The following is a 71,786-nucleotide window of genomic DNA, read 5'->3' as shown; positions in this document are numbered from 1 at the left end:
TGGATGTTAATTGTTTGGTATGTTGTTATATTTGCTATAATAATTGCATATTTCTTGTTTGCTTCAGTTCATGGATATGACAGCATATTCTAGTGCGAACTCTCCTTTCTAGGCCTAGGGTACCCCTACCCCTATACCTAACCCTACTCCTACTTCTACTCCTATCCCCATCCCTACGGCACCTTGCCCATCCCCAAGTCCAACAAGAAACCTATTTCTATAGTTTGGACTCATTTTACCAAACTAAAGGGTGATGACCCCAATAACCCAAAGACAAGTGTAACACCATTGTGGAAAAATTTATAGATGTCACTATAGGAAATATGGCATCTCACAATTAAAGGTGCACTTAGAAGAGCAATGCAAAAAAAGTCTAATATTAAGATCATTACGAGAGATGAGCCAATTTATGCTAAAAATTAGACTTCAAAACATGGCGCCTAGGACTAGTAGGGATGCAACTTTGAGGAGGTATACTAAGTATGATCCCGATGAGCGTAGAAGATACCTAGCTCGTATGGTCATCATAGACGAGCTATTTTTTCAAGTTGTTGATGGAGAAAAGTTTCAAGCGTATTCTTGTGCTACTTAGAACCAATGTTTAATATTCTTTCTCGCCACACGGTGGTAAAGGATGTAAAAAAAAAAAAAAAATTGGTCTAAAAAAAAGAAGTTGAGGGGTGAATTGGCGAGTCAATTTGTTTGCCTAACCATAAATACTTAGACATCAATCCAAAATTTTTACTTATATATCTTTAACTGCGCATTTTGTTGCTTGTCATTGGATATTGCATAAGAAAATTATAAAAAATTTTCAAATAACCGATCACAAGGGTGAGACAATGAGGAAGGCCTTGGAGGCCACAATAAAGGAGTGGAGGCTGACTTGAATTGTTACAGTCACAATTGATAATGCCTCGTTTAACGATATCGTATTGGGACATCTGAAGACCTATTTTAGAGTGGCAAATAAGACAATCATGGGTGGTGAGTGTCTGCATGTGAGATATGCGGTACATATTCTAAATCTTATTGTCACTGATAGTTGGAGAGATCTTCATGACACGATTGCTCAAGCCAGGACTATTGTGAGATGGGTGAAATCTTCTCCTTCGAGATTGGAGAAATTCAAGGTTGCTGTGAGGTCTACGGGCCTAACATCCAAGAATGGATTTTGTACTGATAAGCCTACACGATGGAATTCAACACTTTTTATGTTGGAGGCGGCCCAAGAATATAAGCTGACATTTACATTATTGGGTGACGAAGATATCTAATAAGTTAAATATTTTGATGATCACGGGAGATTGGAAAAACTCGTAAATGATGATTGAAAAATTGTATCTATTTTTATAGAGTTTTTTAGGCTTTTTACGAGGTCACCACAACCCTAACTGGAATTTTGTACCTTACATCCCATCAATTCTATTAGCAAATATGTAGGGTAAAATAAGAATTAGATGACATGGTCATGAGTGGTCATATTAGGCTGCGGGAGATAGCATTGGTTATGAGGATAAAATATGAAAGTATTTGGGAGATTTTACTAGTGCTAATATTTTGTTATATGTAATTGTCATCCTTAACCCGAAGTTTAAGGTGGATGGCATTATATTTGGATTGTGCCTTGCGTACGGGCAAACATGGGCGGAGTTTATTGCAACAAGGGTTCGAGAAACACTTAGTAGATTATTTGATGAGTTTACCATCCTGTGGGGTGGTAATACTGCAGCATCTACACCTACCCCCCTCCCCAGGTTCCAGAAGTTGAGATTGGATCCGTTGGGAAAAGATGTAGATTAGACTGGGGTGAGAGGTTTTAGCAGACCCCCCTCATCCGAAGTTTTGTAGAGGCTCAGTCAGAGATAGACATATACTTAGCAGCAAAACATCTACCATTTTCACGAGACTTCGATATATTAAGTTGATGGAAAGTGAATGCCGTGAAGTATCCCATTCTTGGAGAGATAGCCCGCAGTTTTTTGGCCATCCTTGTTAGCACTGTAGCCTCAGAGTTGGCCTTTAGCACTAGAGGGTGTGTATTGGGTTCATTTCGGAGTTCATTAGCTCCTACCACTGTGGAAGCTTTGAATTGCACGCAGAATTGGATCAAGGAAACTCCAATTCAAGTTTCGATTGTTCTTGAGTATGAGGAAGTCGATGTCAAGGAGGAGGGTGGTGATCAGCCTGGAACTGGTATTTATTTTTAATTTCATTTTCTAATTTCTTGTTAATTTATTTATTTTCATTTAATTGGTATTCATTAATTTCATTTCAAATTTAATTGTTATAATGATACATGAGACGACGTCTACGGCTACCTCCGATGTAGTATGATTTTGTACTGGACCCACCATTGCCATGGTTTGCACAATTTGTCCCTTAATCATTTTCTGCATTTATAATTTTATATAATATTTTAGTATCTAATTATTTTGTTTGTATGTTTTTTAGCTTTTATATTCTCAATATACATATGCCGACTTCTAATGACCGATTTATGCTCATCTGCCTCATCTTCATCCCAAATTCCAATGGCCTAATCTCAATCTCATCTTGGTTAGTACTTTAATATTTTGAATTTTTGTTTTATCTTTGTAACTTTATAATTCTAATTTGTTTTATTTTTAATTTATTAATATTTCAGGTTTTATAATTTATTAATTTTTATGATCTTGATTTTCAGTGAACTCATTGCCACAACGCCAGCCCAAATTGATCAAATTGAAAAGATATGATTTTGTTAATTTACAATTAAGTGTAATGTTGCTACAATAGTTGATAGTACAATTTGTAATATTTAATATTTTTAGAGGAGTTTGTAATATTGTGATAGTTTATTAGCTCTCTTAATTTTTATAACTGTAAATTGTAATAGCTTATAGCTTAGTGTCTTAGTGATGATTATTACTTAATTAGTTAATAGTTAAAACTTAGTATATAGTTAATATTTCTATCTATATATATTTTTTTTCTTTTCAATTTTTAAATATATATTATTTTATTTAAATTCTGGCTAAAAAATGGATTATGGGCCTAAAGTGGTCCAAAAAAAGATTCTGAGCCATTTAGGACCCAGATAACTGAGCTGGGCTTAAGGCATAGTAGCGAGAGCGTGGGGGCAGATGGATGGAGGTCCACCCCTGCATCCCGGCAAGCGGAGGGGGTACCCCACCCCTGCATGGACGGGGGTGGGTACGGGAAAAAATTCCTCACCCTTGCCCATGAGGGGTCGGGGGGCGGGGAAGGGGTGGCTCCTCCCCGTAAGGGGCGGGTAGCACCCCTAATTTTGAATATACTCTAACTCAAATATAATAATCTAGATGAAAGTATTGATATTTACTTATTAATTTTACTTGCCACTGACTGTTTTTGCAAAAATATGCCAAACCAACTCAACACATAATATTTCGAAGAGATACTACTTTGCCGTCCAATGTCTACCGCTCAAGTGTATCGCTTGCCATTTTTAACTTAATGATTTTAAATATATTGATGTATTTTTATTTTTTAAAAAATATTTAAATATATTAAAAAAATGTGAAAAGAAAAATTAAAAATAAAAAGTTGAAAATAAACTAGCGATACACTTGAGCGGGTGGTACATAAGTGCAGAGTAGCATTGCTCTATTTCGAATCAGATATGAAGCTACAATGAGACGTTTTAGGGGGACAAAGAAAAGAAAAAGGATATCAAATTGACCCTTGCTCAAATTTTGTCAAAAAATTAATGAGAAATATTAGTATTTAATAAATTTTTTTCATGTATCCCTTAATTCAAAATTGCATTATCGTAAAATTACAATATGAGAAAATGGGTAGAAAATTTCAATAAAAATCTTATTAGAGTAAACAATAATAGATAGACAAAAAAAATATTAAAAAAAGGGGACAGTTGATCCAATAAGTGATATGGGCCCATGATAAAAAAAAAAAAAAGGTGATATGGGCCCATATTTATTAATTCGCAGCAGGAATTAGTAGATGTTTGGAAAAGCAACCACAAAAGGGACAACTTAGCTGACTGTTTGTGCTTTTTTTCTAATCTAGATGTATTGATTGATCCATGAGCTATAAAGAGATTTTATAAAAATATATTTATAAATTAATATATATATAATATATTATATCTATTTTTAAAATAAAAAAATTTATAATTTAACGTACAACATTAAGTCAAGTCAGTTTATAGATTTATTTTTGTAGAATCTTTTTATAATTAAAATATTTCTCTTGATAAAACAATTTTTACCCAATAGACATAGAGGCTAGGGTATTTCATTCGACTTTCTATTATATATCCTGGTATTTCTATTGGAGTTATTTTATTGGTCGTGTATAGAGCATACTATCTACATCATTTAAATGGTAAAATTTAATTTATAATATTTAAATTTTAAAATTTACCTATTAAATCAAATTATATCATATAAACACTTTACTAATTATGTTTTAGACAACGACTTGAAAGTAGAATTTTTCATAAAAGGGTGTCAAAGAGGATCATGTGCATTGAAATTTTGAAAAAGGAATTTTCTTTTTAATTTTTGAAAGTGAAAAATAAATTTTATTTAAAAAAGGTTAAAAAGAATAAAAATTAAATAAAAAATTTGATGTGGGAAGTCGAACCGATGATATCCACTTTGGAGATGTGGGTGATGTGCTAATAGGCCACAGGCTGTTTAGCAATTGGTCGCTTGTGTTAACCCAATAACAATTTTCAAATAAATATAACTGCATGAGTAATAATAATATATAGTTTATCTTATGGTCTTGTTCCTTCATTTTTGTTATGTATTTTATTCTATTTTTTAACTTTTTAATTTTAATGGTTAAAAAACTAATTATCAATAAATTACAATATTTTTTTAATTTTTTAAGAATTTAAAAATATTTAAAAAAACATATAAATATGCTCGAACCCGTCTAGCAGCCAAGTAGCATTTTCCTGGATTGAAGCAGGTAGAGACTAGAGTCGTAGACCTTTCTCGTTCAGGTCGTTGAGATTTTTTCTCTTTAAATTTAGAATTTTATTATGTACAAATAAGCTTACGAATCAATCTAATATTACATCTTGTTACGTATTAGATTTTTGCTTAAATTTATGATTTTGATTTCATCAAAAACAACCCCAGACAAACAAAAAGAGCAAAAAAATAAAAATCAAGCTAGCCAGCTCGCTGTCTTGTTGGAAGAACCGAAGAACCATGTCCTCTCCTTCTAAACAGTTATTGACTCCATTATTGCTTCTCTCTCTCCTTTTCCAAATAAGCGTTTCCTTAGACACCATAACGCCGGACGAGCCTCTTAAAGACGGTCACATCCTCGTCTCCCACCGAGAAACGTTTGCACTTGGGTTTTTCAGTCCTGCAAATTCTAGCCGTCGCTACGTCGGGATTTGGTATAACAAAGTGCCACTAAAAACGGTTGTTTGGGTCGCTAACAGAGACGACCCTCTCGACGACACTGCCGGTATAATCTCCATCGACGGTCATGGAAACCTCGTCATCACTGAGACGAACCGAAGCATCCCTATCTGGTCTACCAACGCCTCTATTGTCTCCGCGAACCATTCCATGGCTAGGCTCTTGGACACCGGGAACCTCGTTTTGGTTCATCCAGAAACCCAGAGCAATATATGGCAGAGCTTCGACTTTCCGACCGACACTTTGCTTCCGTTTATGAAATTCGGGCTCGATCGCCGTACTGGGCTGAACCGGTTCTTGACATCTTGGAAGTCCAAAGATGACCCAGGAACCGGCAACTGCACCTATGCGATTGATCCAACCGGGTATCCGCAGCTGTTCTTATACGAGGGTGGGGCTCCTTTGTGGCGGGGCGGATCATGGACCGGACAAAGATGGAGCGGCGTACCCGAAATGACACGGAATTACATCTTCAACAGCAGCTACGTGGATAATCAAGATGAGATCACCATTGAATACGGTGTCACTGTACCTAATGTTTTCACTAGAATGATGGTGGAGGAACCTGGGGTTGTGAAGCGGTCTACTTGGCACGAGACCGGGTGGGTCGGGTTTTGGTCCGCCCCGAAAGAGAAGTGCGATAACTACCAAGAATGCGGTCCAAACAGTTACTGTGACCCGAACAACGTGGAAAAGTTTGAGTGCACGTGCTTGCCCGGGTTTGAACCCAAGTCGGCCCGTGATTGGTTCTTGAGAGATGGGTCGGGCGGGTGCGTGAGGAATCAAGGAGAGTTCACGTGCAACAGCGGAGAAGGGTTCGTGAAGCTTGCACGTGTGAAGGTGCCGGATACCTCAATAGCACGCGCGGACTTGAGTCTGTCATTGAAAGAATGCGAGCAAGAGTGCATGAAGAATTGTACTTGTACGGCATACACAAATGAAAACGAGACAAAGGGAGGGATTGGGTGCCTCACATGGCACGGCAACTTGGAAGACACGAGAGTTTATTCAAATGGAGGACATTATTTATATCTACGCGTGGATGCAGCTACGTTAGGTACTCCAGTTTTATTTCCTTTTTTTTTTTTTTTTTTTTTTTTTTTTTTTTTTTTTGAAACACGATCCATCTCCCATCTAGGTCGGAGAAGATTCAGGTTCATGAATCGCATATAAAGATTGAGTTTTTTACTCTTTTTTCTTTTTTTTTTCTTAGGTGAATATGCAAAGAAGAATGATCTTCTTCAAAATAAGGGAAACCTGACGATTCTTGTAGTTTTTGTTGCAGTAATGCTCCTTATTGTGGCTTCCATTGTGTATTGGTTCATAATGAGGAAGATAAAGGGTAAGTAAAACATGATTTTTAAAGAGATTTCTTCGTTTCTTTCGCACTTTGAGAATTTCTAATTACATTTGATGATGATAGAGAAAAGACAAAGCAAGTATACTTTTGGCATTACCTCCGCTGCAGCAAGCTTTGAAGAATCTTCAACTAGAAGGGAGCTTGATGGAAGTACAATAAATACAGATTTACAATTCTTTGAGCTAAGTAAGATAGTTGCAGCCACGGATAACTTCTCTGTTTCTAACAAGCTAGGAGAAGGTGGTTTTGGATTAGTGTATAAGGTAATCTCCTTGAAATACAATTCATATGTGTGCAATGCATCAGTAATTCCATTCTAAATGTTGATCGAGGTTGAAATTGGTGTTTGCTTTCAGGGTTGCTTATACAATAGAAAGGAAATAGCAGTGAAAAGGCTATCAAAGTACTCAAGACAAGGCATTGAAGAGTTCAAGAATGAAGTTGCAATCATTGCTAAACTTCAACACAGGAACCTTGTGAGGATTCTTGGTTATTGCGTTCAGGGAGAAGAAAAGATGTTAATCTATGAATACTTGCCAAACAGAAGCTTGGACACTTTCATTTTTGGTATCTCTTCTTTTCACATATGCTTCTTGATGTTGCTTCTTCTTGTAGCTTCAGCATACCTACCAAGCAAATCATCTAAATATATGTTATCTCTTCATTTAGATGGAACAAAAAGGTCATTATTAGATTGGGGCAAATGCTTCGATATTATTTGTGGGATTGCTCGAGGGATCTTATATCTTCATCAAGACTCAAGATTAAGGATTATCCACAGAGATATAAAGGCCAGCAATGTTCTACTTGACAATGCAATGCATCCAAAAATTGCGGATTTTGGTATGGCTATAATTGTTGAAGGGGAGTCAGGGGACCAAATTGAAGCAAATACAAATCGTGTAGTCGGAACATAGTAAGTGTGCTACAAATTAAGGATACATTTATAGTACAATACAATTTCTTTTTTTTTTTTTTTTTTTAGCATGTTGCAGTGGTTATATGTCTCCAGAGTATGCGATGCGTGGACTATTTTCAGTGAAGTCAGATGTATACAGCTTTGGGGTTTTGCTACTAGAGATTATTTCTGGCGAAAGGAATAGTACTTATTTTCACGATGATCCCTCCTCAAACTTGATTGGGCATGTAAGTACAAGTGTATGCAAATAATTTGTCTTGTATTATTTAAACCTAAACACATGAACATGCTGTTTTATTGTAGGTTTGGGAGTTATGGAAAGAAGGCAAAGCCATGGAAATAGTTGATTCATCACTGGTTGACAAAACCCTTGATAATGAAGTTGCAAGATGCATTCAAATTGGGCTTTTGTACATGCAAGAATATGCAACAGATCGGCCGAACATGTCAACAGTCGTTGCAATGTTGGGTAATGACACACCTCTTCCTTCTCCACAACAACCTGCATTTGCTTTGAAGGGTAGTATCCATGGGAAAGACACATCAACTAGCGAAGGAGCCATTTCTATTAATGAAGTAACAGTTTCTTTGATTCACGGTCGTTAAAGTCGAATTCTGTTCGGTGCAATGTATTGATATGAAGTTAGTGTTAGTAGGGTCTTTTTTTTTTGTTTTTTCAAAAAAGAAAATGTAAGCCCTAAAATAAAGAGAAAAAAATGACAATCTCTTAACTTTAAGTCGTGCAGGGGTGTATGAGGTTGGGTGTGTGCGTGTGAGTATGTGGGGGTGTGTGTGAATATACCCTTACTTAAACCTAGTTAATGCGGATGCTCAAGATTTTCGTCATTGAAAAGGTTTTAGTCTAGCAAATGGCAATTAGGTGTATCTATCTATCCAGCAAATGTCTACTACAATTAGGACATTAAATAGATGTTATTGAATATTATAGTTACTGTGTATATTAAAATAATTAGATTGATTAGTGAAATTATCAAAACACTTCATATTTTATACTAAATAGATATTATCAATTTTAGTTGAAATAAAAATGACTTTTGTCCCCACCTACAATTTATAAATTCTAATAATCAAACAGATATATCATACGTTCTTTATACTTAATACAGTAGGATTAGATCATACACTTTACAGATACACTGCCCACAGACCATTGAGAACAAAGCTGAAAGCCATGGAACTTAGCTTGCCAATGCAGCAGGATCCAATGACGATGGTACAGCTTGTTTAACATGATCACGCAATACCACCTGTGATTTTCTAGTTCAATGTTGTACAGTGTGATGAATACACCATCAAAAGCAAGGCTTTTAGTAGTGTTGGCAGCATCTGAATTCAAATGCAGTATTGAAGTGGCCTGAGGGGATTTTACCAGAAAGAGAGAGTTCCTTGTTAAACTGCTCTGACATTTAGAAGCATAAAACACTTTATTAAAGCATATAGAGGTTAAAGTGACAAGTGGAAACAGAGGACAATAGAACAAGACAATGATTGAGAAGAAGGATAAAATGGTGAAATTATTTCCAATCATTCTTTTTATCAATTCTATTTTGAACGTGTCTTGGCCACCAAAACCCAGCTAGAATTTTAATTTTTAGATATTTTCATTTACAAGAACAATTACATCATTCAAAAGGCCAAATTAAGTAGAAGAAAGTGCAACTCACTGTTAAGGCGTGTTTTGTAGCCGTTGCTGTAATTGCTATCCAACACCTACAAGAGAAGGAAGGAAAGGGTGGCTAGGATTAGCCTTTGATGCGCAAATCAGTTATTGTGAGAGCTTAGTCTCTAAGAACGGAAAGGATGAGTCTTGCCTGTCAAATACCTCTCTTTCCTTTATGCCACGGGACTGCTTTTATTCGTGCCCCGTTCCCCGAAAAACTCGCCTATCATGGTCGTCATTCTCCTTGTTGAGACGATGGGACATGGCATTTAATGCGGCCAACTGCGCCAAGTACTAGGGTCTGACCTCAGGGGAGGCCACTCTCGGACGCATTTAATGCGTCTGATTATTCGGGGGACAATATCCTAAGCAGTCTCGGGAATATGCGCAACTATAGCCTCGTCATGTCCCATCACATTTCCTACTAGGGTCTCCAACCATCACCCTTACCCTATTTACTCCTCTCTTCAGTTCCCGTCGCGACACTCACTCGACCTTTGTATACTCTCCCTTCAGCAGCTTCTCCTCTTTTTTGCATCACTACCCCTGCCATACTACCTTCTTCCTAGGTATCTTCCATGGCTTCGAGAAATGCCTCTCGCAATAGGCCTCCCTCCTTCAATGAGTCCACTCTTGGTGCCCTGCGGATGATGTACTCAATCCCAAAATTAGCGGTTTTGGAGCCTCCCGAGGTCGACTGCACCGCTGTTGACTCAGTGGGCAACTCCAAGAAAGTGGCTTTGTACACTGGCGTGCTCTCCTATGGTCTAAGTCTCCATTTTTATAGCCTGGTAAGCGACTTCTTGGACTTCTTAGGTCTGGCCTCTGCGCAGTTGAACCCCTACGCCTGGTGGATTCTTCTGGCATGTTGAGTGGCGTGACACATGATATTCTTGGAGCCTACAAGGGAGGAATATCCAAATCTAACCACGTAGGAGTTCATGTTCACCTATATAGTTCGTGCCATCCAAGTGAACATTTGCATCTTCCAATCCCGATCAAAATTCAGGCTTGCCCGTCTCGAGCCACGTCACTCTCATGCCAAGCGATGGCAAAACAAATTCTTCTTCATCTCAAGAGATGTAAGACCCCAATATTAGTGTTTTAATTTATTCATTATTATTATTAGTGTTTGTTTTTATTTTATTGTGGTTTATTCTATTTTATTGTATTTTATCTTATTTATATTTTTGGTTTGGGCCTTTTGTGTAGTGGGTTAGTTTTGAGGTTTATGTGTTTTCTTTGGTGAAGTTGTGTCATATATGTTCAAGTGGGTTTTGTTTTAAGTGAAAATTCTATTTCAGGCCCAACTCGTGTGGGTGTACCCATATGTTACAAACAAGGGGCCCAACCCCTTTCTTCTATGCTAGGCGTTTTGACTAAAGGAAAGGACGAACCCTAAGTCCCTTATTCAATCCTTTTTCCCCAGCGCCACACAAGCTCCCCTCCCGCCTAGCCTCTCCTCTTCTTCATCCCGCTGCAGTGAGCCATTCATGCCGTCCTCCACCTCGCACCATGCGCGACAAGCCATGTCCTTTCACCCAATCAAAGGCTAGATCTCCTCTATTAGGGTTCTACTTCGCCGCCAACCACTAACATCCATCGCGAGAGTCCTCTTCAGTCACCCTCTTAAACTCATCATATTCGCCATCCACTACTTTCCCAACCCTGTAGGTTCAGGTTTTGCCCAGGTCAGCCACTGTTCACAGTGCTCATCCACCCACCACCACACTCTCCGCTGCGTGAGTCCTCTCCACCCTCCTTTCTGCTAGTCTCATCACCCTGAAGCTTTTTCCCTACCGTGGGTCTCCATTAATTTGTCCAACTTTGCCTCTGTTATCATGCGGCGCCACTGCCAACTCGCTCTGCCACACAACGTGCATGCACACTCGCTGGACCCCTTAGACAACGCGCTTGATCATCCAGAAATTGCTTGTCATCACTGTAAGTACCTTTCCAAAGTGACCCTTGGGATTATGACATCCATTTATCACTAACATTATTTGCAGTCTAGTTGTGTTGAGATGGACCTTGGGCCCCGTGAAGTGTTGAGATTGATAATCATAGTAGTGGTTGGGAGCGGGGTAGGATGGAGGATGAGATTATGCGTGTAGTTGGGTTTGTTAAACTGTGCACTTTCTGACTATTGTGATGATATATATTGTCTAATGTGTGTTATGCCATGTCATCCAATATACTACCTGCATGCATCTGCATATTTACCTATATTAATATAAGTCTTGATTATTTAACTGTATTGTGTTCTGCCATGTGGCTTGATTTGAAAACTGATTTTCATGTCTTGGTAATATTTTTATGGGTGCGTGCATATTACGACCCCAAGCCGAGATGGGGTATTATCTCGATGGAACTCTTCTAGTCACTCGGGAGGGTGTAAAACTGAGTGACGCCCCCTAGGCTGTTGTCAAGGAATAGTTGGCTCGGCCAAGACGGTAACGCTCTTGGCACGACTCCATAGCTCCTCTGTTGGCGGGGGCTAGAGGATGTCTGGACACCTACACGCTGGGCATGGAGCTGGGCATCACTCGTTACGAAGTTACATGCACGGACGTTACCCGTGGTGTGACGAAGGGAGCCAGAGTGTGCGCATGGTCCCTATTGGAGACCGTGGTGCATGCATAAATAAAATGATTGTATGGACTTTATGTGGATCACGACCGTAAGCCGAGAAGGGGCATTATCTTGCTGAAAGTTCTCTGGTTACTCGGGAGCATGTAAAACTGAGTCACGTCCCCTAAGCTCTCGCTAGGCGACAGTTGGCTCGACTAGGACGGTAACGCTCATGGCATGACTCTGTAGCCCCTTTGCCAGTGGGGGCTAGAGGATGTCTGGTCACAAACGCATCAGGTGCGGAGCTGGGCATCGCTTTTTACAAAGTCACATACACAGACGTTACCCGTGGTGTGACTAAGGGAGCCAAGGTGTGCACATGGTCCATAGGATAGACCATGGTGCATGCATAATAAATGATTGTGTTTTGGGCCAAAGGGGTTTTTTTGCGTGAGTGTTATGTTTAAATGTGTTATTTTTGGGAAAGGGAAAAATGGATATTCTGGTCTTATGCTTGTATGATTGTCATACTTTGTTAGTTGTATAGATGCATTACTTAATCTCTTGGTTGTTGCATGTTGAGATTGCGAAATCTCACTGTGGTATTCCTACCTACGATTCCATTTTATGGAACTGTAGATTTTGATGCAGAGAATGAGTATGAGCAAGAGGGACCGGCCCGTCCTGAGGAGTGAAGGCTTGGGATTGTACTCGTATTTGTTGTTGAGCCTTGTTTCCTTTCCATTATTTCAGTAGGATAAATGTATAATCCATTGGTGGTTTTTATTTTCGGTTGTAAAGTTTAAAACTTTCTGATACTTAGTTTTGACTACCTTATATCTATCTGTTGCGCTATTTTTGCTGCACACATTAACGCATGTTTGCACACACTTGCACATGGCGATGGGAGTGTGTGATCTGTGTGGTCATCATCCCGATGTCACGACTTCCACCAATCACACGTGGGGTCGAGGGCACCACAGGTGGTATTAGAGCAGTTCGGCTCTGAGTAAATCCACAAGTCAATTACATACAATACCAGAATTTTAGGTTTCAATCTTAGTACTATAGGCTTGAGAATTTGGGGAGTTAGACTTGGCGATTTGGTTTGTTTTTATACTATCGAGGCTTGATAGGTATGAAAATTTAGTGTAGTAGGCCTGAAATCTTAGCGATTTGGTTTGTTTTTATAATATCGAAGCTTGAAGGGAGCAACATGGTCTAGGCTATCTCTTTGTAGTAGAAACTGAAGTCACAACTGAGGTGGGGAATAGCTTTAAATCACTGAGGATAATTGAGGTCTTAGATTCCATAGAATTTATTAAATTAGTTTATGGAATAGGAGGTTGTAAGTTCAACGAACTTTAAGAAAAGATTTATGAGAATTTCATTAAGTTTTAGGATTTTTCAGACTTTAAGAAATGAATTGATATCATTTAAGGTTTTAGATTTTGAAAGCTTCAAGAGACGATTGTTTTTATCTAAGGTCATCGATTTTGCAAACTTCAAAAAAATTATTCTTATATGATTTTAAGGTTTCAGAATTGCAGACTTTAAGGATTGATTTATAGTAAGATTTGAGTTTTTAGTTCTGTAGACTGGGCATGCAAGCTTGATTAATTGGAAGTTAATTAGTCTGTAACCATTAAAAATGGGGTTTGATCAAAGTTAAGTTATTGACAGTGGAGATTTACAAGAAGCGTGTTTCTCTATGAGGTTTGAAGGTATTGATTTAGTTCGGAGAATGGTTATTATTAGCTCTAGGTTATAGGGTTGGCAGATTTTTTCTTTGGAATCGATTCTTATCAAATTTGAGGATGATGGTGCAGATTTAGAAAATGATTCTTGTCGATTTTGAGGATGTAAGTCTAGAGGATGGATGTGGTAGTTGGGTGATGGTTTAGAATATGATCAAGTTAGTTTGAGAGTAGGATTGGGTTTACAAGCTGTATTGGAGGTGAGATTCTGTAACTTTTGGGTGGACTTTAGTGGGGGGATGATATTGAGTTTAGTACTGCTAGGATAAATACTAGTCGATTTCAGGTGTTGAGTAGTCAAGTAATTGATGTCGGGATAGAAATATTGGTGCATTTATACTTTCAGATGAGATGGTATTGGGCTTTAAAGTTTATGCCTACCATAGGTTGGATGTGCGGATTTTCAACTATTTGAGTGTTGTGGATCAAGTTGTGTTTTGGTTTACCTACGATATCAACTTGTTCACTTGGATATGTATCGACGTGTGTAGGAGTCGACAAAATAATCTAAATCTCCTCTCTTGCGAATGTTGTAGGTGTATCTATATGTGGATTTCACTCTCAAGGTGTTATTGACTTGGCTCTTCCAATTACTTAGGTCTTTTTACACTCATACTTAGTACTTCCTTGGAAAGATCATTCCATGAGTTCCCTGCAAGATGGTCCTAACTTCGTTTATTTTAAATTATGTCCCTTTTCTTTTAAATGTTTCTAAATCCTTGAAATTCATTTGGGAAAAAGATAAGAAGGAAAACCACTACTTTTGTAAACCTTTTTAGAGTTGGACTTTGAGAAAAAAGAAATTATAATTATATTTTGTCTTTTCACTTCCTTACTTATCTTATTAATTCAACCTCCTTGTCCAACTTTATGAAAACTTTTGGTGACTTGCTGTTTTGACAAGAGTCGTGGATCTGTGTTGGTGAATTGTTGGAATTCCCCCACCTTTGTATTTTTATATTAATATTTATGTGGTTTGCTTTTGGCGTAAGGACCAATCTTGTACCCAACTACCTTGTTGCATCTTTCTCAATTCCATTGCAAATCAAATTCTTTCCTTGGTCACTTGGCGAAACAACTCTTTTTAGCAATTGTGACAAGGTAGCGCAGATATTCGCCTCGCCATCTCCTCCGTATTCTCCCAAACCAGATCGAAGAATTATTAAAAGCTCAAAGGAGGGCGACGAGGCCAAGGCACCAAACTCCTGAGAAGGGAGGTCCAAATCAAAAGCAGTGGCCAAGTCGCTAAGCACCTAGCCAAGTTAAAAGCAGTGGCCAAGTCCCTAAACACCAGGGGAGGTCTCGCGTGGCGTTGGAGGTCTGGTGGCAGGAAGTGGTGTGGATGAAGGCGGCTCCCCAGCATGGGTAAGAATCTGGGTATCACTATGGCCTTGAGTCGGCAGTGGCACGGGAGAATTGCTAGGCTTCTCTTGAAGGGTGGAACGCTCTAGGTGAGTGTGTTTGCTTGTTTTCTGAGCAGGGGAAGGAGCAGGCCTCTTTTAAAAGGCATCATAGTTTTGGTAAAAAACAAACAGCCTTTCACACTTGAGCGAGAAGGCATGACCAGGAAGCAATCAATATTTGCAGGGCTCAAATGGACTTTTGTCCAGATGGCATCCTCATTTTCCTAAACCGAGGCAAGGACCATACCTACACAAGCTTGCTCTCGCTCCAACAAGTTGACTACCACATCTTTGAAATCTGGTACCCTATGCCAGTTGGTGTTGATAGGGAATTCGCCCCTCAAGGCTTCACCATTAGGAAATTGCCAACCTTGGCTCGAAAGGAAAACAAATTTTTTTTGCCATTGTTTGGTGTTGGAATGGCGAGACTCAAAACATGCTAAGCATCCAAAACGTGTGCGGAAACTGCAGATGTTGCCATCGAGCCTTTGTTGTAATAATGGCTAGGAACTCTCAAGCGGTCAAGCCATGGGAAAAGGCACAAACTGGCAAGGGTACTTTCTTAGTGAAGCCTTCCTCGTCAACTGCTCCCTGACTGGGAAGTTCAAGAGTCACGGATTCAGGTATCCTGTATGAACTCTGTAACTTAGGAAGGTCCTTAGGGTTGAGAATGGAGCACCATTCGAAGCCCTTAAAGTGCGGAACGTCTCTCTAGATGGATGATTCTGGAGCAGATGAAGGGGTATCTTGAGTATAAGGTTGTGCAGAACTTCGATGAGCCATTTTGAGTCGATTGAAGTTGGGGTTTAGGAAAGCTGGGGTTTCGTAGAGAAATAGGAAGGTAAGAAATCATAGGGGAGAGAGAGAGAGAGAGAGGCGAAAGGGGTAATTATAAATGAGTAGGGGAGTGACGGTTACACAGTCGAGTAAAGGAAATCGAGGAGGGGGCCTTGTAACCGCATCATTATATGATCTGGTAATGTAACGGAAAGAAGGGGCTCAGGGGACAAGCTCACAAAAGGGTGATAGATGTTTGAGTTCTTTGAGACCCATGGAGGCGAATCGGCTAGCTGAATTTCTATTGGACTCCTGCCCTGAAGAGGAGCCAGTAAGCAACCCACCCATTGGGTGCCACGTCAAACATAACCATGACTCTAGGAGATGAAGAGACTAGCGGGGTAGCATCTTCAATAATTCCCTTCACGTCCACACAAAGGGAATTAGTGGGGTAACTAGAGAGGCCTGAGTAATCCCTTATAAGGAATGGGCCTAGTGAGGGAGTCAGCCCAAAATCAAAGCAGGCAAGCCTTGGAGACCTATGTGATTCCACTTCATAGCCTACTAATAAGGCGAAATGGATTGTTAGTTCAGAATAGTTAGGATGAATCCAACATTTTCGGGGTAATCACTAATTAAAAAAAGTATACTGTGGGCAACTAATACATTAAGGTAACTAATATTGAATTATCATCTAAGTGACTTATTAATATACACCACTGACTTAGGCATCGGAGGTGTATCGGGCACACCTGGTCACCACCCTTGTTACCTGTAGATAGAAGGTTATAGCCGGCGGTGGGACACGTCGATAACAATCCACTTGATCTTTGGTTAAATGAATGAAGTTAGCGCTCCATAATCACCAACCTTGTTGATTATGGGATGGGTAACGATTGATAGAAATATAAAATATAATAGAAATTGAAATGGAGAAGAAGATGAGAGAGGAGAACGAAGAAAAAATACTTTGTAATTGAATACATAACATAAGTTCCTATTGATAGAAAAATTAAATGAAAATGAGATAAAAGTAAATATTCTAAAGATTATTATGAAAAGTATGAAAATCAAATGGTTTTATTAAGATAACATCAAATTATGAATATTATCTCTAACAACGACGAAGTCATGCAAGACTATGCCATCGACTGCCCAAGCACATCGGCATAGCATTTTCTTAATATTTTTAATAAATCTAAAGATATGCAAAACCAACTCAACACATAGTTCGAGTCAGAGATGAAGCTACAACGAGACTGTTATAAATTTGAAGATGAAACGGTATCGTGCAGGATTAAAGGAATACATCGTCGTATGAAGAGTGAAGGAAAACGTTGTGTTTTGGTTAGCATTAGTGAAACTGTGCATTTTGAGCTTTAAATGTTGCATTTCAAATATCTGTCATTTAGACTTTACTATTTCAATCATTTTAGTTATTTTTTCATTATGTTAAAGGGTTTTGGCTGTAGGAATCTGGCAGTATAAGTCATAGAAGGGACTAGAATGAGGCATCGTCTGGAAAATTATCAATAGCTTGATTTTTAAGGAGGTTGGGTTCCCTCGAAGAATCCCTTATCAATATACTTGTGACTCTCTTTAGTATTTTCACAATTAACTTTCAGCCATCTCTTATTTCCATTACAGCACCCATTGTTACAGGTTCATTTATTTCCTTAGACGTTACATCACAACTATCACAACAGGTTCCTAACAAGTGGTATCTGGAGCCCAACGATCCTCCATGGGGGATAGGGTAAGCTTCAACAAATAGCAAGCAAATTTTCTATTGATGGAAAAGATTCTTGACAAAATGCTACAGATCACAAAATTTCTCGACTGAATGCATGCAAATTGCAATGTTTTCAAGCATCAAGTGCAAGAATCCTTCTTGGTCTGTGAAAATCAAACTGCGCAAGAAGAAAAAAAAAGGCAATAGAGGTGGAAGAGACAATGGCGGTGTCCACGAATGTGTATTCCGTAGAAATTCATCTTCCCTCACCCTCACCACCAAAAAAAAAAAAAAAAACAGTTTGACTATAATTACAACATGCAAATCTCTCTCTCTCATTTCACTACGTCTTCCTTAAGAGAAAACCTTTTAAACAAGCAATCGTCCCTAAGTATCTCTGTCTCTTCCCACACCTCACTCATGGTCAAATCGAGACATGGCTATATGGATGGTTGTCGACAGAATGGGAAAATAAATAAGAAAGGAATGATGGAGCTAAATTTGGGCAAGACCTCCCCAGTGAAGCAAGTGAAATGGCCTAGGCAACACAAGAACACTCTGGTATCATGTTTTGGGTGGTGGATTTTTGACCCTGACATTCACACCTCCTTTCAAAACCACATAACATGGAATGCCATAGGGGTCAAGGGAGCCGCCATCGTCATTTGCCGACCCATCATTGGCCATTCCATCAACGGCTAGATTTTGTTTTATACCACGACCGAGCATTTTGGAAGTTCCAGGGTGGAAGCTTCCTCTTATTCTCTGCTCAACACCGATCCAGATCTCCCTCTCCCTTTCTTGGCTCAACTACCGCTTGGTATTGCATTGGAACCTGAAGGGGTGGTGATTGGAGCATTGTTGGCTATTATAGCACAGCTTTCTATTGAGTACCAAATGAAACACTCTTGAATAAGGAATAGCAGTTCTCGGAGGGCAGCGACCATCCCTACCCTTACGAATGGAGCCAATACTTGCACGACATTATCCGAATTCGACCTTGAAAAACCTTTTACCGTGGTCATCCTCCTCTCGGTTGCTCAATGCTTAACAAAGCTTGGTGGCAGACCCGAAGCCCATGTGGAAGCTTTAATGGGTAAACTGAAGTGCTCTGAGAACATGGTAAATGTGATAATGGACTGTGGAGTTGTTCCAACTTTGGTAAGGCATCTCCAAACACCAGCAGTGGTAAAAGAAGACAACAGTCTGATGCCTTGTGAGCATGAGGTGTAGAAAGGAAGCGCTTATGCACTTGGACTGTTCACTGTCAAACTAGCACATCAACAACTCATAGTTGATGCTGGAGCTCTACCACATCTTGTGGATTTGTTAATGACACTAAAGAATGGTGGTAACTCCCAACCTCATGAAAATAGCTGCATTAAAACCCGTGTCAAGATTGAAGGTGGTATCCCTCCTCTTGTTCAATTGCTCGAGTATGCGGGTAGAAGGGTACAACGAGCAGCTGCAGGGGTCCTACAAACCCTTGCATTAAAAAATGATCACTACAAGAAAACTGGTATTTTCCAGCGATTATAAAATTGCCAAAATAAAAAACATCGTAAATAATATTAATCTCGTCGATTTAGAACTCGCTGCAGCCGTCTCAAATCGCGTCTGCCCTCAAACGCTAGGTTTTCATTAAAATGAATTTCTATGGCGAATTAATTTGTTACTTGAGACGACTTTGTGCGCCTCAAGATGAAAATTTCCTTTCGTCACTGTGATTTTCGTTGCGATTGAAGCATGGGCGCCAAAGCCTTTTATTTTTCCCCCCAACTTTATTTCCCCCATGTCTGCCCACTTCGACGCGCGAGAACTCTTCTACACTTCGACCCATTGCACCAAAAACTCCATTTCCAAACCCTGCTATCTCCGACCTCTCCAGTCTTCTCTCATGGTGTCAACTCCCCCGTCGTGAGCTTTTGGCCCATTTTCCGAGTCCCATTTCCCCACACCGGCCTTCTCCTTTCCGTTCGTGGTTCACCAATTTCACAGAACTTCAAATCCCACAACCAGCTACCCTAGTGTTCTCCACTGCTCATATTCTCTCTCTTTGGGAAGCTAGGTCCTACGTTTCCGGCTCCCTTTACAAATTTCAATTTCGTGCCTCCATTTCGACATAGAAGTTAATATTTTGGGGTTTTCAAGAATGATCGATCGTGGCTCCAGGTATCTCTTGCTGCCATTGCATTTATCTTCCCCCCTCCACAAGTAGGTTGCATTACAAATTTGTTGTTGTTTTTAGATCTACAATAATTTTTTTCCCTCTGTGAAACTGATGTGCATGTTCCTCTATTTTTTTGCGGTTTAATGTTGTGTATGATCTGCCTCTTGTGTTTGAGCTGCTCAATCAGTTGTGGGTATTAGATATTCACCAAATATATATATATATATATATATATATTTTGGCTTATCAGAATCTTTTTCTTGTAGAATTTATGGCTCAGTTTTTGGCTTATCAGAAGATTTTTCTTGTAAAATTTATGGCCCAGTTTTTTTTACCTTATTTACTGTAATTAAGTGATTTCTTATAATGCTTGAAGAAAGTGGTGCCATTTTTCCTATAGTATATAAAGATAGAGGAGTTGTTGTACAAAAGCAGGGGATTTCCAGACGCTACCATAGCTCATTTCACATATAGGTCTGCTTATATAACTTACTAATGACAGGAAAAAAAAAACAGTTAAGGCTAGAGTCTAAAGGTCCAAAACTCAGCCTCTTAAAAAAATAAATTCAGGTGTTTTACTTTTGAGAAAAAAAAAACAACATTCAATACTGTCAATGGTGTATCCTTGACATCTACATGCATTCATATATAATTTTTTTCCTGAAATTCATGATTCCTATGTACATTTCGGACATAGCGGATTTGATAATGTAAATGGTGTATCCTCGACATCTACATGCATTCAAATATAACTTTTCCTTAGAAAATCATGATTCTTATACCGCCATTACAACTGAGCGAAATCAGGTTTTCTAGAGCCTTGTTTAGTAATGAAATGAAGGAGTTCTTTTTTAATCTTACAAGTTACGAAGATGTGCTAAAATTCCTAAGATATAATTATAGGACACATTTCTTAAAATCTAAGTCATTTTTTTTTTTCAATTCAGAATTAGAGTTATATATATATATATATATATATATCAAGCAATTTATATAGTATATATGGTCTTAGCTAGTGAATTGTGTCACACCAACAAATATGAGCATGAATTATTTAAACTTTAATTCATCTTGCTACTTTAGAATCACCAAAAGATCATTATCTTCTCTACTTTAAATTGTGGAACCCTTAAAAGCATAAGAAGGGAATTTGTAGCTTGTAGCCTTTCAAAATATTAGGACTATGTGTCATTAACGCATTATGTGGAGGACCAAGGTGGGTTTTGATCACTCCTAAACCCCCTTTCTCCCTCTCAAGCACAAACTAAATCTCCTGATCTGTATTGTTTTATTCTCTTCTACTTTTGATCTGTTATTTCTTTTATAACTTTGCTCCCGTCTATGAAGACGCTAGCCACCCTCTATCTTATACCGCTTTTACTTTCATTTTACAAGTTTTCCCCTTTTATCCAATCTTTTCCATTTATTTACTGGGAAATGTTTCTCTTTTATTCCGTTTAAAACTGCTTCCCGATCCTCCCTTAGCTGATCTCATCTTGATTCTACTTTTATTATCCTTCCAAAAACTATTACTATCTAGAGCTACTCATGATCTATTTTAACCTAACAATAATATGGACATAGTCTACGGTCACTTGCTGAATAATGCAGTAGGAAATAAATAGTTTGAAATGAAAAACAGTTTACCATAAGTCTAATATGACTTGCAGATTTCTGCTCTATGGTTTCCTTAGCCTTATGTACTGCATTTAATCTCTAAGCTGTGCGAATATGCAAAATTTTTTAGTCTATCTCTCTCAAATATGCAAAATCAGTTCCAACATTTGTTGGTGTAATCAATTATTATTAAGAAATGATACGAGAATAAGAATATACCAGTGTTATCTTCAATCTCCTTAGAAGCAGTGTTATCTTCAATATTGGGTGTTGTATTTCCAACTATCCATTCCAATCCTTTATACATAAATCATGAGGACTTTATTTCTTATAATATCCGTGGAAGCATTGTTTGTAGACCTGACTTGCTTCTGCCAGTATATTAAAAAGCATTATATTATGGGAAAGTTTACAATGGCCGCTTCTATTAGAAACATAGTTTTGTCTTTGACTTGATTGAAGTACTTGAGAGTATAGTGCCTTTATGAAATAGTTGGGAGTGGTCCTTTTTCTTCTGACAAACGGCTAGTATCAGATTTCAAAGTTATTTATGTACTCATATATATATATATATATATAGGAGTTCATATATTATATTGAGTATAAAACGAACTATTGCCCTTCAGATCTGTCTAGTAAATACATTTCATTGATTAATTTCCATGGAAATCTGTTAAACACATGCACGAGCTTAATATATATTACCATTACATTAGTTTTTTCCTTCTTTTTTTTTTTTTTTTTTCCTTTGAATATGATAATGCACTTCCATTCATTAAGAAACATTACGAAGTTTTCCTCAGATAACCTTATTCACAATTTACTCAGCACCCTCCTCAGTCCAATATTGAAATTCATTCTATCATAATGGAAATTTAAATAATATATGTGCAACCCGGCCCTTTGCCTTCCCTCTTCACAAACTTGATCTGCCCATTCCTGAAAGCTCTCCCAGGTTCATCTTCGCTTGCCTGATTGGTTCTATAATAATACCCCAAGGCAGAAATAACCTATGCTTAGCAACAGATACTCCATCTTATCACTGTATACCAGTTTTTTTTTTTATATGTTTTAATTACATATGATAAAATGCAAGTATTCTTCAACTGAAAATAAATGGTATACAATTTATTCATCTTCCATTCATTTATCATCCTCTCATTATTCCATAGGGTGATATTAAATGTTTGAGAAATGTTTTTGTTATTTTCCACTTGTTAATCATGATAGAATAAAGAAGAATGCAGCAGACAGTGCACAAAGGCAGAATGAATTTCCTCAATTGTATTCCACTTGTATGGTTGTATATATACACGGTTAAAAGGAATCTAAGTTTGTTACAAAGAACCGTAGAGAACAACCAACATAGTGCCTCTACGGTGCAATTCTGGAATGTACTTCAGACTTTGATTTTTTTTCTTGCTTATGTAAAACTAATGGTAAATCAGAATTATTAATTCTAATACGCCCCCTCGAGTTCAAGGGTGTATCTACAACATTGAGACTCGACTTAAAACGTAAAAATTTGTCAGAAACAAGAGGTTTAGTCAGTACATTAGCTATTTGATCTTGAGAGCTAATGAAGCAGACTTTGAGTGAATTTGCAGCAACTCGATCTCTAACAAAATGATAGTCAATGTCCATGTGCTTTGTCCTTGAATGATAAACAGGATTTGCTGAGAGGTAGGTAGCACCGAGGTTGTCACACCATAAAATTGGAGGTTGATGTAAGGGTATTCCCAGCTCACATATTACAGTCTGCAACCAAATACGCTCAGCTGTAGAAGAAGCGATGGACTTGTATTCTGCTTCAGTTGATGATCTAGCCACAGTTGGTTGTTTCTTGGAGCTCCAAGAGATGAGATGCTTGCCTAAGAAGATACAAAAACCTCCTGTTGATCTACGATCATCAAGACACCCACCCCAATCGGAGTCAGAGTAAGCTTGCAGTGTGAGACTTGATTTTGAGGCAAAAAATAATCCATGATTTATCGTGGATTTCAGATACCTCAAGATACGTTTTACTGCACTCCAGTGAGGAAGTTTAGGGGTATGCATGCACTGACATACTTTATTTACAGCAAAGGAAATGTCAGGTCGGGTAATGGACAAATATTGTAATCCACCAACAATGCTTCTGTAAAACGTGACATCTTCAAACTCAGGGGAGTCATGTTTGGACAATTTTAGAGAGGCAGACATGGGGGAAGACATGGGCTTGGCGTGAAGCATCTTGCTTTGAGTGAGCAAATTGGTAATGTATTTACGTTGAGATAAAACAAGACCATCACTAGTGTAGTCCACCTCAATGCCTAGGAAAAATGAGAGACGACCAAGATCTTTTACAGGAAATGCATGGCCTAGGTCACGTATTAAAGATGTAATGGCAGACTGAGTAGATGATGTGATGACAATATCATCTACATAGACTAACAAATAAATCTGAGTTGTGTTGTGGGTGAGAATAAAAAGTGATGGATCTGCTCTAGATGCAACAAAGCCATAATCAAGTAACCATGTACTTAGCTGTGCGAACCAAGCCCGTGGAGCTTACTTGAGGCCATAAATGGCTTTCTGAAGTTTACAGACATGATGAGACCTAGTGGAGTCAACAAAACCCTGAGGTTGCTGCATGTAAACATCATCCGTAAGTATTCCATGCAAAAAAGCATTTTGGATGTCAATTTGGTGTAAATGCCACCCACGGGATACAGCAATTGAAAGCACCAAACGGATCGTAGATGGCTTAACCACTGGACTAAAAGTTTCCTGAAAATCAATTCTAGGCTGTTGATGAAACCCTTTGGCAACTAAAAGTGCCTTTCTTCTTTCAAAAGAGCCATCAGCGTGAGTTTTGGTGCGATATACCCATCGACATCCGAGGACATTGGATTGAGGAACTGGCGGCACAAGAGTCCAAGTGCAATTCTGAACTAGAGCAGAATATTCTTCAGCCATGGCATGATTCCATTCAGAGAATTTTACAGCTTGAGTGAAACTTGAAGGTTCATCAGGAACTTGTGCAGAGACTGTGAGACAGTGTCGAGTAGGATAAAGTGTAGTACCATCAACAAACATTCGAGGACAAGAGGAATTTGTGTGTGCACGTGTGATTATGGGAGATCTCGGTGGAACAAGACGAGGAGAGGGGGAGGAAGGAATAACAGGTGTGGAGGATTCGGGATGCACAGAAACAGAGAGTTGAGAGGAAGAGGACGGAGATACTTGTGTGGTAGGTGAAGTTGGGGAAAAAGGTGTTGGACCTGGGCCTAGAAGAGATGGACTAGAGTGTTGAGTAGATGAGCTTGAGTGAGGGTCCAGCGATGGTGTGGGAAAAATAGGTAATGAGGCCTTATCAGAATTTTGATGGGAATTCTGGGCTGAATTTGGATGAGAGGAAGACGTTGATTTGGACTGAATTTTGGAGAATGGAAAGGAAGATTCATTAAAAATGACATCACGAGAAATGTAGAGTCGTTTGTTTTTGAGATCCATGCACTTGTATCCTCTATGGGCTGAACTATACCCAAAAAATATGCATGAAGTGGATCGAAAATTTAACTTGTGAGAAGTGTATGGGCGAAGGTTGGGCCAACACTCACAACCAAATACTTTAAGAAAAGTATAGTCTGGGTCAGATTTGTATACCATTGAGTAAGGTGATTTATTTTTGAGAATGGATGATGGAAGTAAATTTATTAAATAGACGGCTGTTTCAAAAGCCTCGGCCCAATAATTGAGAGGGAGAGAGGAATGGGCCAAGAGGGCAAGCCCAGTTTCAACTATGTGACGATGCTTCCTTTCCACAAGCCCAATTTGTTGATGGGTATGAGGGCATGAAAAGCGATGGGTTATACCAAGTTGTTTACACATAGTGGTGAGAGGTTTAAACTCACCACCACCATCCGTTTGAAGAGTTATTAAATAATCTTTCAATGAATGGTAAAAAGGTTGTGAAAATTTGAAGCACATCTGATTTTAGCTTAAGTGGAAAAGCCATGTGAAGCGAGTGTAATAATCAATGAAAGAGACATAATATTTATAACCACTGTGAGAGACATAATGGGCAGGACCCCAAACATCAGCACACAATAATTCCAAAGGCCTAGTGTAATGGGTCGGACTTGCACGAAAAGGGAGTTGATGACACTTTGCTAAAGGACAATGTGAACATTGAAAAATAGAGTTTGTGGGGATAAGGGGCAAACACTTGGTGTTCAATACACGAGACACTAAGGCTAACAATGGATGCCCAAGCCGTCGATGCCATTGATCAAGAGTGGTGCGTTCGCCAAGATGCGTGGAAGGACCAGATGAAGACGAAGGCACAACAGAAGGAAAGATGTAGAGACCGTTATGTGTTGGCCCGGTGAGGAGGAGTTTCTGCATCTCCTTGTCCTTCACAGAAAAGTGATTGTCATGAAACTCAAAATAACAATGGTTATCGATGCAGAATTTAAGGACAGAAACAAGGTTTTTGGTGATTGAAGGCTCATGAAGTAATTGTGAAGAATAAAAGAAGAAGACGGGGAGTTTAGTGAAGAGTCACCGAAGGCTTGAATAGGTAGTCCAGCAACATCGCCTACTCTGATTGTCTCACTACCTGCATAAGGTTCAGATGATAAATTCAAGTTAGAAAAGTCATTTGTGATATGATGGGTAGCTGCTGAATCCGAATACCACACAGAATCTGAAGGAGAGCTTTGGGCAGTATAATGGACAGAGAGGTTTTGGGGTGCTTCCATTTGATAAGAGTGGTTGAATTGATGGCGACATTGAAGAGCAACGTGACCAGTTTTCTGACACACTTGGCAAGTGGGACGCTGGGTATTGAATGGCTGAGAGAAATTTTGAGTTGCAGAAGGACGACCACCCCGGCCATTGTAAGGGTAGCGACCTCTGCTACGACCTTGACGTCCACCCCTTGAGAAACATCGACCTCGTTGATCTCTGGTAGAGGAAGAGAAATTTATAGACGGTTCAAATGAAGAAGGAGAAGATCTGTTATTATGGGAAAGTCTGGTTTCATGTATAAGAAGAAGTTGGTAGAGTTCATGAGACGAAATGTGTTCAGACCGAGTGGTGATGGACGTCACAAAGGACTCATATGAAGGACCTAGGCCATTGAGTAGGTAGGTGACAATATCCTTATTTGAGATAGGTGCCCCATTGGAGGCAAGAGAATCAGAAAGTTGACGGACTTTCCCAAAATAGTCAGAAATATTTTGATCACCTCTGGATAAGTTTGTAAGTTGAAAACGGATTTGAAAATGTAACACCCCGTATTTTTTTTAGTATATTTTTTAATTGAATGATTATTTGTTATTAATTTAAAAATTTATTCTCTTGTTTTAAAATTGTTGGATTTTTAGTGGGTTTATTTTTATGATTTTAATTTTGTGAAATTTATTTTTGAAGTGCTTTCTTTAAAATAATTATTGTTATGTGTTTAAATTTCTTCTCGAATTAAATTAACTTCTTGTTGGGTTTAATTATTTATTTTCATTTTAATTACTGCGTTTGAAATATTTTACTTCACTTGCTGTTTTAAAACCGTTTCCGTTGAATCATTTTTTTGTGACCCAAGTTGTGAATTTTGGACCTCATTTCTTTTCCCTCTATTTTTTTTTTCTCTTTTCCTTTTCTTTTTCTTTTCTTCTTTTTTTTTTTCTTTTTTTTTTTCTTTCTCCCCTGGGTTCCCTTCCTGCGCAGACGTCTCTCTCTCTCTCTCTCTCGCCGTGCAACCGTCCCTCACCCAGCCTGCCGCCGTGCGCGACACCGCCCACCCCATCGTGCTCCCCACCGGCCGGCGACCTCACCCCTTCAATTTCAGCCCTCCTCGCGCCGCCGTTAGCCCCCACGCACCACACCAAGCCGCGGCACTCATTGCGCCGCTGCGCCGCCGTCGCGCCACCTCTTGCCACCATCTTCTCACCACATCATCCTCGACCTCTTGCCAACCCATTGGACCCAACCCCACCTCCGATCCGTCACCGGTGAAGCACATTCATCAACATTTCCGATTTGGGTATTTTGACCTTCTACCGCCTTTTGCGCCGCCACCCACGGCCAACCACCACCACCATTAGCTTCACCGACATCCCTAAGCCCTACCCTATCAATCTCGGGTCTTCGTTTGCACTCGTTCAAAAGTGAGTTTTTGAGACCCACGGCGACAGTGCATTTGGCACTGTTTTGTTGCTGCGTTGCCGCTTCTAGTACCTCCGTGATCTTTCAAAAATTATATTATAGCATTGTGACGATTTATAGTCGACTCGACATTTTGAGGAAATTTCTGAAAAGCTAAGTTGCCCAGGTAAGCGGGGTTCATATACTAGTTTTGCATAAAACAAATAAAATGAGGTTGACTTTGAGAATAAATATGTTTACTTTTTTGAAAAGAGATGATCTGAAAACAACCTCAGATGTTTATTCTGCATATGCATAAATTCTACATAAGAGAAAGTATTTTTCTGTCATGACTGGTGTAGACATGAGCTAGTTTTGTGCACTTTATTTCTGAACTATGTAAAAGAGCGAATAAGGAATTCTAAAAGTTTTGTTATGAACAAATGAGAATGTTTTGTTTATGTTTATCTCGAACATGTGAAATGATCTGAAGCTTTTCAGTGTTTTGTTTTTATGTGATGTGTCATCTGAAAACATTGGCATGAAGTTCTGATTCTGTATATGATTGTAATCGGATTTTCGATGAGATCCGTTCTGTTTCTGTTAAGGCCCAGCCACGGGTATAATGGTGGTTTATAACCCTACCACGGGGGTGAAACATGGTATACGGCCCAGCCACGGGTATAATGGTGGTTTATAACCCTACCACGGGGGTCAAACATGGAAAATGGCCCAGCCACGGGTATAATGGTGGTTTATAACCCTACCACGGGGGTCAAACATGGTATTGTCCCGATGTGATATTAAACGATGATAAGATTATAATGTTTCAGTTTAGAAATGCCAACGGATTCTCTTTTTGGAATAAGTATATTTTTTTTTGAAAAATTTCGCTCTAATGTTTTTGTACAAGTTTTGTTTCCGCATTCTGAAAGTAAATGTTTTGTTCGGCTTATCGAATGTTATAAATGCTCATGTTTACATGCTACTATATGCTCTCTGCTAGCTGAGTTGTCGATAACTCACCCCGTTAATCTTCATAATATTTCAGATGACATCGATGGCTCAGCTGAATATCAGTATTAGAATCTATGGAGAAGATTAGCATTGATTTGTTGTTGAGTATCTCATAATATTAGTGTTGGTGTTGGAGGTTAATTATCTTTCTTAAGTTTGCTTCAATGGATTTAGACGGTTTATGGAAACTATGTTAATGTTTTATTATTTCTAGTTGTTATTTGAGACATGAAGAAGAGTTTATTTTATTTGGGTTATTGGATTGAATATTGGATAAATGAGTTTATTTGATTTATTTAATTGAAGTTTTTACGTTCGATTTGAGGTTTGAAAAATAGATATATTCTTGAATTTGGAAGTACTCTAGCCTTGTTAGAGCTGATTATCAGGTTTTATGAGTTAACTCTCCGGACCCTCGGGGTCGGGGCGTTACAGTTGGTATCAGAGACAGGTTTGAATTCTGCATACTATAAACCTTGGAGGTTTAGATTTCTGTGGGATCATAGGGTGTAAAGATTTCAGTGTAGGAACTTGAGGAATTTAAGAATGATCATGTGGATATTTAAGTTCGAGATTCTAAAAAACTTATGATTGATTTTGATGGGATTTGAAGATTTAGATCTGGTAAGTTTATTCTGTAGGATGTAGGACATGACCTGGAAATAATCTTTATAAGATTTAAGGTTTAGATTTTTGTGGTTTGGATTCTAAAGATGTACTAGAGTTTAGAGCGATGTTGGGTTTACAATATAAGATGATAGGAATGACTATATGTGCTGGTTAAAGATATGGCTAAGAATGGGTAAAACCATGTGTACAGTACTAGGAAAGTTTAAAGGTTTAATTGTAAATTATCGTTTTATTTAAATTGAATTTATTAGTTTTGTTTGATTTTATTTTATTCGAATTGGAATTATGTTATTTTTATTTATTAAGTTTATTTTATTTTGTTCGTTTCGTTCGAAGCTGAAAAACGGGTTAAGGATTAAGTTATGGCAGGATGATGGTACGACTGAGAACGCTATTGTTATATTTAGCAGAGTAGGCTTGAACTTTTATCGACTTGGTGTGCTTTTATAATAACAAGGTTTGAAAGGAACGGCATGGTCTGGGTGATCTGTTCGGGGAGTAAGATATTTGAGGTTTTCGATTTTATGGAAGTATGACACGAGGCTTTAGAATAGAAGATTGTAAGTTCAACAAACTTTAAGGATAGATTTATGGAAATTTCACCAAAAGTTTAAGGTTTTGCAGACTTTAGGAAATGATTTGTTATCATTTAATGTTTTAGATTTTGAAAGCTTTGGGAGTCGATTGTTTTATTGTTGGATATAAGTTCATCGATCTTACAAATTTTGAAGAATGATTCTGGTATAACTTAAGGTTTTAGAATTACAGATTTGAAGGATTGAATTGAAATAAGATTTAAGTTTTTAATTCCGCAGGCTTGGTGTACTAGCTTAATTTATTTTGGAGACTGGTTAGTATGTGACCATTATTATGGGGTTGATTGAAGTTGAGTTATTGATATAGGGAAATTCAAGGGGATTATTTCTTTGAGGATTGAAGGTATTGGTCCAATTTGGATAATAATTGTTATTAATTCGAGGTTTTAGTGGCAAGTTTTGGGATTATATCCATATCAGATTTAAGGATAATAGTTGGTGTAGATCCAGGAATGAATTCTTGGTGAGTTTGAGGAAAGTGTGTAATAGTTCATGGTTTTGGAGATAAAGAATTTTCTATCAAAATGTGATAGGAGTTTTCTGGTCATTAGGTATGGAGCTACCTTGTACTCGATGGTGTTGTTTTTTTTATGAGGACATAAATTTTATGCATGTGGCGAATTATTAGAATGCGCAGCAGAAGCGTGATATTTTGGTTATAATTAGGAGTTCAAATTTTGTGTTGTTTTTGAGAAATTAGTCGTGACTTAAATTTTGAGACGATACTTGTAGTTGGAGACTAATCGCTCAGTTGTACCAATTATGTTATTGATGATTAACTTTGGAAGTGACCATTAGGTTACCAAAGGTAGAATACAATGAAAATTTGGAAGTTATACCGTAGGAGTCAATTGGGGTCAATACAGATTTTCGAATAGAGCTATTAATCTTTGGGATTCATTGGATGTTGTATTAAGACTCTTGTGGAAAATGAGATTTTGGATATCATAGCCATCCTAGGAATACTGGACGTGTTGTGCCACTGGGGGATTAGTACGAGTTTGATGGAATTGCCTATGGAAGGTTTAGCGTGTTCTGAATTGTATCTTCTATCCTGCTTTAACGTCATGTTTGACCTTTCAAATTTCGAGGACGAAATTTTTTAAGGGGGGAGAATGTAACACCTCGTATTTTTTTTAGTATATTTTTTAATTGAATGATTATTTGTTATTAATTTAAAAATTTATTCTCTTGTTTTAAAATTGTTGGATTTTTAGTGGGTTTATTTTTATGATTTTAATTTTGTGAAATTTATTTTTGAAGTGCTTTCTTTAAAATAATTATTGTTATGTGTTTAAATTTCTTCTCGAATTAAATTAACTTCTTGTTGGGTTTAATTATTTATTTTCATTTTAATTACTGCGTTTGAATTATTTTACTTCACTTGCTGTTTTAAAACCGTTTCCGTTGAATCATTTTTTTGTGACCCAAGTTGTGAATTTTGGACCTCATTTCTTTTCCCTCTATTTTTTTTTCTCTTTTCCTTTTCTTTTTCTTTTCTTCTTTTTTTTTTCTTTTTTTTTTCTTTCTCCCCTGGGTTCCCTTCCCGCGCAGACGTCTCTCTCTCTCTCTCTCTCTCTCTCGCCGTGCAACCGTCCCTCACCCAGCCTGCCGCCGTCGCGCCGCCGTGCGCGACACCGCCCACCCCATCGTGCTCCCCACCGGCCGGGGACCTCACCCCTTCAATTTCAGCCCTCCTCGCGCCGCCGTTAGCCCCCACGCACCACACCAAGCCGCGGCACTCCTTGCGCCGCTGCGCCGCCGTCGCGCCACCTCTTGCCACCATCTTCTCACCACATCATCCTCGACCTCTTGCCAACCCATTGGACCCAACCCCACCTCCGATCCGTCACCGGTGAAGCACATTCATCAACATTTTCGATTTGGGTATTTTGGCCTTCTACCGCCTTTTGCGCCGCCACCCACGGCCAACCACCACCACCATTAGCTTCACCGACATCCCTAAGCCCTACCCTATCAATCTCGGGTCTTCGTTTGCACCCGTTCAAAAGTGAGTTTTTGAGACCCACGGCGACAGTGCATTTGGCACTGTTTTGTTGCTGCGTTGCCGCTTCTAGCAGCTCCGTGATCTTTCAAAAATTATATTATAGCATTGTGACGATTTATAGTCGACTCGACATTTTGAGGAAATTTCTAAAAAGCTAAGTTGCCCAGGTAAGCGGGGTTCATATACTAATTTTGCATAAAACAAATAAAATGAGGTTGACTTTGAGAATAAATGTGTTTACTTTTTTGAAAAGAGATGATCTGAAAACAACCTCAGATGTTTATTCTGCATATGCATAAATTCTACATAAGAGAAAGTATTTTTCTGTCATGACTGGTGTAGACATGAGCTAGTTTTGTGCACTTTATTTCTGAACTATGTAAAAGAGCGAATAAGGAATTCTAAAAGTTTTGTTATGAACAAATGAGAATGTTTTGTTTATGTTTATCTCGAACATGTGAAATGATCTGAAGCTTTTCAGTGTTTTGTTTTGATGTGATGTGTCATCTGAAAACATTGGCATGAAGTTCTGATTCTGTATATGATTGTAATCGGATTTTCGATGAGATCCATTCTGTTTCTGTTAAGGCCCAGCCACGGGTATAATGGTGGTTTATAACCCTACCACGGGGGTGAAACATGGTATACGGCCCAGCCACGGGTATAATGGTGGTTTATAACCCTACCACGGGGGTGAAACATGGAAAATGGCCCAGCCACGGGTATAATGGTGGTTTATAACCCTACCACGGGGTCAAACATGGTATTGTCCCGATGTGATATTAAACGATGATAAGATTATAATGTTTCAGTTTAGAAATGCCAACGGATTCTCTTTTTGGAATAAGTATATTTTTTTTTGAAAAATTTCGCTCTAATGTTTTTGTACAAGTTTTGTTTCCGCATTCTGAAAGTAAATGTTTTGTTCGGCTTATCGAATGTTATAAATGCTCATGTTTACATGCTACTATATGCTCTCTGCTAGCTGAGTTGTCGATAACTCACCCCGTTAATCTTCATAATATTTCAGATGACATCGATGGCTCAGTTGAAGATCAGTATTAGAATCTATGGAGAAGATTAGCATTGATTTGTTGTTGGGTATCTCATAATATTAGTGTTGGTGTTGGAGGTTAATTATCTTTCTTAAGTTTGCTTAATGGATTTAGACGGTTTATGGAAACTATGTTAATGTTTTATTATTTCTAGTTGTTATTTGAGACATGAAGAAGAGTTGATTTTATTTGGGTTATTGGATTGAATATTGGATAAATGAGTTTATTTGATTTATTTAATTGAAGTTTTTACGTTCGATCTGAGGTTTGAAAAATAGATATATTCTTGAATTTGGAAGTACTCTAGCCTTGTTAGAGCTGATTATCAGGTTTTATGAGTTAACTCTCCGGACCCTCGGGGTCGGGGCGTTACAGAAAATCTTTTGCCTGAGAGTGGGAGGGAAACATGGAAGAAAGAGTAGTCCATAAGTGATGAGTAGTGGTAGAGGAAAGAACATGAGTCAGGATAGTTTCAAAAAGGGAGGAAAAGAGAACATTGAGAACCAGTTGATCAGTACGTCTCCAGGAGAGGAAGGTTGGGTTGATTTTTGGATTTTCAGTTGAGGAAGCAGGAAGAAATTGGGGCGGGGTGGGAGATGAGCCATCAACAAAAGAGAAGAGGTCTTGACCACGTAGATATGCAAAGGTCTGGACCTTCCATAAAAGGTAGTTTTCATTGGTCAGTTTAGTGGTAACTATATGTGAGAAGGATGAGGTGATGGTGGAGGAGGAAGAAGAGGTAGGAGGAATAGGAGGATTGGGGGAAGATGATTCAGCCATGGATCAGAGACAGTTAGTCGCTGGCTCTGGATACCATGATAGAATAAAGAAGAATGCAGCAGACAGTGCACAAAGGCAGAATGAATTTCCTCAATTGTATTCCGCTTGTATGGTTGTATATATACACGGTAAAAAGGAATCTAAGTTTGTTACAAAGAACCGTAGAGAACAACCAACATAGTGCCTCTACAGTGCAATTCTGGAATGTACTTCAGACTTTGATTTATTTTCTTGCTTATGTAAAACTAATGGTAAATCAGAATTATTAATTCTAATAAATCAATCATCTAATACCATATAATGATGAGTGGGTATGATGATAGATTATGGTTTATTACATAAGGGGAAAATATCTTCTTTTCCAAAATAGCAAATTTCCTAATCAATAAGTTTTTCATCTAGGTGACAATGCTTAAGACAAGATGAGTTTCACACCCAGGCTCATGTTCTGTTTTAGTCAAGTTTTAGGATCAAAACTATGAATGAGTTTCATATATCTAAGTGGTGATATATGGCTCAAACGGAGTAAAATATTCTGAAACATATTAGTATGTTTGCACGAACATGCATATCTAATACATACATCAGAGTTAACTGTGTTGTGCGTGCGCAGATACAAAGACAACCATCGAACCAAATCAGGATTTGATGATCAGTAACACTAACCTCAAGGTACTTATATGTAGCGCTATCAGCAGGGACAACACCATTCTTTGCCCCAGCTTCAACAACCATGTTACATAATGTCATCCTTTCTTCCATCTATAAAGTACAGAGGATTAGAGACTTATATTGATCCACTTGAACAATCACAAATAGTAACATGGTTAACATCACAGATGTAAATTTGTACTAATACCATAGATGCAGTAAATGCGGCAACTGTCTTTTAAAATTTACTTACAGTTAAGCTTTCAACAGTTGTGCCAACAAACTCCATAGATTTATATGTTGCACCATATAAAGATATTTCACCAATAATCTGTAACGTAAAGATTGTTCAGTAATGTGGCAAAATGGAAAAGGGAAGATATATTTATTTACATGAACCACTTTATAAATATTGGCTCATGCAATAAAAGTGCTTTATTGTATAAGGCTGCATCAGGAGCATTTAAAGAAAATTCTAGACTGAAGGAAACAGATTGCAGAAAATAGGCAAACACAAAGCTTGAGGAAAATTGAAAAGCACAACCCTCCCATATTCTTTAGGTTTCTTAACTACCTGCCAATCAGTAAAAAAATGCAAAACTAAGTGACTAGAGTGAGGATGTATACAAGTGCTCGACATAACGTTAGTGTTGTTTCCAGACAAAAGGAACTAAGGAAACATATATCGTATGATAACTAGATGTGGGATAGGGGAGAACATATATAATTTGTAAAATTCACCAAGATTGTACAAACTTAAGCCAATATATGTTTGTACATCATAAAGAATTCATAGATATTAGAAACAGCACAATAACTGTCGGACAACAAAATGAAGCATCTATAAACCTTGAGCAGAAGCTTCCCAGTGCCAATAACAAGACCTGCATCAGTGATGCCAATTCCAGTGGCAAACTGACCAACCGCTCCAGTTGTACAAGTGTGAGAGTCTGTTCCCAGCAGGACCTGAAGTCAATGAAAAGGGTTTAATAAGTGGAATACAAAGGCATAAAATCAATAAATTGTATGCATTGCAATGGATTTATAAAAGAACTATACCTCTCCAGGCCTGCAATGACCTTCTTGCTCAAGAGCAATATGGCACACACCTTTGAAATCCATGTTGGCCTGAAATTTTAGGAAGTAAACTTTAAGTTTTTTTATTTTTTGGACAAGTAAACTCTCACTACAAGGAGAATGGATTAGCAAATTGAGAGTAAACAAAAAAGAGGGTAAAGCATACCTTAAAATTACTGAGGTCTTTGATATCATAAAAGTACTTGATGTTTTGCTCCATGCAGAAATCCCTCAATATATCCATGTTACGGTTTGCACGTTCGTCACTCGTAAATAGGTATTCTTCAACTGAAAATAAATGGTATACAATTTATTCATCTTCCATTCATTTATCATCCTCTCATTATTCCATAGGGTGATATTAAATGTTTGAGAAATGTTTTTTTTTTTTAATTTTCCACTTGTTAATCAATCATCTAATACCATATAATGATGAGTGGGTATGATGATAAATTATGGTTTATTACAAATATTAGTTATGAGTAAAATAAAAAAACATATCGAGACGAGCTTTGAAATTATAGATGCTTTGTCATATCAAATATTAATATACAGATTGAACTCTTTGAGCTATCATAGATCTCTTATAAAAAAACACTATGTTTTAGGATAATTCTTAAATCCACTCCACTTGACACCAAAAATTAATCACGTATATAGATCTATATACATATGTGATTAATTTAATTAATGAAAATAGGAAGGTTTTTAGATGTTTGTGAATATATTTATACACAAACGTGTGAGAGTGAGAGATCATTGATAAGTCAAAAGATTGGTGTGGGAGGATACATGCATGCATGGGGAATATAGATAAAGTGGATATATATGGATTTATGGCATGTCTCTTGAGGTAAAAGAGGGGTTTTTTTTTTAATGTTTTTTAATTCCAATATTGATGTAACATCTTATGATCAAACACGGGTTGTTAAACAAGAGTTTGGCATCGGGTCCTCTCAGGGGGCCATGGCGGCCAAGAATGTCGAGGCAGGTCGATGTTCCTTTGCAGAACTGGTCTCTGTGGTTCCGCAACCACTTCCAGAATTATCGGTGCCTCATCGTGGGCCGAAGTACGTGGATGGAGAAATATGTTTTCAGTTCACTAAGGAGGAAATTGCTCGATCTGCGAAACCTTTTCATTTTTCTATTGTATTGAAATTCCTAAGACAGAGACCCTCGTTGGATGTGATTCGGTCGTTTATACATATCCGCTGGGGATTATCTTGTATGCCGATGGTTACAGCTATGCGGAGACCAAGAAATATTTTCATTCGAATGACAAATGAGCAAGATTTCTTGAAAGCTATTTCTCGGGAAACTTGTGAGGTGAATGGGGTTCAGTATCGAGTTTTTCATTGGAAACCAGATTTTAATGAAGATGAGGAGCCGTCGTTGGTCCCAGTTTGGATTGTGTTGCCGGGTTTGCCACCAAATTTTTATCATGAATCTTTTCTAAAGATTTTCACTGCTCCGATTGGTAGATACATTAGAAGAGATAATCCAACAAAATGTGCAACTCGCACGGATGGAGCACGTTTATGCTTGGAGATGGATGCTTCAAAAAAACCGATTTCTTATTTTTGGATTGGGATGCCAGGGTCGGGACATAAGCAGGAAATTCTTTATGAGACACTTCCAGCGTTCTGTATAAATTGTAAAGTTCAAGAGCATAATGCACATACCTATAATTTGAAGAATCGTAAAGATGGAGAAAAGATTTGGATGCGAAAGAATGTAAAAGATGCTGAAGAAAAAAAAACAGAGCCACAAACTGATATAAATGTTGAGTTGGATAAAGGCAAGGGAGTGATGATGACGGAAGTAGGAATGGAAAAAGGCGATCCGGAAAAAAAGATACGGGATTGTGGTGCACACGATCAACATCAGGACGTGGGTGAAAAGGAGGGAGAGCCTCTGGAAAATTTGGAGGGACAAGAAATGGAAGTTAGGTTGATTGAAGAAAATGTATCATCTGGTAAGGAATATCATGTAGAGGAGATAGAAGAAGATGAAATGGAGGGCATGCAAATAAATGATATGGAGAATTTGGCAGGGGAGGGTTTGCTGGTAGAGAGTTTTGCTGGGGCTATCAACAAATAAAATTTGGAGAGTAATTTGAATTTTGACAAGGGAGTAGAGCAGATAGTTTCAGACTCGGAGCTGGAAAGAATACCATAGGAGAATCCTGAATGTATGGAGGATACGGTTTCTGAACCAGATACGGATTTAAATGTGGAACATTTTTCTAAACAAAAAGACTATGCCTCGGATAATGAGGATGCGGATGCTAAGCGAAATGGAGCTCGGAAAATATTTCAAAAGGTTAGAAGTTCGAATCGGGTGAGTTCTTGGCCTAATAAATTGTCTCTATGATTGGCCCTATTTTATCTTGGAATATTAGAGGGATTGGAACTTCTAGAGGTCGATTAAAAATTTTGGTTAGGAAATTAAAACTGAAAATTGTTGCTTTAATGGAACCTTTTGCTTCATCGGATAAGGTTCAGGATGTCATTCGGTTTTTACATATGGATAAGGTTATTACTAATGATGGGGAGTCTGGTAAGATTTGGGTGCTTTGGCAAGATGATATTTTAGTTCAGCCGATTCTTTGTAAAGAACAATATATCTTAATTCGTGTTGGGGTTGGTGATAATACTGTCATTTGTTGCTTTGTGTACGCCAAATGTAATATGGTTAATAGGAGAGAAGTGTGGGAGTCCCTTAATGGTCAAATACTAGGAAATGAACCTTGTATTGTTGTAGGGGATTTTAATATTATAAGGGAAGATTCAGAACGTCGAGGTGGTAGATCTCGTCCGAGAATGGCAATGGAGGAATTTAATAATTGGATTGATAATTGTGGTTTAATGGACATGAAATCGTCGGGAAGAAGGTTTTCTTGGTGTAATGGCCAAAGAGGGTTAGCACGTAGTTGGGCAAAATTGGACAGAGGATTATTAAATGCCAGTTGCTTGACCAGATTTCCAAATGTGACTAATTGCTATTTATCGAGATCTACATCAGATCATTCGCCTATGTTTATTCAATTTCAGTCTGATATTTTTTTGTATGGGCCTTCTCCATTTCGGTTTCAACAAATGTGGATTGAGCATCCAGATTTTCATCAATTTGTGAGCAGAATTTGGCAAGAGGGGGTGAGTGGAATGGGACTTCTGAAGTTGGCTTTTAAGCTTAAAAGATTGAGAGGTGCTTTACGTGAATGGAATAAAAGTATATTTGGCAGAACTGAAATTCATATTTAGGGGTTAGAAAATAAAATTGAGGAGCTTGAATCCGATCTTCAACAGCATTGGGACCCGGGGCTTGAACAGGATCTTGTGAGTAAAAATATGGGATTAGCTAGTTGGCGCAGCCGGGAAGAATTTAGATTGGCTCAAATGGCTAAACTTAAATGGCGTGCGGAAGGGGATCAAAATTCATCTTTCTTTCATACGTATTTATCTTATAAAAGGAAAAAAAGAGTCACGGAAATGAGGCTTCATGATGGAACTTATTTGAGATCTCCTGAGGAGATCCATTTAGGTGCAGTCCATTATTTCTCAAACTTTTTACAAGCAGAAAGTCAAGATAGTATACCGGATTTATCACATATTATATCGTCGGTTATCTCATTGGAGGAAAATGAGGCTATTGGTGTAGTTCCTTCGATTAATGAAGTGAAAAATGCTTTGGACTCCATTCCTTCTAATAGTGCGCCAGGGCCGGATGGTTTTGGGTTGGGTTTTTTTAAGAGTGTCTGGGATATTATTAAGGTGGATATGATGGAAGCGGTGGAAGAATTTTTTAGAGGAGGTAAATGGTCGAGATTTTATACGTCTTCATATGTAGTCCTAATCCCTAAGGTAGATAAGCCAACAGGGTTTGAGAAATTTAGACCAATAAGTCTTTGTTCGGTGTTTTATAAAATTTGCTCAAAGATGATTGTCAATCGTTTGGCTATTATGCTTCCAAAAATTATTTCCGTTGAACAAGGTGCGTTTATTCCTAGAAGAAGTATTTTTGAAAACATTAGTCTAACTCAAGAAATGGCCAAGGCATATGATCGTGTTGAGTGGGAGTTCCTCTTGAAGGTGCTCCAAATTTTTGGGTTTTCTCCTACAGTTTGTGGATTAATTAGGGAGTGTATTACTACGCCTTGGTATTCGATTTTAATGAATGGTACAACGAAAGGTTTTTTTAAAGGTGGTAGAGGAGTGAGGCAAGGTGATCCTTTGTTGCCTTATTTGTTTATTATCTTACAAGAGGTCCTTTCTCGACTAATAAAACAAAAGGTGGCAGAAAATAGTTTTGGACACTTCTCTCAACCTAGAGGTACGATTTTATTATCTCATCTAATGTATGCGGATGATGTGGTCATTTTTACTAATGGTGGTTGTCGATCAATTCGGTGTCTTCTAGATATTTTGAATACTTATGAAAAGTGGTCTGGTCAATTGATTAATAAAGAGAAAACTGCTATGTATTTCTCTAAAACACTTCCGATGGCTAGAAGAAGGAATCTCAAAAGATTGACGGGGTTTTCGGAAGGTCAATTTCCTTTTAAATATTTGGGGGTGCCTATTATTCGGGTAGAATGAAAATTGGCGATTTGGAAGAGTTGGAGAACAAGGTTAAAAAAAAAATTAGTGGCTGGAAAATGAAATTACTTTCAGCAGGGGGTAGAGTGATTCTATTGAGGCATGTTCTGGCTAGTATGGCTTTACATCAATTAGCAGTTTTAAAGGTTCCAAAGTTAGTTATTTCTTCATTAAATCGGTTAATGAGCTCTTTTTTTTGGGGAGAAAGGGATGGAAAGGGTAAGAAAAAATGGGTTGATTGGAGGTCTATTTGTAAACCAATAGAAGAAGGAGGTTTGGGTATTAGATTGTTTGATGATATGCAAAAGGCCCTTCATTTAAAACTTGCCCGGAAGTTGTTGAATGAGGATCCTCTTTGGACAAATTTTTTTCGTTCGAAATATGTGGAGAACAAACCTTTGTTGCTGCTGGATGCTCAAAAGGGCACAAGTTTTTGGCGGATGATTGTTAGAAGTATTCCCACAGTTTTGAGTAATTCGAAATGGAAAATTCGAGAAGGTAATGTATTTTTTTGGTATGATAATTGGCTGGAGCAGGGTCCTCTTGCAGAAAATTGTTTTGTGAGTGAACAGCCTCTTTTGAAGATTAAAGATTGTAATTTGGATAGAGGATGGGATATGGTTCGGTTAGAGAGGCTTGTGGGGACTGAGAATACAGAGAGGGTTCTAGAGGTTATTGCTAATTGTAAGGAAGGAAGGGATTTGCTAATCTGGGCTAATAGTGAAAATGGTAAGTTTTCAACAAAATCAGCTTGGGAATGTGTTCGTGTTAGAGGACAGAATTTAGAGGGGCATAAATGGATTTGGAATAACATTCTTCCAAAAAAAATTTCTGTTCTAATGTGGAAGGCTTGGCATGGAGCTTTAGCAGTGGATGATAAAGTTCGGAGAATTGGTATCCCTTTAGTCTCGAGATGCAATTACTGTATTCAAAGAAAATATGAAGACTTAAATCATGTTTTATTTGCTGGTGAAGTGGCTGCTGAAGTCTGGAAAAAAATTGGAGTTTTGCTTGGTCTTCCAATTGGAAGAAATTGGTATGAAACCTGTCTTAATTGGTTTCGGAGGGCTTCAAATGCCTCTCAAGCTGGTGTCATATTGGGTGTATTACCTACAGTTATTTCGTGGAGGCTATGGAATAGGAGATGTAAGGCACGTATGGAAGGGAAGATGGAATCTGGTCAAGTTGTGTGGCAATCTATCAAACAATGGGTGGGCGTTATCTGTCAGGGGTTTTCAAAGCCTAAGAAATTCACTCAAACTGACTTTTACATTCTTAATTGTTTCAATATACAGAAAGTTCCAATCAAGCAACAACAGATTAATTACATAGCATGGTCTAAGCCAGCTCAAGGCTGTGTGAAGCTAAATACAGATGGTAGTAGTCTAGGGAATCCAGGTGAGTCAGGGGCAGGAGGTGTGATTCGGGATATGCATGGGAGGTTGCTGTTAGCTTTTGCTAAGAATATCGGGTATGGTAATAGTACTTATGCGGAGTTAAGAGCGCTTTTGGAAGGTGTCAAATATTGTAAGAACATGAATTTCAGTGCAGTTGATATAGAAATGGATTCTAAAGTGATTCTGGCATGGTTAGATAAGAACAGATGCGGTAGCTGGTATTTGGAGGATTTTTGGGAGGAATTGCAACTTCAGCTCATTAATATGGATATTCGGTTTATGCACATTCATAGGGAAGGAAATGTTGTTGCGGACTGGTTAGCTAGAAGGGGAGCAAGTGATGGTGATGTGGAATGGCAGAGTATGGGGGAGGTTTCTCCTCTGTTACGGGGCTTGATTAGAGTTGATAAATGGGGTCTCCCTTCATTAGGCGGAAGAACTAGTTGAGTTAAACTGTGCGTGTTGCCGGTCGCTGCTGGTTTTCGTTCGTGCAAATTTATGTTTCGTGGAGGAGGCGTTCGGGTTTCTGTCTTGTTTTGTATTAATAGGCAGTTTATTTTGAGTAGCAGGTTTTTGGGTTAGATTAGGTTGGGTCTGCTGTTTTAGGTGGTTTTGTAATTTTGATTTTAGGTTTTGGTTTAGATACAAGGGATGTTTGCAATTCCCGAGTATCGGTTTTGTAACCACGGTTTTCCTCCGCCATAAGTGAGGTTTTTTTAATAAAATTGGGACGGGATCACTAATGGACAGGTGGCTTCCGACTCTTCTATAAAAAAAAAAACACGGGTTGTATTTAATTCGATTTGCTTATAAAGTGGATAAATAAATATGAACAGTTCTACCTTTTCATATTTCCGAGTTTGCCCCACTTCATAGTTCTTTCACAATGGGTACGTACATTGACTTATTTAGCTTTTGGGTCAAACTACTTACACCCACAGTCATTTTGGTGCATGCAGCCTTTTATTGGTTTTTTTTTTTTTTTGTTCGTTTTATTTTCTTTTTAAGGTTTATACTTCTATTTATAAGAACTGCATGGTTTAGTAAAACTCTATTTCTTAAGGCTTGCTTCTACAGTATATGTACATACATATATATACATATTATATGTGCCCCTTTCGGTTATAGACTGCATTGAGTTTGTTGAAAATATCACGGGTTAAAATTATAGAAAATGATGCTGTGGCATCTAATTAAGTTAGTTTGCCTGTTCCTACTTCCTAATTCATACAAATTAGGAAGTCCTTAATTGAACTATAAAAATCTCTTAACAATCTCGCGAAATCTCTTACCATATACTGGTTGGACAAGCATATCTGAACTGATTATTGTTCTCTTTCCTATCTTTAATATTGGTCTTTATGTATATGTTTTGCATATTAATATTAGATTCTTGGAAATATATCATAGCATTTTCTTTATGCAGTCTTTTTTATTTCTCACAACAATAAGTGTTTCCTAAACAAATGCTAATGTGTGTATAATTAGGACAATTTAAAGGATGAGGTGACATAGATAGTTGGAGCTTTCCGTGCATGTCTTCTGGAAGATCTTATTAAAGAGGCAGGGGGCCCTTTTGAGGTAATTACTGTAGACATAAAACAACATCAGTTTATATCGCCTACATAAACTGATTATTTTTTAGGAACAATAGGCATTTGTTTGACTCAATTGTTCTATGTTCATCTCGGCCAAGCCTAGTTATTGTATCTTGTGGCTTCTTTTACATGTATACGTTACCTTTATGTAAAAGACTTAGTTTTAAAACTTAGTTTTCTTAATTTCTGGAAAAGTAATTACCGATTACTAATTTGGTCTTACTTTGTATTGCTAAGTTGTAATACACAAGGGGAACACATAAATGCAACGAATGTGTCATAATTATTTCTTCGAATATTGTTTGCGTTTTTGTTAATTGTGGTTTGATTCAAGTTAATACATTTTTTCGTGGTATTATAGTGTGTAAATCTGTTCATGACGATATGTTTCATTGATAGTTTGTATCATTAAGTGCAGTTTCGGTTTGTAAGGTTTTCATGCATGGGTTGTGGCATAATTCTCATATAGTGAAATATGCAAGTTAGATATATCAAATCATATTTTGGGTTTTCTGAAATTGGTCTTGTGATTCTCATATTTTAAGTCCAACACTGTTTAGAGTATAATTACATGTATGTTTGTGAGTCAAGGTAATTTCGGCGGGTCAAAATTAAACTTCTCAAACAATTATAGGTCCAATTGAATTAATTGTTTGAAAATTCCAAGTATTATGGACATATTGCTGTTTTTAGAAGTTTAGTAGTGGATGATGAGTAACAAAAGATGAGTATTATGGCTTCCTAACCTTACTGTAGCATTATTGAAGTCGTGGCCAATTTTATTTCCCTCAATTGCAATCTATACTCTAGCTTCTATCTTACTCTAGATTTTTTTTTTTTCCACTCAAGAATAAAATGCACCATTATAATAATCTTTTTTTTTTTTATTGGTCAAAGTGGTAACTCCAAAATTAGGAAATAGTATGATGTTTTTGCTACCTCTTCCCATTATAGTTCTGATCAAGGCGGGGAAAATGTGTCCATGAAAACACGTTCATTGGATGATTATATCTACAATAATCATTAAACAACAAGTCATTAAACAAGCATCCTGGTCGAGAGCTTTTTCATTCCTTTCCACAACCTCCCTATTTTCGCCCAAGTACTGTGTTCACAAGTGCAGTTCATATGAGCATTACCTAATTCATAGATGGGGTACTTGTTTTTCTTATAAGTAACGATAATATTCAAGCATACTATCTACACGGTTCTATAACCTCCAAGATAGTTCCAACTCTTCTGTTGTTGGACCATCTAGTTAGCATCTTTATATGCACCTTCTTTCTGCCCTATACCAACAATGTTCACATATATGACTATGTTTAACCTTATGACATATTTTCTACATCACTTCACTACTCTTGGCATAAACACAATCAACTATTTACCACTACATTCATCACTCCACAATGATCTTCATGACAACCTCGGTTAGTATCGTTTATGACATTTTCTCTTGTTCTCCACAGGCAAGTAACTTCGACTCCGTTGTACACTTTTCCTCACCAATGCACTTACTCAAATTCTTTACCCGTCCTTCATTAGGCTAAATTGAAGTTACGTATATTGCTAATATGTTGTTTTCAACCTTTTTAGTTGGACAAAAGCTGGATGAACTTGACTGATAGACTTCGTTCGCCTGCATACGCCGAGGGGGTTAACACTTTCCTCACCCTAGCACGAAACCATTCCCTGGGAATTGATCGCATTCAGTGTCCATGCTGTGAATGCCTTAATATGTTCTTCTTGCCTATATTTGAAGTGGAGAGTCACTTGTACATTAAAGGGATCAATCCAAATTATACCCATTGGACATTTCATGGGGAGGAGGAAACACGAAGTTTCAATGACGACGATGATGATAGTGTTGCTGATTATGCTGACGAGTACATTGATGACATGGACCATATGTTAGATGACATCCGATCAGGCACGTTGGTTGATGTTCCCCATGATCATGCCAATCCATTGCCAACTGGTGGATCAATACCAGATCCCTCCCCAAGTTCATCTTTCAACCAGCTACTAGAGGATGCTCGACGTCTACTTTTTCCTGGCTGTACAAAGTTCTCAAAACTATCATTCATTGTGAAGTTGTTACACATTAAGACACTGGGTGGATGATGAATAAAGTCGTTTGATATGCTACTTAACTTGTTGTGGTCTACCTTTCCTGATGCTGAACTTCCACAGTCATATGAGGGGTCAAGGTCATTGGAGCGGAGTCTGGGTTTCAACTATCACAAAATTCATGCATGTCCCAATGACTGCATCTTGTTCTGGAAGGAAAATGCTAATCTTAATGAATGTCCTACCTGTAAGGCTTCAAGGTGGGTGCCTAATACTCACAAGGCACGTCTTATCCCTCAAAAAGTGTTGCGGCATTTTCCTTTGAAGCCAAGATTGCAACGTCTCTTCATGTCTGCAAAGATAGCAGATGATATGAGATGGCATAAAGAACAATGGCTGAGTGATGAGGCTATTATGAGACATCCTGCAGACTCAGAGTCCTGGAAGAGATTTGATGAAGAACATAGTTGGTTCGCTTAGGATGCTCGCAATGTAAGGCTTGGGATGGCAAGTGATTGTTTCAATCCCTTCAACAATATGGCTAAACCGTATAGCATTTGGCCAGTAATCCTAGTCCCGTATAACTTGCCGCCGTGGTTGTGCATGAAAGATCAGTTCTTCATGACATCCCTCATTATTCCTGGGCCAAAATCTGCAGGTAATGACATCGATGTTTACTTGCAACCGTTACTCGATGAACTGATTGAACTTTGGGAACATGGGGTAGCTACGTATAATGCCTCCACAAAGGAAACGTTCATATTGCGTGCTGCTTTAATGTGGACAATCAATGACTTCCCTGCGTACGGGAATCTTTCTGGCTGGTCGACAGAAGGAAAATTGGCATGTCCATCCTGTAATGAGGGCACAGACTCCAATTGGTTGAAGTATGGTAGAAAACATTGTTATATGGGACATCGTCATTTCTTGCCATTAGATCACATGTGGAGAAGGAGAAAACATTTGTTCAATGGTAAAGAAGATCATCGCATACAACCAAGTGTTTTGGAAGGAGCTGATATTTTAGCTCAACTACAGATGCTTGGGATGTTCAATTTGGTAAATCTCGTCGAAAGAGAAAACGCACTTCTGAAGAGTTGAACTGGACAAAGTATAGCATTTTCTTCAAGCTACCGTATTGGGCAACCCTGCGTCTTCGACATAATCTAGATGTTATGCATATTGAGAAGAATATTTCTGATAACATCTTGTGGACTTTAATGAATGTTCCTGGTAAAACTAAGGATAATATCAATTCTCGACGTGACTTGGAGATTTTGGACTACAGAAAAGAATTACACTTGAAGTATGAAGATGAACGTATTACAATGCCACATGCATTGTACACATTACACGGTGATGAAAAGAATAAATTTTGTGCATGGTTGGCTGATGTGAAATTTCCAGATGGATTCGCTTCCAATATCTCGCGTTGTGTTTCTATACGTGATTGCAAAATCTCAGGATTGAAAAGTCATGACTGTCATGTTTTCATGCAAAGACTACTTCCTATTGCTGTTGGGGGGTACTTATGAACTGATATTGCCTTGGCCTTGACCGAATTGAGCACTTTCTTCAAGGAGTTGTGCGCCCAAACCTTAGATGTTAACTGCCTATCCTAGCTCCAAACTGATATCGTCGCAATTCTATGCAAATTGAAGATGATATTTTCCCCTTCTTTTTTTGATGTCATGGTCCACTTAGCTGTCCACTTATCCCGTGAGGCCATACTTGGGGGTCCAGTACAATACAGGTGGATGTATCCATTTGAGAGATATCTCGGCAAGTTCAAGCAGTATGTTAAGAATAAAGTTCGCCCAGAAGGCTTAATAGCCGAAGCCAACATTCACATCGAATGCCTGACTTTTTGCTCAATGTATCTCCAAGATATTGAGACGAAGTTTACTCGAATGGACCGCAACATTGATGGTGGAGAAGCGGAGAATATAGATGGATTCAAGATTTTCAACCAGAAAGTTCGACCCATGGGTATGGCTTTGAACTTGCAATTATCAAATAAACTCCTTATGGAAGCCACCTGGTACGTGCTCAACAATTGCGATGAGATTGGACCCTACCTAAAGTAAGCATCCATTATCTGATCTATGATTAATTATTTTCTTATGGCTTTTTTGGGGACAACCCATTTATGTTGTATGCCTAACACGTAATTTACGTATATTGCTTGGACGATTTTGCATTCTCCAAATGCAGGGAGCACTACGAGAAATGTAATGTGCATGGTCCAAATAATTGTACCTATCGAACACATCAAACTGAGTTTCCAACTTGGTTCAAGCAACGTGTAAGCTATCTTGCTCCCTCCCTAATTAGTTGAACCTGAATCTTTTCGATTAAGTTGAAGAAACTATAAGTGATTACCTTCCAAGAATATTATTGTAGGTTCAGGAGCAGCGTATCACCAACCCACTTGATGTGACCGCTGATCTGTATGCGTTAGCTTATGGTCCTGAACGTTATGTTGCATCCTATGCTGCTTGCATTATAAATAGCAAAAGGTTCCATACGAAACATCGTGAACTTCGGCTGCGTACAAAAAATTCAGGGGTGTTGGTAACTGGTGACGAAAGTACTAATAATGTTGACTTCTACGGTGTTATTAATGATATCATGGAGTTACACTACATGGGGCGGCGTCGAGTGTACTTGTTCATGTGTGACTCGTTTGACTTGGGGGATCCAAGACGTGGGGTACGAGTTGATAACCATATGACCAGTATCAACATGGGCAGGACTTGGTATAAGGATGAACCATTTGTGTTGGCATGTCAGGCGTCCCAGTGTTTTTACATTAGAGATATAAAGGCCCAAGGGAGATGGTTTGTGGTGCAGAATTACACGAATAGGAATGTATATGACATTCCACCAGTGCCGAGGGTGTTAGAAGATATTGATGGCGAATCAAGTGATGATGATATCTATTAAGAAGATGAGCCATCATATACATATGCACCATTGTCGTGTTATGCATGTTCAGTGTCTACTTCACTTAATAGGAATGATATTGAACCTATCCACATTGATGCACGAGAAGTCATTGGTCTGGCTATCGAAGACATCAATTCATCCAACTTCATTGATGATGGCATGGTTGCTTCTGGTTCAGGAGATGCTTATGCCGATGGGGATATTCAGAAAAGGAGGACGTAGCCACAGAAGACAAGTCCGTGTCAGAATAGACAACAGAAGCAATATTATTTTCACTAAAGACACTTAGTTTTTCTTTTTGTAATGGGTTGTGGCCAATAGATAAAGTACGAAGAATTACATGTATGTTCCTTTAAAGTTTGTAATCACAAGATGTTATTAATGTACATTTGGGTCAAGTAATGTATCACTTGTTTTAATAAATAGTTTTTTCAAGTTCTAGATCCCGAATGTGCACTCAACTAATTGAGTATAGATGTAATGATATCTATTTCGAGTCCGACAATTGTCTATGCATTTCTAAGTATAGACTCAAGTAGTGATTGGAAACATTTGCCAAATAGCCTTATAATGTTTTGTTAAAAGTTAGTTTGACAGTTTATCTTGTAACTTGATATTTTATTCTTTGGGATCTCTAAGTTAACTGTAACCACTAAATTGATATTACTGCATCTCAAGTGGGGGTAAAAAGGCACGGTGTCGCATTCAAGTGGGGGCCAAAGTGACACATGAAATAAGAGAGCCCGTCCCTGAGCAAAAAGGATTCACTCACATATCGCATCACGATCAAGGTAGAGATTGCTGTATTGTTGTTCTGTCTATTTCTTATGCAAATAACAACATAACCACCTATGTATTATTATACGTAGTGCATTTTCCTACCTGATTTTAATAATTATAATGACTATGTTTCCCTTGATTCTAGGACTAGTAACCGGGCCTTAAAAAAGTTTGACCATTCCCATCTTCAGTCTGCTGGAAATGAGGAGTATTAATGTTCAAGGTAAATATTTTGACTCAACGTACTTTCTTATAGTACGTTTGTTGGATATTTCCTGCATGCTAGTTCATTGCATCCTTTGTGGCAACACATTTAGCACTAATGGAATGTCATACAAATGCAAGTGATGCAAGGGGAGAAAGTTCCCGAGGAAAAGGTGTTGGACGAGGTATTCGAGCCAGATGATTTGGCCCATACTCATGTAGAGCCCGTCGACCCCGAGGGGCTCGTATAAGTTCATACCATAGCTCAACTTCAGATGCGGATCAGTCAGGCTAGGATGACTCAACGCAGCCTCCTTGTCATCCATGGGAACCTCCATGTCCCATTCCTCAGCCCCCATCCCATGCCCATAGAGAATCCTTACCCGTGAGAGAACCTGAACCGAACAAAGAAGATATCGGTATGGTTGTCATTTGCGTGTTATTTCAATAATTGTTGTTGTTGAACCATATATTTGTAAACACCAAAGATTAAGGATGACCTTCAATAATAGTCAATTTTTCCCATCTTGAAATACAGATGTAGCCGCCCCACAGTGCCTACAGCTACCCAGGAACAACCCAAACGTAGGCGTGGGCCTGCTAAGTGCACTGAGTTCGAGAAGTTGAGAAAGTACGGAAAAATGCCGTTGAAGATTAATGGCGGCGAGTCGGCACCGTGTTGTCAGAACGCATTTATGTTCACGACACGGGTGACGCAAATAGTTAAACAGCACTATGACATGAGTTATGCTAGATGGACCGATGTGCCGCAGGCTTAAAAGGACGAGTTGATTGAACGTGTTCGGGTAAGACAATTGTTATTTCAATTTGAGGGTAAGGAAGTGGGGGTAGAATAAGCACTTCAGTTAATGAAATGTTCATTCCCGTAGGGTGACTTCGTGTTAGATTGGGATCTGGCGAATCATAGATTGACAGTCTTAAAGCAGTTACGTAAGCGGTTCAATTCATTCCATCACGAATTACACAAAAAATATTTCTCATACAAAAGTCACGAAGAAGCATTGTCTTCTGGGAGTAGCATTGTCGACCCAATCATCTGGGATAAGCTATGTGCGAGGTGGGGAAGCGAGGACTTCAAGGTATATATTGGTTATTCAAAATAAAAAATATATATAGTTAATAAGTCAGGATTTTCCTATCTTATGACATAGTTTGTGTTGACTAACATTGGGTTTTAATGGCAGAAAATGTTAAGACAAAATCAGGAGAATAGAAAGAAGCTAACCAATAACCACACAGCAGGCCACAAATCCTTTGTTAGGATATTGGAGGAGAATGTATAATCTTTCATCTGATTTATGCGGTAACTTGCTTGGTCACAACCAATTTTCCGTAGAATCATGTTTTTGATTGATCATAGCTAACTATACAAATTCCACACACTTGTAGAGGGCGACGAATGTGACTTTGGTGGAGTTTTATAAGGAGACTCACTGGTCGAAGAAGAACGGTAAATTTGTCACCTCAGCCACTGAAGACACCTATGTGAGTATGGACTTTATGTTAGGCTATTTGCTGCATAAATAGAAGGTTCAATTACTTTATATTTGAAAGCGATAAATTCATGAGGCATTACAGGACTTAACAATAACAAAATGAAATTTTGCTTGTGCAAAAAAAGATGGTTAGCAAACTGGATGATATAGAGCCTGAACAACGCACCGATAAGGCAGCAGCGAGTGTGTTTAGGGAGATACTTGGGCATAGACCAGGATATGCCCGGGGGCTAGGGGAGATGGTCATCCCAGAGTCGACAAGACAACGGGACCGTGAACGAGAGAAAGAGTACCTTGCCTTGATTGAACAACACAAGAAAGATGCCGACAACTACAAGAAAGACGCTGACAACTACAAGAAAGATGCCTTGAGCTACAAGACGCAGCTTGAGGAAATGAGGGATGAAATGCGCGCACTTCGTGAGAGGCAAATGAAACTGATAACATGTTGAGGGAATTCTTCCAAAATTTCCCGTCTTACCCTGAGGCTCTCCAGTCTCGTGGAGAGACTCAGTGAGCTACCTTCAAAACGCATGGGAAGGGCTTTTTTGTGTATTTTGGGCACTTTTTGGTGGTGGGAGATGGTGGGTGGCCATATATATATATATATATATATATATATATATATATTCACAAATCCACATATTATATATATATATATATATAGTGAAGATTAAGGTTGTCTACTTTTGCATCGTTAGAGTCATTGGGCAGTTGAGGGAATTTTTAGACTTTACTGTGTGGAAGTTTGGGTATATGCTGATGAGTTGTTCCAATTATCTAGAGGGTGTTGGGTAAGGATCTGACATATTGAGGGCTTCGAAGAATTGCAGCACGATGAAAGACAATTCAGTAAATTGAGATTATTGTCAGTGAAAGAGATGAAGGTTTTTAGAAGTTTTGTTTTCCATTGATTCTTTCTCCTAGACTTTTATTTTCTCTTCCTCGATCAATGCATTTGCGGGTGTTTAGCAAATAAGTTTTGATAAATTTGGACGTACTTCAACCCCAGAGCAAACTGAGGTTTGCCAAGCAGCAGGTATGTTCACATGATACTGCTGTTCTCCATGATACTGTTGGAGAACAATTGACTTTCGGATAACACAGTGCAGTTTTTTTTTTTTTTTTGTTTGTTATTTATTCTTTTTCATTTTACATGTCAATATATTTATTGTTTTGGAGATCGGCCCAAACAATGATTCAGGAGCTTTGGATATCCTCCATCTTTCTCCTGTTCAGTCGATCAATCAAGTTTGGATTAGAGTTTTGCAACTATGATTGGTTTTTTGCACAATTTGCCCTGCATTTCTATTAAGTCTGGTAGTTCGTTAAAGAAATAACCATCTTGTTGTGCGTGTATATGCATATATATACACATTCATACTTGGTTACACTGTATACTGTGTTTTTATTGGTTTTGTAAGCTTTTTTAATCAAAAACTCATGATTGTAGGCTACCATTCTCGTCAATATTTGCTGATTTACATCTTATTGACATTTGTAGAGGAATCTGAAACAGATAGTGAATCTTCCCATGGTAAGCCTATATTCTTGCTTTTAGGGCCAAAATCATTTTTTTTCTTTTTAATTTTCTGTCAAACTAACCCAGCCATCATCGATGAAAAAAGAAAAAAGAAAAAGACTTAGAATACCTAACGTAATGTGATACTAATTTAAACATGTGGGTAACATGGTAATAGTTTGTGGATGTAAGGAAGATATGATTAAACTGACTTTACAGAAATAATAATAATAATAATAATTAAAAAAAATGGGGAAAGGCTCCCCGATGGTCAAGGAAGCAAATTCAAGCCATCCCTTAGTCGACTGCTTTTTAATGCTAAAATGATTTTAAATGATTTGAATTGATTTGTAAATAATATTATTTTGTGAGTTTTATTAAAATGCGTTGAAGTGTAAAATGTTGAGATAAATAAAGAAGCCATTTTGAATGCTAAAGTCAACGCTTCCTTGGGTTACTATAAAACAGTAAGGCCATTGTTACCTTTCTCTTCTGTTTAGATTTCCTTTTATGCTAAAGCCGCACTGTTTTAGATCTCCACCGTAGAAGTCTTATGAAAAGTTCTAAGATCAAATGGTATAAAGACTATGTTGAATGGAAAGGAAGCATGAAAATGCATGATGTCATCTCATTAGAATTAGGAGTAGAGTCGGGATTGGTCCCTCAATAAGTTCCATGCAGTATTCAAAGTAAAAAGACCATTCGGAGTATGTTTCCATACTCCAGGGTCGATCTTTTCCTTGTCCCAGCCGGATGGAGAATTTACCTCCTGAAGCAGAGTCAAGTTATTGAGTGCCTGAACCTTTGGGATGCACCATCCAGTGGTTGAGTATAGATCTTTGAACAGTAAGTGGGGAAAAGTGATGACAAAACCCTTATGAACCAAGGATCCATTCCTTGCCCAGTTCCCAAATCAAAGAGAGGATTGAATCCTCTTATTTATGGCATTGACTTTCTTGCTGAATAATGGGAAGAAATTTGCATATAATCTTCCATATTGGTGAAAGCTGGAAGCTATTGACAGTGAGACACTCCACTAATGCTTTTCCATGCACCCAATGTAGGTGCTATAGATCGATGACAACAAGACGCACAATTTCTAGCTTTATCACCTTTTAAGTTGGAATGGAAGAAATTCCTTGGACCACTAAATTGACATGTATACCTTCAAAGACTTACATTAATCTGTTATAGAAAAGTATGGGCTTCTTACGTCCTCCTTATTGACGCAAAATAATCTTATAGAATCCTCCAATCTAGTTTAGTGGGAAGCTGTTTTTGTCTATACATGTTATTTTTTAACGGAAAATAGTTCAAATTTAGTGGCAATTTGTATGCAAATACTTGGAGCAGAGATTTGTCCTAATTCTCTAGATATGAGGCCTGCTCCCTCTATTCGTATTTACAATTAAAATGGTACCATTTTCCTATCACTGATTTTTGTTAAAATTAGTAAGAATCCCGTATGATTTGTAATAGGAACAGAGACTTGTACTACTTGTACTACTTCTCTACAATATGAGTTGCAATACACCATCCCCCCTCGAGGGTTGATTCCAATTGCTAAGCATATTGGATGTATGTATAAAGTGCATGAGCAATTACGTGAAGTAAGCGAGAAGGCTTTCAAGCCTGTGTTGCTTACCATCGGTCCTGCTCTTCCTGTATAATTAAATTTCTTTTTCACCTTTTCTGCTATCTTTTTATTTCCTGATAGTTAAAATTATATGGTGATATGCATAGCCACTGCCTTGGCATTCAGTTCCCAATTTTGAATAATTGCTCTTTCACTTTTTTGGGCTTTACAGGTGATATGTTTACAGAGGAACAGAGAATGAGTTGGTTGAATGAGCAGCTGAGATGCTCTATGGACTGATTCATGCGTGTTATATATTGACAAGCAAAGGAATGGCTGCTATGGTGAGATTTAGTTCTTATGTGTTGTCTATTAGTTGCCTAGTGTTGTTATAATCACCTAGTGTTGCTATTTTTTTTATTTATTATAATTATTGTTTAAAAAAAAACCACAGTACTCTTTCTAGACATTGATGGAGCCTATTTCGAAACCACATTTCCTCACTTCATCTTGATGACATACGGGCACCTCAAGCCTCAAAAGGCATCACAAAGCTATTTTTCATGAGTTTGGATATTTCATAATTAGAAATATTTATTTTGATTGTTAAAATCTCCAATTGGACTGAAATAGCTCCTGTTAAAAGGTATGTAGAGGGTAGCCTTTATTTTGTATGTAAAGTTGCTCATATACATCTTAGAGAAACTGGGCATGTAGTGTTTTTTTCCTTATAATATATAGTTTTTCCCTTGCATATTGTAAGTTTTTTCTTTATAATAGCTGAATGGAGTGTAAAAGGCAAATTTGTTGCATTTCCTCATAAAAAAGGCTAAAGAATATTATAGGCTTTGATATAAGTGGCAAAAGAAGTGGAGGGGAAGTGGGACTGGTGGGTGGTTTGGCATCCGATTCTACTTGGTTGTAGTTTTTTTATAAGACCCAACATGTAAATCTGGGTGAAGGCAATGAAGTGATTGATGGATTACTCATATTGAGGTTTGCTTACATGCTTCCGTCGCTGACATTATGTTGGTTTAAACAAATAGAACGTTTTGTTATATATAACTGCTCTAATGGTGTGTATTGATACATTTTATCTATAACTATCTGATTGGTGTTTGTCCAGATGGAAATATGAAATATCCCACAAGTATAAGGGCATTGATGCAATCTTGTAAGGAGCTGTTCTGCCCACCTCTCATGCCCAGGTGCATATTGTTAGATCTGAGTAGATATAATTTATAAAGATAGAGGAGCAACACAATTGACATATTTGAATGATGTATTCTCAATATTTAGTAGTTAAGTTTTGGGTTTCGATTGGTCCACCCCAGTGTACATTAACTACATTAATGTGAATTCCCCACCTCGATGGATGAATTGAATGTCATTAATTTATTAAATTAGATGGAAATGGTTTGAAAAGGTCGGTCATGGAATCCTACATGTTCTCAAGGCATATATAGTGCAAGTTCAATCTTTTTCCTTTATGTTTCATGTTTCTAAGTATTTAATATCATAAGTATTATGTAGCAATGAAACAATATTATTTTACTTGACAATATTAAGTGCAGTTTATTTTTATCTTATTCCAGGTCAGTCACTAAAACAATATTATTTAAATCATCAGATTTAAATAATATTTGATGATTTAATTAATATTGTTTTAATGACTGACCTGGAATAAGGTAAATATATTGTTAATAAAATAAACTGTATTCCATTAGATGATTCATGCAAATGAAGCCCAGCCAACGTCTCTAGGTGTAGCGGAAAAAAAAATAAAAATCGAAGAATATTTTGCGGCAATTATTGATCGCCGAAAAGAGTGTGCGTGACTGAAGTGTAGTCCGCGGCGATTTAAATAATCGATGCAAAGCGCAATTGCGGCGAGTTTTACGTGCCGGAAAAGTGATCTTACGTGGGGATATTTATAGCGACGACAATATTAATTGTTGCAATTGATTCTTGGCGGCGGCAAGATTATTTTGCAGCGATTACTCATCCGTTGAAAAAACTTCAAATATGACGAATGTGATTATTGTTGAAAATAGGCGAAGATAATTGTGGCGAATAAGTTGATTTTCGCGGCGATCAGGATTCGCGGCAAATAAATAATAGTGGCGATAGTTTAATATCGCTAGTAATAGCATGGATTACTTTCGGCGATTCATTGAGTATTTGCGACGGAAGTAGTCGTTGCTATTAATTTTTTCGACGAATATGTGGGAACTTGATATGTTTATTTGCGGCCTTTTTTTGTTCATTTTGTGGCAACAATTTCTCGCCGCAAAAAGTAATAATTTCCGGCAAGTTTTTAAAATCGACGAAATTGATCTAAAATGGCTTTAAGATTTCATCGAACCTGTAGCGATTTAAAAATCGCCGGAAAGAAGTAAAAGCAGCGATTAAAGTATGTAATTGTGGCGATTTTGAGCACTGGAAAAGGTCTAATTTCTTGTAGTGGATGGAAACAAAACTCAGGTTGCAGAATGCAATGCTCTACCAACCCTTGTACTAATGCTTTGGTCTAAGGATGCCACTATATATTATAAATCGGTTGGTGTGGTAGGGAACCTGGTCCACTCATTCCTACAGGTTAAAAAAGTTCTCCTCGCTAGAGCTTTACAACCTGTTATTAGGTTGTTTAGTTCCTGCTTTCTAGAGATTCAAAGGGATGCAGCTCTGCTACTTGGTCAATTTGCTGGAGCTAATTCTGAAAGCAAGATTGCTTGTGCAAGAGGTTCTTGAGAAGGTGCTATCCGAGCCAATTTGGCCGCATTTCGCTATCGCAAATGTTGGCAGTGGATTCAGCCTGATCAAGGCCTTTCGACTTACAATGAAAATATTGGGGTCTTGTATGCCTTTTATTAGTTCTGCAGCAAATGGAATAATTGGAAGGGATTTTCTAACCAATGGATATAGAGAGGTGAAGTGGATAGATATTGGTGGTTATTACCACGATGAAGATGGCTATATACCCGCAAAAGATTTAAATAATGGTATTGTTTTGAATGTTTGGGTTCTACCGGATTAAAAGTTGATGCAATCCCACTTTTACGATCAGTAAAGGAATCTTGAGTGGCAATGCTTGACCAGTACTTTGTAACGCATATTAAGGATTACACAGCCTCTGTTTTGGGTTGCGAATCCCCTGTTGGGATTATAATATTTGGAGAAAGGCTTGTTGACATGAAACCCATTATTAATGTGTTGCATTATGCTATGCCAATGGAAACTGTCATTATGGGTGATGAGCAAGGCCGTTTTCCATACACTAAGAAAGGGTCGCTCAGAGTGGCATCCCTTCCCCTTCTCTTGGGGTGTTCTCAATTTGTGTTTGATAACAGAGTAAGAATTGATTGTTCTCGATTTGTGTTTGATGTGCATGTTGTGATTTCATTCACTGAATTTTTGTTGCACGATGAGTAAATATTTATTCTCTCTGTAACTATGGATACTTGAGAGGTGTTTGTGTATCTCGGAAATAGGCCGCCAGGGACATCAGAGCACACGGCATGGGTGTTGCACATTGTGGAAACCTTTGGTGCATCACACTCCGACCATGAACAGCGTAGCCTACAGTGCTGCGATCATTGTCTGGGTCACGGTGCTTGCTGCCACTATGTCTGAGTTTTTTTTTTTCCCCCTCAAACAGCCTTATGAAGCAGCCATCCCACTGCCTCAGAGCCGTCGCTAGCTCATTGGACCGCACCCCTTGCCGCACTGCTAAGCTCCACCCCGTGCCGCTGCACTACGCTACACAGCCTGGTAAGCCATGGTGCAGTGCAGAGCATGGTGGGTTGCGCCATGGCTGGTGTGTGCAACTGCATGGGCGTCGCAGCACCCAGCTGGTGTGCCCAAGCTGCACTGCACGCTGCACTCTCATGGGTGTGAGATCACTCTTCCGTCGCACCACAGTGTAGGTGCGCACTACACCGCCAAGGTGCGCCTTACCCATGGTTCGTGCTACACCTTCAAGGTGCGCCGTGCTCCTCTGAGAGCAGCACTACTCGAAATCATGAGTTGCGATGCACCCGTTCGGTGCACTCGGCGCCATGATCATCATTAAGAAAGGTACAGTCCTCTGCTGTGCGCAGAGCAACGCGCACCATCGTGGTGCTGCGAGCTCTGTTGCGGGTATTGAAGTTAGAATAACCTGGCTCTGATACCACGTCTTTGTTGCGTCTCTAGTGTGCGTCTATGCATTCTGTTATTTTCATTCCGTCTGCATGCGTACGAGTCAGTTGCGTCGTCTCCTCCCTTGCTTCAGCCCCTTCCTCTTGCTTCTGCATCATTCTTAATATGGTACCAGAGTAATGACCGAAGATTCTGACACCAACATGACATCCCGATCTCAGAATAACCCACAAAATCCTGCTAGCCCATTCTTTATCCAACCAGGCGAAGGCGCTTCTCCTTCATTAGTCCCTGATTTGCTGACTACCGAAAGCTATGTCACATGGGCGAGAACGATGCGCAATGCTCTCAACATAAAAAACAAGCTTGGATTCATCGATGGAACCATCACCAAGCCACCAAACTCTTCTGATCCTCTCTATGCTCCATGGAAATGCTGCAACGACATGATCATAGCGTGGATTCAACATTCGGCTAGCTCAGACCTTATATCGAGCATTGCACATGCCGATACAGCTGAGAGCGTGTGGAATGATCTTAAGGAGCGTTTCTCCGTACAAAATGCTCCTCGGATTTTTCAACTTGCTAAATCTATCTCATCTTCCACTCAAGACTCTGATTCCATCAGCCAATACCACAACAAACTCAAAACATTTTGGGATGAACTGGAAATTTATGAGCCCATGCCCACCTGCACTTGTGGTGCAGTCAAAACCTTGCTGGACTATACCCACACTCATAAGGTGATGCAATTTCTTATTGGTTTGGATGATTCGTATGAAGAGGTTTGTGCCCAAATTTTACTTCAGGATCCTCTTCCACCTCTCAATCGGGTTCTATCACTTGTCCAACAAGAGGAGAGGCGACGACAACTACACTCTGTCCCAACTCCACTTGCCATGGCCAGCAAGACCTCCGAAATTCGAAACCCACACCGTGAACGTTTGTTCTGTTCTCACTACAATACTCATGGACATTCGTTGGAGCGTTGATTCAAAGCAAATCCACATTTACCAGTCTGCTTCCATTGTCACATACCTGGACACACGCGGGAAAAATGCTACAAGCTGAATGGGTTTCCTCCAGGACACAAGAACAATTCAAAATATAAATCCACTGCTAATCAATCATCTCTTGTGCAGGAAGAAATTAACCATGGTCCATCTCTCACTCCAGAGCAGTACTCGCAACTCATTGCCTTGTTAAATCCTACCCACAACAATGCCAACACACCTGTTGCAAACAACGTCAATGCTACCTCACTTCCCGTGTCTGGTATATCTTCCTCCCTTTATAAACACACACTAGCATGCACCACAACCACTCAAACACCTTGGATGATAGACACCGGTGCCACAAATCACATGATCTGTAGCCCAAAATTTTTCACACATAACATCACTCCAACGTCTCGCATCATCAAGCTGCCCAACAGATCCACTACCACTGCTTCTCATGTTGGTGATGTCCATTTAACGCCCCACTTAATCCTTCGTCATGTTTTATGTGTTCCTAATTTTACCTTCAATTTAATTTCTGCCAAATCCTTAACCCAACATTCTAATTGCTGCCTAATTGTTTTCTCCAATTCTTGCTATATTCAGGGCCTTTCATCTTGGATGACGATTGGAGTAGGGATGGTGTGTAACGGCTTGTATCACCTGATATTGTCCAGACCAGAGCCTTCTCGCTTGCAATCCTTTTTTCACAATTTATTTCCTTCAATATCTGCCAATCATACCACCACTTCAAAATTTACTCAGTTTATGTTATGGCATTATAGGCTTGGACATAGCTCCATGACTAAGCATATTTTACATGATGTTAATCTTAATCTCAAATGTTCAGATCATTCTCACCTTCCCTGTATTGTTTGTCCACTCGCAAAACAACATAAAATTTCCTTTCCCGAATCAGAATCCAAAGCCACCAAACCTTTTGATATTGTTTCGGTTGATATTTGGGGGCCCAACTCAACACAAGATTACAATGGTGTAAAATATTTTCTCACCCTTGTCGATAAATTCAAAAGATGCACTTGGATCTATCTTCTTAAAAATAAAGCTGAAGCTTGAACATCTCTGATCAATTTTTTCGCACTTATTGAGACCCAATTCGGCAGCCATATTAAAACTCTTCGATCAGATAATGGCGCCGAATTTAACATACCACATTTTTACAATTCCAAAGGCATCATCCACCAATTAATATGTGTTGCCACACCTCAACAAAATGCCCTTGCCGAACGTAAGCACCAACACATCCTCAACGTGGCACGTGCTCTCAAATTTCAATCCGGTTTACCCCTTTAATATTGGTCTAATTTTATCACAACCACGGTTTACCTAATCAATAGAACACCAACACCAATCCTTCATAATAAAACCCCTTTTGAAATCCTTTATGAAACCAAGCCTTCTTACTCACATCTAAAAGTTTTCGGGTGCTTGTGCTTTGCCTCTACTCTATCACACTCCCGAACAAAATTTGACCCTCACGCCAAAATATGCCTCTTTCTTGGATACCCATACGGAGTCAAAGGATATAAATTGCTTGATCTTACCACAAAACAAATTTTTATCTCTCGCGACGTCATCTTCCATGAAGAAATTTTTCCACTAAAAACTCAAACACCCTTTTCCACCGAAATCATTTCGTCAACACCCAAATATTCTTCTTCCACCGACACCCCTTCTCTCCCCCTTCATTCTCTCAATTCACCCATTCATAACAATCCACACGTGGACTCATTTCCCACCACCCAGAACAATGAAAACGCGGCCCTTTCTCCCAATACACACATTGACGAATCAAACCCCACCAACAATCCACTCTCGTTACCACCTACCCCAGCCACGTCTAGCCAACATTTAGATGATTCAACCCCAACGCTCCCTCCACCTTGCAGAACACCATGCACTCGCAAAGCCCCTGCATACCTTCGTGACTATCATTGCCAACAAACCTCCACACCTGTTGTCCACCATTTGGCATCCATGATGATGCGTCTTGAATCACATGATTCCTCAGGTAATATCCCTTTTCCCATCTCGTCTACTTTATCTTATGCTTCCCTCTCACCTTCATTTCGTGCCTTTACCACCTCTGTTTCCATCCATTCCGAACCCACCTCATACATCCAAGCTATCCACCAACCAATTTGGCGTGAGGCAATGAACCAAGAGCTCACTGCACTTGAGCTCAATGAGACCTGGACCATCGTTGATCTTCCTCCAAACAAGACACCGATTGACTGCAAGTGGATTTACAAGTACAAATTTCAAGCTGACGGCAAAATCGAGCGGGCTAAGGCTCGCCTAGTTGCAAAGGGATTCACCCAACGTGATGGTATTGACTTTCATGATACATTCTCCCCTGTTGCTAAATTAGTTTCAATCCGTTGTCTACTAGCCGTTGCTGCCATCAAAGGTTGGGATCTCCAACAACTCGATGTCAATAACGCCTTTCTCTATGGCGATCTCGACGAGGAAATTTATATGCGACCACCTCCTGGTCACTATGCAGCAAAATCCAAACAGGTCTGCCGTTTACAGAAAAGCTTGTATGGCCTTCGTCAAGCTTCTAGCCAATGGAACACAAAGCTGACCTCCACATTAGCTGAGTTCGGCTTCAACCAATCAAAGGCAGATTACAGCTTATTTACCAAATGCACAGATAATTCATTTCTTGCCCTCCTCGTATACGTTGATGATATCATCCTCATGAGTTCAAATTCCAGCTCAAGCCTTGCGGTCATACAGCTCTTGGAAACCAAATTCCGCATCAAACGGTTGGGGACATTGTGTTACTTTCTCGGAATGGAGATTGGACGTTCCAAAGCAGGGATTCAAATTTGCCAGCGCAAATATGCACTGGATATACTCTTGGAGACAGGCCTTCTTGCTGCAAAACCCTCCCCAATGCCAATAGAACCAAATAGCAAACTAAGGAAAGATGAAGGTAATCCTTTCCATGATCCCACACTCTATCGGAAATTAGTTGGCAAACTGCTTTATTTAACCAACACACGACCAGATTTGAGTTATAGCGTCAACTTGCTAAGTCAATTTATGGAAAATCCATGTGTTCCTCATTATGATGCTGTGATCAAAGTTCTTAAATACCTTAAAGGAACCCCTGGCCAGGGTATTTTTCTTCCTGCTAGTGCCAATATGGAACTTATAGCATATGCCGATGCCAATTGGGCAAATTGCCCAGACACGAGATGGTCAACCACCGGATTTTGTGTATTCATTGGGACCTCTTTGGTTTCATGGAAATCAAAAAAACAGAACACCATTTCCAGGTCCTCCGCCGAGTCGGAATATAGAGCAATGGCTGCAGTCGTATGCGAACTTACTTGGATTCGCTACCTACTCTGTGATTTGCGCCTCACCATTGGCACTTCATCTACACTCTATTGTGACAATAAAGCTGCTTTGCATATTGCTGCAAACCCCGTCTTTCATGAACGCACGAAGCACATTAAAATTGACTGCGATGTAGTTCGCGATAAAATCTTCGAAGGGCAAGTAAAAACTGCTCATGTTTTCTCCTCCTTCCAGTTAGCAGATTTGCTTACCAAGCCATTACACTCTCATACATTCAATCGATTATTGCTCAAGATGGGAGTCATCAATATTTACTCTCCATCTTGTGGGGGGCTATTGAAGTTAGAAGAGAAATATTGTCAAACACATACAAGACCACCAGATTGATGAGTTATGAAGAGATTAATTTTATTTGATGAGCTATAAATACACATTGTTTATTTTTATATTTCATTTCCCAATCCTATGTAGCTATAAATAAAAGTTGTACATGACAGATGAATACACGAGATTTGTTCTCTCAACTGCTGAGTACGTCTCTGTTGCGTCTCTAGTGTGCGTCTATGCATTTTGTTATTTTCATTCCGTCTGCATGCGTACGAGTAAGTTGTGTCGTCTCCTCCCTTGCTTCAGCCCCTTCCTCTTGCTTCTGCATCATTCTTAATAGCGGGCAAAGGAACTCGGCAAGCTCTGCTACGGGAAAAGCTGCGGACACGGATGGTGCGACAGTCTCTACCTCCCGCTAAGCTGCGTGCTCTGAACGTGTCTTGCATAGCCCATGATACTTCGCTGCCCAGGGTACTGCGACCATTGAGAACCAATGGTCGTACGAGTATCATCGTGCCAAGATGGAGGTGGCAGCAGGCGGTTACAAAAGGGTGGCGGCGACTAAATATTTTTTCCATTGCATTGTTATGTAACAGTCGAACGGTGAAGAAGAAGAACAATGCAAATTTTTTTGTTTATCTGTGTTTTTGGATTTGGGTCGGAAGCTACAAATGAGATGGGCTTGTTTTTAATATAACCTTTGGGTTAAGAACAAATATTTTTGTGTTAAAACGTTTTTTGGGCTCAAAACAGGCTGAGGCCAGTTTTACATTTTTTTTTAAGTACAGATGTATTATATCCTATTAAGGGTGCTTGTGGACTGGGCTGTGAGCCCGGCAGGCACAGACCTGCACTGTAGCTAGGCAACCAAGGCGTGCAACCCATTGGCTGTCCAAGAACAATGGCACAAGTGCTTTTGACAAAATGCTTCGGTGTTGTTTTGAACCCAAGACCCATACACAAGGGCTATAAGCTCAACCATTAGGCTAGAGCTCATTATTAGTGTGTTTATTGATTTTATTTATTAACTCAACATGTCATTATGGTATAAAATATTTATTTTCTTGAAATATATTTTTGCATGTACTTATTGAATATATGCATACTATGATACTATGAGATATTTTGTAATGCTTCGGTCCCGGATAGATTGGAGAGTTACTCTTTGTCACTTAAAAATCATAAATCAGAGTTCAGATATAAACTCTAACTCCTTAATTACCCATAAACCCCATTGTTTTAAACAATCTACTCCAAAATAATTAACTAAGAATACAACAGTCTAAAACAAAACGCCAACTTTACCAAAGTACTAAGTGAACAGAGCAAAACGAAGCTAGTAAATAAAATTCTCCAACAACAAGTACCCTCTTTATATTTAATACATTATGCTCACATAGCCTTACCCATGTTTCCTATTCTTGAACTTTCGCTAAAGTATCCAAAATATCTGAAAAATATTGTAGAGATAAGGAGTGAGTTATCAATAACTCAGTAAGCAGAGGACATGTACTAGCATGCAAACATGAGCATTTACGGAGTACAGTATGTAGAACAAAATGTTTTCTAGAGTTATCATGTAGAACAAAACATGTTTTCAAACGTAACAAAACGATAGTTTTAAGATACATAAAACCCAGAGTACTTTGGCGTAACATAACCTGAGTATCATCATCACTTCAAAACAGAGCATCTCATAGAGTAGAGACAGAGGTAAAATCTTTTCCTTCTTACTTTCGGAGCCCCGAGTGTGCACACAGAAAAAATCACATAAAAATCACATTGTTTCCAAAGTGGGTGTACTCAGAGACAAAGAAGTTGGTACCAACCCAACAAAGCAGATCAAAGCATAACAGAGTAAAGCAAATACAGAGTCAGATACAAAATCAGTACACAATGCCAAAGGTTTCCATATGCCATATCAAAACAAAATAGAGTACCAAAACATAATCAGATCATTCTCACATACTGAAAATAAAAGTCAGAGCATCTTTATAAATCAATACACAATTTTTTAGATTTTCAATATCGCTCAGGTTTCAGAGACAACATTACAAATTTAGCTCATGTCTATACAATGCATGTCAAAAATATTTTCTCTTTTTTCACACAGATTTCATGAGTAATACAAATAAAAGACCGAGGTTGTTTTTCCCAAATTCTCATTTCATAACAAAGCATGCATAATTTTTAGAAAACTCAACCTCGGTTTAAACCATTTGTGTAAAGCCTAGCATAGGAACCCCGCTTATCTGGACTTTTAGTTTTTTCAGAATTTCTCCACAACAATACTGAATGAAGATCAATCATCACCTATAAAAATAATCACGCAATTTCCATAAATATTCGAAATTAACACCTTTTTCAATACTTGAACTTGTAACGCTTTGTAACCTATTTTCCTAAAAATCTAAATTTCTCGAAACCATAAAATATCATCAAATCTCAAATGCACTGATTTTCACTCAATTTCCAACGAAGACAAACTCTAAATTCTCTAGACGTTTAATACCAACTGCAATTTAAAAACCTTAACTATTTTCTGCCAAACAAACTTTCGGACTAAAATAAAGTGAGCCGAAACTCACATAAAATAACCTACAAATTTTCTATAATCATCTTGAAGGCCATCATAAAATCATGTCAAATATAGAACCATCCTAATGACAAGGGCATTTTGGAAAATAACTCATAAAAATGCATGGGCTTTTGGGAAAAGCATGGAAACAGAATGAATCTGAGATTATGAAAACTACCAGACCAAAATTGTGCAGCAGAGGGGTGTCTAAACTCACACACACACACAGATGAGAGAACGGAGAGTGAGAAAGAGAGAGCACCACGGCGTGAGGGAAAGATGTTACTGAGAGGGAGGGCAGAGACTTGAGGTGGTGGCAGTGCTGTACGGTGGCGATGGCGTGGAGGAGGCTGGCGGTGTAAGGTGGCTGATTTGAGGCCCATGGTGACCTCCAACGATTCTCTATTTTTTAGAAGTAAAACAAAGTTGCATATAGAGCCAAGCAAACTGTTTTGTTGTCAACGGAGGGACACAAGCATTGAGTTGGGTAGTGGAATAGCGATTTCTATACTGCGAGGGAGGTCTCATCACGTTGCTCGAGCTGTTGTGCCATGAGATGGAGGCCATATGTGTGCGCTGGTGATGTAGGGGTGACGTTGTAGGGTGGTTGGGTTCATATTTTGCCAAAAAGCTAGTAGTGCTCGGTGGTTCTTTGGTGCAGGATGGCAACGGTGTGACGGTTGGCTTCTGTTTGGCTTTGGGGTGGCGAGGGTTGAGCAATGGTTTGGGCACTGTGGTTCGGGTGGTGTAATGGCTTCGTCGATTGAGTTGGCGAATGAGGGATAAACATGCTGTAGGTTGGTTTCTGTTTAAGGACACGAAGGGGCTAGGCAGCGTAAAAGGCTTGGCTTTGGTGAGTTTACCTTAAGGTGGTGAATGGGTTGCTGCGATTTATGAGGGAGAAATAAACATTCAGATGGTAGTCATTTTTCACTTAGTAACGATGTAGAAGATTTGTTTCATAGAAACAAAAATCAAAGCGGTGGAAAGTTGCATGCTGGGTGTTGGACCTGGAAGGCGTGGAAATACTACTAAACGTGGGCTTTGAGGCGGTGGCAAGTTTGCTTGAAGGAAAATTACGTAGAAGGTGTGGCGTGACTTACGTCCATGACTCTAAATATACAGTGGTTTAAGAAATTTTATTACAAAGGGAACTCTTAACGGTTTAACTCTAGTGTGCTTGAAATCGGACATGTTAATGGGCTTGGATTCGATAAATAAATTGGACCATAATCCTCGTGTCCAAAATAAATCTCTCGTCCAACAATATATTCGACGTCTAGCAAAAAAAATTTATTGGGCCAAGTTCTAATTATTCCAGCCCCGCCTTGGTCCGTGATTTATTATTTGGGCCTTCGTCTAATCAATGAGCCCAATGAAATTCATACTCTGCCAAAAGTAATTTTTGAGCCCGTAAGTTGCTCTAAAATTACTCGTTAAAACTCAAATGGGCTTTTCATACATAAACCCATAAAATATTTAAGGACTAGGCTCGAGTGTTACATATTCTTGCCACATTTGTTAGACATTTTATTTTATGCCATAAATTGCCTACGTTATTATATTTTAATTATTTGGATTAAATGTGATGTGATTAATTTTGTACATAAATTATGATTACATGTAATTGTATGTGCTTAGTTTATCACTTGTATTTTTTTTTGGCTAATTTTAAGAATTAGTCTTCAAATTATTAGAATGTGATAAATTAGAGGATTAAGTAGCCCGAGTTTTGATTAGTTCATGCTTATAATTTGCTCAAAATGAGTTTTTTCAATCTAAGAAGAAATTGTATTTGCATGTGATTAACTCGGCAGATTACTTATCCTAGTGGGAGTTTAGTTGAGATTGTTTGGAATTAATTTCTTATACGTTATAAATTTGCGTGAAAATTAAATTAGAAATTAATAATTAACCATTGTGAGGCAAGAGATGATTAAGAAGCTTACCGAATTTTTAATCTTGCAACTTGTGTTAATTTTGTATGTTCTAACTTAAATTAACGCGACAAATTTGTTAGATATGTGTGTAATTAAATGCGCATAGGTTAAAAACTTTGAGATAACCGAGAAAAAAGCCAGAGATTATTTATGCGACTTAATCGTTGACTTAATATCCTCCATGAGCAATAGTTGAAAATGAATTAAGATCATTATGAGTGTTAGATAGTCTTAGACTATTATTATTATACAAACCTTTGAAAGGTCTAGAATAAAATTGGAAGTGCGCATGAGACGCATGAACTATAATTTTTCATAGAGGCTGATAGGATTAACTGTCAAATAGAGCTAAACCATTATTTTGCCTTTGAGAATCTTGTGGGTAATAATGAAAGTGCGTTATTTTTGTATGTAAAGATTAATTGCTCTTATATTTGAAGTTGAGCATTATAATCCTAAAGCAACTTAGATTAACTCACAGATAAACACATACTCTCTAAAACTTGCTAGTATGTCTAGCAAGTAAGACATTAAAACATGAGTGTGCAGGAGTGTTGAGGACATTCTTAATTGGCAAATTCATTTTAAAGGTTTTATCAATGCACCTTTATGTGGTATTAACACTGGTAATCTTATTCAAGTTTTATTTCTCTCTAGCGAGAACAAATAGATTCTTACAGATATATAAACTTATGACCACCTCTTGGGAGTAATGTAATATCAAGCGCCTAGGAGGTTTGCATTGTAATTGTTGCAAAAATCTAAATACTTAGATACGACTTACTTAAGCTTAAAATTCTTACTCGTGATTGCACTGATGTAAGATAGGTTTTACTTTAAGACAATTTCTCACAAACTTTCTTCTTTTCTCTCCTATAGTGGATTGGAGAATATGAAAAATATTGGAAGCAAAAAATTGGAATATATCACTTTTTAGCAGCTAAAACGTCACATACTGTATTTGTTGCACAAAGCGATGTTTTTAATTAGCGCTTTCAATGTGATATTAGTGAATTCTAACCTAATTTGATTGAAGAGTCATTGAAAATAGTGGTGTTAGTGAGAGTTCCTAGAGGTTTCAAAGTTGGATGATCATTCCTTAACTCAATGATATTATTTCTTGGGTGGAGAGATGATATACTAAAATGTGCTGCATAGGAATATGATGTTGGGTGTTTTGCTTGAGAAATTGAAAATAAAGATACTCATAAATAGTGTTGAAGCGATATATCAATATTATCTCGTCGTAGAAGAGAATATTTGTAATATAGCTCCGCTAAAGGTACTGCATTCACATTGTCGGAATCCCAACATAGAATCTTAGATTCATTTCACTTATGTGATCCAATCTGGGGTTATTAATCTAATTAACACAGGAAAAGTGGAGTTGATAGAGGAAAAGATCCATCTCTTGGCAGTAATTGAGTTGCATTTAGATAACCATTAATGACACATTTATTGATTTTTTTTTCTTAAAAGAGTCAAATAGTTGATTTCCATGTGAGAATTAGGTGGTAAGTTTTTGTGATGTTCAGGCGCAAAGTACTTTGAGCACATGATTATTTCTTGTACTATTTTGGTACAAAAAGTGAATAAATGTTGTTGATACTATTGCCGTATAGCCTAAACCAACCATTTATTCAAAGATATCCAATGTACTTGTTTTTTTCATTAACGACCTGTTGAATAAAATGAGATTCTTTGAACGCTGTTAACAATCTTAGAAAAATGTCCTCCTAAAAGATTTGACGATCTGGTTGTCTTAGATTATTAATTGTTGCCTAATGAGTTGTTTTCCATACTACGAAGTGATAGACATGGGTTTGTGAAAGGTAGTTAAGCCTTCACGTCTTGTGAGACTGTATAAAAGAAAAACAGTTTTTATGAGCTCTTGTTCAAAATCCACAAAAAATTAATGAGATGGACAATACCAAAGAATCTAGTTTTGCCTACAATATTTGGTGTTTGCATTATGTTTTGCTCATGGGAGTTAGAGGCTAAGATTTTGTTAGATGATAAATATGGCTTATTTGACTAAATGAGTTTGTGATGCGATAGTCGTTAAAAGTTATTGCTTATTACAAGAGATTCATATGAAACCTTAAAGTCGCAAATTGGGTTTGTTGAATGACATTTGAGGTCATCTTGTAGATTCTTAAAAGTCACAGTTGGACTTGCTAACTAGAATATAAGGTTTATATTGTAAGTTTGACTTTAAATGAGATTTGTGATGAGTCGTCGCTGACTTCATAGTTATGCAAATAACTTATATATATATATATATATATAAATAGAGTCTCTTGATAGGTGCATGTTTTGGAAAAGTTACTACACATAAGAATGCGCATAGAGAGAAATGGTTCTAAAACTTCACTTGAGAGTTGTGTTTTAATTATTTTTAGTTGACCATATGATTTCTCTTCATCATGGTATTGTTCGTCGTGCACATGATACTAATGTGTTCTATGATCATGTGGTGTGGTTGGAAGTATTTTTTTATAAGCACATACAATCACCATAAATTTAGAAGTTATGATGAAAAAGGTATATCGACAGGCATAAATCGGCTCACTCACACGAGGGATTGCCTTTGGCGCTACAAATGGGTAGTGAACAAAGATGAAACAATGTATCATTTGGTACTTGTTCAGAGAGGGATAAGTTATAAGACACAAAAGATATGTTATCTTATTGGGAGCTAAGACGTGGTCCATCATATTTAAAAGGACTGTGCATGGTTAACCACAATCTATGTAGCCTATGGTTTAGCCAGATGCGAGATCCTCTTTGGCGCTTTGGATAGCGAGCAAATAGAGGGACTCGGGTTAGGCGCTGAGATAACGACTAGACTAAAATCTGTACGATGTATTGAGATTAGATATACGCTTTTTCTTTGTAACAAATAATATATGTGAATGAATGGATACCTATTTTCTCACCATGTGAGTCCTGTAAATCATAATTGATGACCTTAATTTATTTATACCCTTAAGAGACCTTTGACTATGGCACGAGGTTGATATTTTAGTGTTTGCTATTTTGACATGTTATCTATGACTATGAATGATACGGTCTAAAGAGACATTGCTGGGAAAGCAACTGAACTGAAAATTAATAACATGAGGGCGAATGAAAGACTATTTGCTAACACATTGATAATGGTGTGTACTCACCGCCAGCAAGTTATATTGCTTCTTGAGAGTTGCAACATTGTTGTGAGTACATCATGTTTTATGGAGATTGAGTATTGTTTTGAGTCATTCAAACTCAAGATGGATTAAGAATGCTTAATTTGATGTGACCAAATGAGTCGGGGAATAACGAGCCATTTTTAGAGATGTTGCTATGTTGGTTTTCTCTTAGAGGGATTTGGTATAGTGCTCCTATTTTTCTTTTAAAGTTGTGCTTGATGGTCACACAACCTATTTGCCAATACGAACAAGATTGAGAACATATTAAGAGATGCAGACTTAAAATCTTGTCCACTATGTGCGAGTGGGAGATGTAAAAAAAGTTCACCCATAGTGGACACCCTTTCCCCTTCTCTTGGGGTTTATGAAGTGGTTTAATGAGACTTGATGGTTAGCCCTTAACAGCCAGCTGGGGGATACGCTTAGAGAGACACTTATATAGCCCCTACCCTCTTTAGATGAGACAATGACATCACAAACAAGTTCTCTCTCTCTCATTTGGGTTCTCTCTAGCTCCGAAATCCAGGCTGTGGAATATGTGAGTATTGCTTTGGTATATTACCACGTAGCACACTCCACAATCGCTTGGAGGATTTCGGATAAACAACAACGACAATGGAGAATCTGTGGAACAACTGCACTAGATCTATGATTTACTAATGAGGTAATATCTTTTTTGTTGTATATTTTGATCTAGTATTTCTAACACATACAATAGTGGAAATGAGTCTAGAAATGTCTGTGGGAGTATAAAATACTTATAAGATGCTGGAGGTTGTCAAGAAAATAATGAAAATATTAGTATTTAATAATTTTTTTTCATGTATCCCTTAATTCAAAATTGCATTATAGTAAAATTGAAATATGAGAAAATGGGTAGAAAATTTCAATAAAAACCTCATTAGAGTAAAAAATATGCAGATAGACAAAAAATTAAAAACAAAAAGGACAATTGCCCATATTTCTTAATTAATGGATGTTCGAAAACACAATCACGAAAGGGATAACTCAGCTAATTTTTTGTGGGTTTTTTCCTACTCTAGATGTATTAATTGATGTAAATGACGAGCTATAAATAGAGGTCGTAAAAGTATATTTATAAATTAATATGAATTTATATAATATATTAGATTTATTTATAAAATAAAAATAATTTTACAATTTAACGTATCATATTAAACCACGCCAGTTTATGAATTTACCTTTATAAAATCTTTTTATGACTAAAACATTTCTCTTGTCAAAACAACTTTTACCCAATAGACATGGAGGTTAGGATATTTCATTCGACTTTCTATTACATATCCTCATACTTTTTATTAGAGTTATTTTATTTGTTAGTGTGTAGAGTATACTATTTATATTATTTAAATAATAAGATTTAATTTATAGTATTCAAATTTTAAAATTTATCTATTAAATTAAATTATATCATGTAAATACTTTACTAATTATGCCTAAACAACTACTTGAAAATAGAATTTATAGAACTTTTCATAATAAGGGTGTCAAGGAGGCATAATGTGCATTGAAATTTTGAAAAAGGAAATTAAAACCAGTAGGATATTACTACTCTGCATCCTTTTTATTTTTACTTCTCGAAAGTGTACCGAATTTTTTTTTAAATTTTAAAAAATGAAAAATAAATTATAAAAATCATCTTTATTTAAACAAAGGTTAAAAAGAATAAAAATTAAATAAAAAATTTGATT

At 38.1% G+C, this 71,786-nt stretch overlaps 5 protein-coding genes across 7 annotated transcripts; all 5 read left to right on the top strand.

The window, feature by feature from the left end:
- The first annotated feature begins 5,154 nt into the window (after window positions 1-5,154).
- LOC121265756 (G-type lectin S-receptor-like serine/threonine-protein kinase At1g11410) lies at window positions 5,155-7,703 on the top strand. The gene is made up of 4 exons (XM_041169432.1): window positions 5,155-6,483; window positions 6,640-6,768; window positions 6,850-7,049; window positions 7,143-7,703. The coding sequence occupies exons 1-4, from the start codon at window positions 5,208-5,210 to the stop codon at window positions 7,701-7,703; spliced, it is 2,166 nt and encodes a 721-aa protein (XP_041025366.1). The 5' UTR covers window positions 5,155-5,207.
- An 84-nt stretch (window positions 7,704-7,787) lies between these two features.
- Window positions 7,788-8,374, top strand: LOC121265545 (G-type lectin S-receptor-like serine/threonine-protein kinase RKS1). Its single transcript, XM_041169215.1, has 2 exons — window positions 7,788-7,932; window positions 8,009-8,374. The coding sequence occupies exons 1-2, from the start codon at window positions 7,789-7,791 to the stop codon at window positions 8,309-8,311; spliced, it is 447 nt and encodes a 148-aa protein (XP_041025149.1). The 5' UTR covers window position 7,788; the 3' UTR covers window positions 8,312-8,374.
- A 10,371-nt stretch (window positions 8,375-18,745) lies between these two features.
- On the top strand, window positions 18,746-56,604 carry LOC121265755. Its single transcript, XM_041169431.1, has 4 exons — window positions 18,746-18,794; window positions 18,906-19,145; window positions 56,032-56,126; window positions 56,233-56,604. The coding sequence occupies exons 1-4, from the start codon at window positions 18,746-18,748 to the stop codon at window positions 56,602-56,604; spliced, it is 756 nt and encodes a 251-aa protein (XP_041025365.1).
- Window positions 46,840-47,992, top strand: LOC121265543. Its single transcript, XM_041169210.1, has 3 exons — window positions 46,840-47,102; window positions 47,234-47,324; window positions 47,423-47,992. The coding sequence occupies exons 1-3, from the start codon at window positions 46,894-46,896 to the stop codon at window positions 47,963-47,965; spliced, it is 843 nt and encodes a 280-aa protein (XP_041025144.1). The 5' UTR covers window positions 46,840-46,893; the 3' UTR covers window positions 47,966-47,992.
- Window positions 49,640-51,044, top strand: LOC121265544. Of its 3 annotated transcripts, none has more exons than XM_041169212.1 (5): window positions 49,640-49,758; window positions 49,843-50,030; window positions 50,125-50,244; window positions 50,363-50,458; window positions 50,589-51,044. In XM_041169212.1, exons 3-5 carry the CDS (start codon window positions 50,161-50,163, stop codon window positions 50,919-50,921), a joined length of 513 nt encoding a protein of 170 aa, XP_041025146.1. In that variant the 5' UTR covers window positions 49,640-49,758; window positions 49,843-50,030; window positions 50,125-50,160; the 3' UTR covers window positions 50,922-51,044. The 3 variants fall into 3 exon arrangements, with proteins under 3 accessions (XP_041025146.1, XP_041025147.1, XP_041025145.1); XM_041169213.1 differs by having other exon boundaries at window positions 49,843-50,052; XM_041169211.1 differs by having other exon boundaries at window positions 49,843-50,056; window positions 50,159-50,244.
- Window positions 56,605-71,786: the final 15,182 nt, after the last annotated feature.

Source organism: Juglans microcarpa x Juglans regia, chromosome 5D (genome assembly GCF_004785595.1).
Source record: "Juglans microcarpa x Juglans regia isolate MS1-56 chromosome 5D, Jm3101_v1.0, whole genome shotgun sequence".
NCBI classification, from domain to species: Eukaryota; Viridiplantae; Streptophyta; class Magnoliopsida; order Fagales; family Juglandaceae; genus Juglans; species Juglans microcarpa x Juglans regia.
The sequence above is the reverse complement of the archived record's forward strand: the minus strand, read 5'-3'. Positions and strand labels throughout refer to the sequence as shown.

Excerpts from the sequence above, each read along its gene's own strand:
- LOC121265756 (XM_041169432.1), top strand. The coding sequence starts at position 5,208 with ATGTCCTCTCCTTCTAAACAGTTATTGACTCCATTATTGCTTCTCTCT. Across the intron at positions 6,484-6,639 it reads CGTGGATGCAGCTACGTTAG|GTGAATATGCAAAGAAGAAT; the intron begins GTACTCCAGTTT and ends TTTTTTTCTTAG. Across the intron at positions 6,769-6,849 it reads CATAATGAGGAAGATAAAGG|AGAAAAGACAAAGCAAGTAT; the intron begins GTAAGTAAAACA and ends TGATGATGATAG.
- LOC121265755 (XM_041169431.1), top strand. The coding sequence starts at position 18,746 with ATGGTAAATGTGATAATGGACTGTGGAGTTGTTCCAACTTTGGTAAGG. Across the intron at positions 18,795-18,905 it reads TGTTCCAACTTTGGTAAGGC|ATCAACAACTCATAGTTGAT; the intron begins ATCTCCAAACAC and ends TCAAACTAGCAC. Across the intron at positions 56,127-56,232 it reads CCACTATATATTATAAATCG|AGATTCAAAGGGATGCAGCT; the intron begins GTTGGTGTGGTA and ends CCTGCTTTCTAG.
- LOC121265544 (XM_041169212.1), top strand. The coding sequence starts at position 50,161 with ATGTTAAGACAAAATCAGGAGAATAGAAAGAAGCTAACCAATAACCAC. Across the intron at positions 50,245-50,362 it reads CCTTTGTTAGGATATTGGAG|AGGGCGACGAATGTGACTTT; the intron begins GAGAATGTATAA and ends ACACACTTGTAG. Across the intron at positions 50,459-50,588 it reads CAGCCACTGAAGACACCTAT|AAAAAGATGGTTAGCAAACT; the intron begins GTGAGTATGGAC and ends TTGCTTGTGCAA.
- LOC121265543 (XM_041169210.1), top strand. The coding sequence starts at position 46,894 with ATGTATCTCCAAGATATTGAGACGAAGTTTACTCGAATGGACCGCAAC. Across the intron at positions 47,103-47,233 it reads GAGATTGGACCCTACCTAAA|GGAGCACTACGAGAAATGTA; the intron begins GTAAGCATCCAT and ends CTCCAAATGCAG. Across the intron at positions 47,325-47,422 it reads CAACTTGGTTCAAGCAACGT|GTTCAGGAGCAGCGTATCAC; the intron begins GTAAGCTATCTT and ends ATATTATTGTAG.
- LOC121265545 (XM_041169215.1), top strand. The coding sequence starts at position 7,789 with ATGTCTCCAGAGTATGCGATGCGTGGACTATTTTCAGTGAAGTCAGAT. Across the intron at positions 7,933-8,008 it reads CCTCAAACTTGATTGGGCAT|GTTTGGGAGTTATGGAAAGA; the intron begins GTAAGTACAAGT and ends GTTTTATTGTAG.